Source organism: Glycine max, chromosome 1, assembly GCF_000004515.6.
Source record: "Glycine max cultivar Williams 82 chromosome 1, Glycine_max_v4.0, whole genome shotgun sequence".
In the NCBI taxonomy this organism is placed as follows: Eukaryota; Viridiplantae; Streptophyta; class Magnoliopsida; order Fabales; family Fabaceae; genus Glycine; species Glycine max.
Genome location: NC_016088.4, coordinates 32,656,633 through 32,709,403, shown reverse-complemented (window position 1 = coordinate 32,709,403; position 52,771 = coordinate 32,656,633). Strand labels below are relative to the sequence as shown.

The 52,771-nt window shown below is 35.5% G+C and overlaps 2 protein-coding genes across 6 annotated transcripts; both read left to right on the top strand.

Moving 5' to 3' along the window:
- The first annotated feature begins 12,485 nt into the window (after window positions 1–12,485).
- On the top strand, window positions 12,486–33,887 carry LOC100791745 (tRNA-dihydrouridine(20) synthase [NAD(P)+]-like). Of its 5 annotated transcripts, none has more exons than XM_006573233.4 (10): window positions 12,502–12,615; window positions 12,714–12,801; window positions 12,913–13,018; window positions 13,344–13,482; window positions 13,995–14,103; window positions 14,178–14,314; window positions 19,276–19,412; window positions 19,936–20,042; window positions 20,276–20,403; window positions 32,600–33,887. In XM_006573233.4, the coding sequence occupies exons 1-10, from the start codon at window positions 12,575–12,577 to the stop codon at window positions 32,655–32,657; spliced, it is 1,050 nt and encodes a 349-aa protein (XP_006573296.1). In that variant the 5' UTR covers window positions 12,502–12,574; the 3' UTR covers window positions 32,658–33,887. The 5 variants fall into 5 exon arrangements, with proteins under 5 accessions (XP_040869726.1, XP_006573299.1, XP_006573296.1 ...); XM_006573235.3 differs by lacking the exon at window positions 32,600–33,887 and adding an exon at window positions 20,560–20,970 and having other exon boundaries at window positions 12,504–12,615; XM_006573234.4 differs by lacking the exon at window positions 32,600–33,887 and adding an exon at window positions 27,602–27,922 and having other exon boundaries at window positions 12,508–12,615.
- Window positions 21,119–27,129, top strand: LOC102668653 (uncharacterized). Its single transcript, XM_006573237.4, has 3 exons — window positions 21,119–26,075; window positions 26,194–26,312; window positions 26,425–27,129. The coding sequence occupies exons 1-3, from the start codon at window positions 24,533–24,535 to the stop codon at window positions 26,755–26,757; spliced, it is 1,995 nt and encodes a 664-aa protein (XP_006573300.1). The 5' UTR covers window positions 21,119–24,532; the 3' UTR covers window positions 26,758–27,129.
- Window positions 33,888–52,771: the final 18,884 nt, after the last annotated feature.

The following is a 52,771-nucleotide window of genomic DNA, read 5'->3' as shown; positions in this document are numbered from 1 at the left end:
TCTCCTTTAGAGTAGATGATACAAATTGAAGTTCTTAGAAGAATTCTCAATAGATTTGCAAGTGTTTGGCCAATAGTTCTTTAGAGAACATTTGGCAATTAAGTTCTCTTAGAAAAATCTCTCTCTTGCTTTTCAAAGTCAGACACACATATATATAGGCTCATTGTGCCTTTTCAAAATGGTTTGAAGAGATGTGTTTTTTCAAAAAGCTTTTCTGAAATTTTCAAATTTCAAATTTCAAACTTTTTGAAATTTTTTTTTTAAAATAATTTTACTTCTAATAATCGATTACAATGTCTGGTAATCGATTACCAGTGAAAAAATGCATGATTCACACAAGATACAATAACATCAACTAGCTTAGAAACATAACCAAAAGTGGATTTCCTGGTAGCAATACAACCAACATAGTCTGAATCAGAGTAGCCAATCACTTCCAAATCATCAGTTCGTTTGTACATGAACATGTAGTACTTTGTTCCTTGAAGATATCTCATTACCTTTTTTGCAACTTTCTAGTGGTCAACACCTAGATCACTCTAATATCTTCCCAAAACTGCAACAAGTAACAACACATACAATGTTAGGTCTAGTGCAAACTTGAGCATACATAAGGCTTCCAACAGTTGAAGCATATGGAATATTTTTCATGTGTTCCCACTCAAGGTCATTTTTTGGGCATTGACCCAATTCAAGTCTATCACCCTTCACAATAGGAGCTACACTCGGTGAACAATCTTTATGTTAAATATCTCTAAAACTTTGTTGATATAGGTCTATTGAGACAAACCCAAAATGCCTCAAGATCTTTCTCTATGGATCTTAATGCTTATGACATAAGATGTCTCACTCATATCCTTCATATCAAAGTTCTTTGAGAGGAACTTTTTCACCTTATATAACATACCCTTATCATTAGCCACAAGCAAAATATCATCCACATATAAAACAAGAAAACAAAACTTACTCCCATTGACCTTTTGGTATATACATTGATCCATGACGTTCTCTTCAAAAATGAATGAAGAGATAACCTCATCAAATTTTAAATACCATTGGCGAGAAGCTTGTTTCAATCCATATATGGATTTATTAAGCTTGTAGACTAAGTGTTCACCATTACTAGAGAAGAATCCTTTAAGTTGTTTCATGTAAACTTTTTCTTCAAGATCACCATTGAGGAATGTCGTTTTCACATCCATTTGATGTAACTCAAAGTAAAAATGAGCTACTAATGCCATAACTACTCAAAGAGAATCTTTCTTAGGCATGTGAAATAATGTTTCTCTATAATCATTTCCTTCTCTTTGAGTGAACCCTTTGGCAACAAGTCTTGCCTTATGTCTCTTAATGTTGCCTTGTGAGTCTTTCTTTGTTTAAATACCCATCTACATCCAATGGATTTTACACCATTAGGCAACTCAACAAGATCCCAAACTGAGTTAGACATCATAGAATCAATCTCATCTTTCATAGCATTATACCACAAATTTGATTCCTTAGAACTCATGGGTTGTGAAAACACAACATGATCTTTTTTCGGTTCCAATATTATAGTCTGATTTGTTAGGTATGGATGACTACTCTTCTCATCTATTTTGGATTTGGATGAATAACAATGAATATAAATTATTGATTCTCTAATGAGTTTTTGTCAAGTGGACATGTTCAAATATAAAGGACTTAACAATACTTTGTATCATCCAAGAAAGATTGCTCTGTTTACTATCTATCCAACATCTAAAGCGCTAAAATTAAAAGGCACCCAGTCTCTATGACAATTAGTGTTATACACCATGTTTTTAGTTATTCCACTCATCAAGCAAGTAAGCAACTTACACGCCTTTTGGAATAATCAGCATTGGGCAAAACGTTTATGATAACCGAAAAAGGGAAGTACATGAGTTCCATCTTATACAAATTCATTTTGCCTCTCTTTATTTTGAATTTCTAACATTTGAATTTAAGGAAATGACATAATAGAAGAAAATAGAAGGTACTCATTGAATATTGTCTAAAGGTTGTTTTTGCTAAGGATAAGGAACTCATGGTGTTGTATGTACTATCGTGCAATTCCTTGCAAATTAGAGTATGCCACACAGCCTTATCTTCCACTGTGAGACAATGTTATTTTCAAGGAATCGATGTTGATCCCATAACAGATCCCCCACTGAAGTCTATAAAAATAGTCTCCACCCAAAAAGCAAGAGAGAGAAAAACTAACAGAAAAGCAAGAGCTTATTTGAAGCGAAACTCTACTGAAATTACTGGATGACTAATACAAAGTTTTCATTTGTTTATTCTTTGTTAAGCAAAGTCATTTTGTATTTGAGCTTTATTTTTTATCCACTTTTGATTGTTGTTGAACACTTGTATTCATTCAAACTATTGGTTGTGAAAGCCAGGAGGAGTGGCTTAGTGTTCAACAATACTTGGGTTTCTTTGATTGAGAGAGAGTCTAAGAAAGTGTCAAAAGTGGTATTAAGAATATGTGTAAAGCCAAGAGTGAAAGGTAAGAATACTTTTTTTTTAATCAAGTTTTGAATGGTGGAACCCTTTATTATTGAGTAAAGGAGAATTGAATGTAGCTTAGGTTGAGTGAATCAGTATAAACCAAGTGTTTCTACTTCTCTCCTTTATGGTTTATTAAGCATTCTATTTATACTATCTATCACTTCTTTTATACCAAGTGTTTATTTAAACAACTGTTTTAAAAAGACTTTTTCTTATCAAGTCCCTGGACGATCAAGTTTGTCTTTATTGAAACCTATTTTTCTCTTCAGGGGACAACCCACCATTCTTCTACACACACACACACACACACACACACACACACACACACACACACACACACACACACACATATATATATATATGTATGTATATTTGCATTAAAAGTTGTGAAAGTTTTTGTATATCTTTGATAAATATGTAATTCAACTCCTCTTTTAGTGTGATTATTATTATTTCAGTTGGTATCAGAGCTTGGCCTTAAGGGTTGAGTATCTGACAATACTAAGAAAAAGATCCAGGATATCAAAGTTAGGGAAGAAGGATTCTCCACCAACAAACCACCAATGTTTAGAGGCATAAAATATAATTACTGGACAGAGCGTATGATAACTCACTTTGAATCTATTCATATAGATCTATGGGATGTGACGAAAAATGGAGATTATATTCCATATGATGGTCAAGTGAATGAGATTCCTAGAGGCCAATGGACGGAGGAGCAAAAACTCAGATTCCTGATCAACTCCTATGCTCAAAATGTGATGTTGTGTGCCTTGCTCAAAGAAGAATATACCAAGGTACGTAGCTTCAAAAGTGTCAAACAAATGTGGGACACCTTGGCTATAACATATGATATGAACCCTCATGGCACAAGGGCTGACTTAGGATCGTCTAGGATTAAACCTTGATGGAAAATGCGGAAATTGATTATGGAAAGGATGACGAATAAGGTGGTTAATTTCGTGGGTCTTAATAAGGTGGTTCTTGGCATAAAATGGAATAATGAGATGAGAAAACGTAGGTTAAGTGGTGGCTGGACAGAAATATAGAAATGGCAAAAACTCAAGCTACAGGGCTCCAAATGAGGTGATTCCAAAACGAGGTAAAAGGTCTCGTCTTGAAATTCAATTTAGGCTCAAGAATCACTTAATTTGAGTGCGTAAAACGGGAGTTATGGCCACGAGATAATTCTGGGCAGAAGTGGATTTTCTGGAATTGTGGTTTGAAAGAACAAGGTTGAAGATGAAAGGAAGGAAAGAATCACTCTTTCCGGCGAGGGCAACACACAAAGGTTGTGAAAGTCCTTTGATACAGCCAGGGTGTTCTTGAATCACTCAAGAATTTAGGAGAATCACTCTCACTAAGATAAAAGAGATAAACTCTAATTTTCTGAATAAAACTCAACTTGTGTTTATTGATAAAATGGTTCAGCTTATATAGAAGCTTTACAACAGATTTTAGTAATGACCCACTAACCTAGAATTAAAATAACTTAATGCCATTAACCTTGGGAATTAAAAAAAAAACTTAATGGCTGAGTGTAACTGAAATTGTGGCAACCAAAAGTCACCCCCAACAGCCAACAAGTCAGTCACCATTTGGTCTCCCAAAAGGCTAATGCCTAGGTTGCCAATTGGGCCCTTATTACAACTTGAACTAAACCTACTAATGCCCCTTTAGTTGATTAACCCAAAACATATTTTTGGTCAGCCAACTTTACAAGGATTGGGCCAGTATTTAGACAAACTAAACACTCTAAAATTGAGACAAAGTGGTGTCATTTAGTCCTCCTCCATTTGGGCCATGATACAACTCACAACCTTGGACTTTTCTCCTTGAAACTTGGGCTTGTATTCAAATAGTATGGACAACACTTGTTGAAGAGCTTCCTTGGCTTTCCTTGCTCTAGCCCTTGTCATAGGTCCTCCAAGTCCTTCAAGTGGATCCTTGCCCTTGCTCTTGGTCATGTCCTCATCACGAAGGAACATCACAGGTAAAGAGGAATAAACTCAGTCTCCTCACTCGTAAGTATGAAACTTTCTCTATTGAAGAAGGCAAAGACATACAATGTATGTTTGGATGCTTCCAAACCTTTCTCAATGAACTAAGATCCTTAGGTAGAACTAATGATAATCATGATAATATTGACAAAATTTTGAGAAGTCTGTCCAGGAAGTGAAGACCACAGGTAACAACACCAAGAGCCTTAAAGAATATTGATTCTATGTCCCTTGAGGAACTAGTTGGTACCCTTAAGGTTCATGAACAAGAACTTCAGCAGGACAAAGGAACCAAAAGAGAAAAGTCTTTAGCTCTCAGTAGCCAAAAGAACAAGAAGGCGCTATCGTCTAGAGAACAAGTATCGAGAAGTTTGTCCAAAGATCTTAAAGCTGATGATTCATCTGATGAATTTGAGGAAGATGAGTTCACCTTTATTTCACGAAAAGCCGCAAAATATGGTGAAACAAAGGTAGCTCCAAGTGAAAAAACTGCTCAAGAAGAATGCCTAAAGAAAAAAAAGATAAAGAAAAGAGCTCCATAATTTGCTACGGATGCAAAAAGCCTGGACACTTCAAATTTGAATGTCCAGAACTGGAGAAAGGTCAGGACAAGAAGAAGTACTTCAAGACCAAATAAAATAAAAGGTTTTATAAGTAGCTAAGAAGATTTGGATGACACCTTGTCTGATGAAGATGATGAAGAAGCCAACATATGCTTGATGGAGGATACAAATATTAATGAATCTGAATCAAATAAGAAAGATAAGGTAAATTTCAAGAATGTTCTACCACCAAAAGCCACAATGCCTTCTATTTTATCATTGTTTATAAATTTACGATAAATATTCTCAAGAAAGTTGTTATAAAAAAAAGAGATTGGATAACATAAATATTGATGAACACATTTGTGTTGCTAACATTAAAATTGAGTAGAAATTGTATGCAATGCTCTAAACCCACTTTACAATAGCTAAGATAGATACCTTCATATATAAGATAAGTATTAGGAATAGCCAAGCAATTACAAAAGAGAGCATCTATGTAGCCTTCCAACACGCACACACCAAAAATGGTTATAAGACATTTATGGATTTATCACTGAGTACCCTGCCCAAAGCCATAACAAATACCCAAAATACATAAGAAACAAATTGCTAGTGATAGATATTATCAAACAAATCTCCCAACCAATGATCTTATCCCTATTCAAATGTACGAAAAAGCTTCCTAAAAAATAGCACTGACAACTCAATTCAGCCTGGAAACATAACCATCCAACATAGAACCATAACCATGATTGCATAAATAAATTGGTGATGATAAAAATTAAAATTAACTTGAAACTTCATTGAATGCACCAAAACCATTTTAGCATGTTAGAAAGATATGATTATAAGAACAATGTGGTAGTTGCATGAGTTAATAAACCATTGAATGTGGACACTTTAAAGCATTTTGTAAAGAGGTGGTGTCAAGCCTTGCATGTGTGAACAAACCGTTGAGAGAAGAAGCATTTGAGAAGAGAAAACTTCTTTTTCAATTTTTTGTTAGCTTCCGTGTGAAATGAAAATTCCCCAACCTAAAATAAATAAAACACACCAGAAGGGGGTTAAATAATGTGTATATGTAATCTTTAAAAACTTCTAGCAAAGATGGTGACTTCCTTAAAATAGATTTCACAAAGATTTAAAAAAAGGTTTCTAAAAGATCATACAAAGTTCAAATCAGATTTCACAAGTAGTTTTTAGCAAAGACCTTGAGTATCCAAGGTGTCTTAAAATGAACCCACAAAAAAAGCAAGTTAAATCTTCAAAGTTAGAGTATAAACACTTGTTTTATACTAGTTCACACAACCTCTTGAGCTATGTCCAGTTCTCCTTCAAAAACTTTGAAGGGTTCCACTAATCAAATTGATTACAAAGCAATTATTCTACCTTGTCACTTCTAGCTACAACAAGTATTTTCTAGGCCACTTCTGGAACACCCTTAATCTTCCTCTAAGATTAATAAACACCAAGTACTTTTCTATCACTAAGTCACTCCTAGCTTTCAAAACAACAGTATGAATGAATACAAAGATTTAACTCTTAAAGAAAGGATATACTCTTAAGCACAAATTACATATGAACTCTGCTAAGCAAAGAGTAGCTCACTTAAGCACAAATTTTTGTGGCACTTCAAAATCTCAAAAATTAGTGTTATATTGAAGGCAATGCTTGATACTCCTTTATAGGCTTAATATATTATTTGTTGTAGGATTAGAGTCATCTCCAAAAGTTTTATGTTATCTCATACCTGGAAAAGTTGCTACGTGGTAGCTTGGAGTGGAGAGAGAAAAGGGATAACGATATAGTCCTTTCTGAAAAATGAATATCTTTGTCGCCACTACTATACGACTTTAGCCTGGTAGAAAATATGCTTTTTTTTTTGTCTCTCCTTGGTGCACACTTGAAATCCAAACGCTAAAAAAAATTGAAAAGAGAGTGAATAAAGTAATTAAACTTTTTAAGCATGAAATCAACCTTGTAAAGAGTAAACATGTATTGTAAAATGGGATAAGTGTCATATTTTAGTTATTTTTTGGATTAAAACGTTAGCACTTATCTTTTTTTTGTAATAATTTTCTTATGAACTTCTCTTAAATCTAGGCTAGCAACCAGCTCGCTTAGGCTACTCAGCTTGCTTCAGCCATAAGTAACACATTTGCCTAGGCGAGCTTGGGCGAATTTGCCTGCACCCCTTGGTTATTTTCTATAAATAGCCATGCATATGTTGAAGAAAAAGGAATCTAGTAGCAGGAGAAACTAAGGAAGAAGAAGAAGAAGAAGAAGAAGAAAAAGAAGACGAAGAAAAAGAAAAAGAAGAAGAAGAAGAGGAAGAAGAAAGTGGAAAGTGGAGTCTGAACATTGTAGAGTTATGACCGTGGATCACATCATTCATCATTTCTCTTGTTAGTTTTGTGCTCTACGTAATGATCGGTTAGTTTTTCTTAAGGATTAGATGTAATCTTTGTACCCTTATGTATCCCTTTTGATATTATATATGTATAAATCTTTTCTACTCATTATTGGTGATTTCATTCTATTCGCAATGTTTGATTCTATTTGATCACTAGTTTCATGAAGTTGGATTTTAAGTTTGACTAGGAAGTACTCTTAAAATTTGAACTGAATGAAGTGACTCTTTATGTTATGTTGCTAGGAATAGAGCATAACATTTTGATTGTAAAAAGTACGAGATTATGATTGTAATGTTGGGGTATTTACTTCATATGTGAGGGATCAATATTTAATAAATATTCTTAGGTCCCAAGTGCAAGGGATCGACTTGGGGTAACTTAATGTGTGCATCAGTAATGTTACAAAATGATTCATATATGTTAATCTTATTAGAATACTGTGGGTATGAACGATGAAATCCAATCCTACGTTTTTTTGAATTAATTAACATCATTTTTATTGTGTCACAACCTACCTCACGACGGGATGGTGAAGGCCAAATAGATAGGCCAAAACATTTGTCTCCAAGGGAGAAAACGAGCAGAGTCGCCACCAATGTTTATTTGAGGGAAAATGTCAAAAAAACCAAAAAGAGGTCTGCAAATTTTGAAAATAAGGGTTCGAGAGTTGTTTACGCAAGGGGAAGGTATTCGCACCCCACGCGTCCGTCACAAGGGACAACAACCTTTAATCGAGTGCGCATAATGTGACTTCAGAATTATTTGTTTTTCCCTTTTTATATTTTTTTTTATTTTTTTGGGGTCGACAAGGGTGTTGCCCTTGCTCCTACATATCCTCAGGTGTGATGAGGAATTCAAACCTACGTAATTCTTTAAAGTCTGAAAGCTTGTGTGTCAAATTGTTCTTATGCTTTTGAACGGTTCACTTTTAGTTAATAAGAACAAAAGAGGGTCACTAAGGCATTGGATCTTGAACGATCTCAAGTGACTTTGATGGAGAGAAAATCAGTTATGTGTTGGTTTTATTAACTCTCAATGACTTTAAAAGATAACTTTACGACATTAATGATCGGTTAAGATTAAACTTTACAAAAGAAAAAGAGATTACCGATGATAGAAAGAGGAGATGAATATGCACAAAACAACAAAGGGGACCCTAAGGGTGCATAGGCCACATTCAAATCTTAAAAACAAAACTAACTGATGGTCGCACGAAGAACACCGAACAAAGAACGATGTAGAGATTGATCACAATCACAATTCGGTAGTGCCTCGGCTTCGTTTTCTCTTCTTTCTTCTTCTTCTCCCTTATTTCTCTCAATGCTGAATGCTTAAACCCCTTCCCCAACTCCCCTTCACACCTATTTATAGAAAAAAAGGGACTTGGGACCATAGCAGCTCGCCCAGGCGAGCCAAGACTTACTCCTGAAGTAACTGGCTCGCCTAGGCGAGCTGGTTCCTTTAGGTTGAAGTAATTTGAGGGCCCAGGCAAGCCAGAGGCTAGCCTAGGCGAGCTAGGGTCCAGGAAATTAATTAAAAGACCCTTTTGCCCATCCTTTTTGGTATCTTTGGCATTCTTGATCAAAACATTGAACAATCATTTGTTTCACACTGTAACTGGCGTTTAACACCGTAAGTCGACTAGCAAGGATCAAAAGATAAATGAACAATAGTCCCCGGACAAAATTAAGGTATGACATATTATTTTCGTAACTTTACGTATTTTCGATGCACGAAATTTTGTTATCTTTGTCATTTCCATCAATTTTTGTTATTTCTTTAATTTAAATTATCTTTCATTAGTTAGACAAACCCATGATATTTTGACTAAACTTGTACATAACTATTGAACTGATAACCTTTATCCGAATGAATTAAGTAAATTCAAGTCCCTATGGAGACAAACTCTTTTTACAAATTTTCAACCTACGACGACAATTAGTACACTTGCCAAAAGTCTAACAAAATGATTGGACAATAACTAACTTTTGATATAAACATTTGTTTGAGTTATTTATCTCCATTTTGGAAGTTTAAACGAGCACAAGATATGATATGTTGATCTTCACAATTGTTTGGGCGTGTGTTTAGTTACTACTCTTTGGACATTGTTTGGTTCTTTTATAAAAACAAGTTCTAGTTAACATATAAGACTAAGGATAGGATTTCAATATCAAATGAAGTTTGGACTATGTAGTTCATGTGTAACTCAATGAAATACACTAGTCCATCAAGATTTTAATACATTTGTTATCATCAAAACAATGAGATTTTTTAGGGGTCAGACATCATCCAATGTCTTTGGTTCTAACACAACTAATCTCGCTTAACATTTCATAACACAATTTTCAATGTTTTCTTACTAGCTTTGATGGTAAACAATACACAACTACTCCTTAGTACACTTTATTTATTTTTAAAACTAATATTGTTTATTTTAGTTTCAAACACTTTTGTTTCTTAATTTAGAGCAACTTGTTCCAATCCATATTATATATAGTTTTACATTTATTAAAGTACTTTTGTACATTATAGATTCAACAAGTTAAATTCTAAATAAACGAATCAATCAATAATTGCTTCACTAAGTTATGCATTTCCTTGTCAAAATCTCAAGATCTAGTTACATCTGGATACAATGATTGAATATGTTTCACTATATACAACGAGAAAAACAAAAACAAACACAACACATCATCGTCACACACCGCCTCCCCCACACCAGTGGTGGCTAATGCCAACAACACAAGTACATTTTGGTAAAGCCACAAAGTCTTTTACATAAGCAAAGATAAAGAGACGCGTTGGGGAAAAAGTTTTGTAAATTCATTGTTGAGCCCTGCTATCGTCGACTCTGAAATAACAACAATCATATTAAAAGGGGGGGTTGAATAGTGTGTTAATCAAAGATAATAACTTTTTAAATTTTTTTTTATCACAAATATAGACAGATATGTATATATATGGTAAGTAGTCCACTAATAAGAAAAAAGGTTTTGATAAAACCAAGTTTCATCGTCCAGTGAATGAGTAAGATAATGTTTTTAAAACATTTTTTCAAGCAAATACTTGGTATGAAAATAATGATAGAAAGTGCTAAGAGAATGCTTAATAAACCATTAAGGGGAGAAGTAAAAAACACTTGGTTTATACTGGTTCACTCAAATTGAGCTATGTCTAGTTCTTCTTTACATAATAGTAAAGGGTTCCATTAATTTAAACTTGATTACAAAACAAGTGTTTTGTCTTATCACTCATGGCAATACAAGTATTCTTAATACCACTTCTGGCAATGTCTTGGACTCTCCTTGAATCTAAGAAAACCCAAGTATTGTTTAACACCAAGCCACTCCTGGCTTTCACAAACAGTAGTTTGAATGAATACAAGTATTCAATAACACTCAATGAGTGGATAAAAAATAAAGCTCAAATACAAGATGACTTTGCTTAGCAAAGGATAAACAATGAAATCTTAAATGAATCGTCCAATGATTTCTGCAAAGTTTTGCTTCAGAGTTATTCTTGTTTTCTTGTAATAATTTTGTCGTCTTTTTTTGTTGGGTAGAGTCTGCCTTTTATAGACTTCAATAAAGGATATGTTATGGGATTAATGTTGAGTCCTTGAAATAACTGTTGTCTCACAATGGGAGATAAGGCCACATGTCATTCTCTGACTTGCGAGGATATGCATACAAGTGCAGACACCTGCATGTGCTTCTTGTACTTGATGAAAGTGACCCATGAAGAATATTTTGTATAGACCTTCTATTCTCTTATGTTCTATCATTTCCTTAAATTCAAATGTTAGCAATTCAAATAAAGAGAGACAAACTAAAAATTCGCAAAAAAGAATACGTATACTTCCTTTTTCGATTATCATAACCTTTTCAAATTGTGTTGATCGCTTTTGAGAGTACGTACAAAACTCATATCAATTGGACGTGAGTGTTAATTATACTCAACGTATAACACTGATTAATATATTGAATGGATGCTCTTAGTTTTAGCGAGTTGGGCGCTAGTTAATAATTAACAAAGCTTTTCCCTCTTTGAGTGTGGAGGATGTAGATAATTGTTAAGTCCTTTGATAACATTGATCCTGTCCACTTGTCATAAATTCATTAATTTATCAATAATTTATACTCATTGTTGATCATCAAAATCTAAGGTACATATGAATGGTCGTCCAGACCTTAATAACAAATTGGTCGACCAGACCTAACAGACTCAAAGATGTTCGATGACAACCTGATAGTCACACGTCGTTAGTGTAGGCATAGGAGACAAAGATGTTGTAGGATTGTGCGACCATGAACATGTTTAGGGTGGAGTGGCTAAATTAGGAAATTTGAATTGAATTCAAACCTTGGGGAGCATCTAAGCAATCAATAAACCATATTTTGATTGTGTATCAACTATATTTAAACTGTTAGATAATCGTAGTTGTTGATGACATTACTGTTGCCATCTCTATTACAGAACCATACATGGGATTTTCATCTCATATAACTCCCTGAAAGTCTTTAAAAAATCTAAGGACCAATTTGATTGGAAAATTTGAACACATTTAGGGTGGAGAAGGTGGAACATTTAGGATTTTAGGTCAGATTAGGAAAAAGAAAGAAAGAAAGCTACCATTCAATCATATCTATTTTTATTTAAATTGAGCATGTGTTCTATGCCTTGGATATGATTTCCTTTTAAAAAAATGATTTTAGTAGTTTTTAAACTATCACATATTATAAGTCAATTTTTTAACTTGGTATTAATGTTTTTTAAATCGCTAGAAATAACATCTTAAAACTTTAACGAGCACATGAATATTTAACAAATCTAAGCTAATGACATAAACAATTTAATTTATGAAGGACCTATAATAATTTTTTCATTAAAGATCTAATGTAAAATTTACTAATTTATTATGGATATAAAATAAATATATTTTAGTCATAAAAGAAATCAATTTCCGACTAAATTTTATCATCCAACTAGTTGAGCACTAATTCCAAAACAAAATCCAACGCCCCACAACTAAAAGCAAACGAAATGGTGCAGATACTCTTGCAAAAGTACTTCTGCTACCAACAATTATAATCCAAAGATGCACTTACAACCGGCGTTTTCCGTGGAAACAAAAAAAGGGTCTCTCGTCTAAACCCAAACCGCCCCATCCCACAAAAGAAAAATTCCCTTTGTATTCTTAGAATTTGCATCTTTGATTCTTTATCTATCTTGCTCAGGGCAACGTGGGAACATAGGATTTGTCAAACCCATCCGACAAACATGGAGTACCGCAACAAACTCGTTCTCGCCCCTATGGTTCGCGTTGTGAGTTCAACTTCCTTGACTTCTCTCAATACTAAACAACCGTTTTTGCTAATTCCAACACTCAAATCATTTCACTTCTGTTTTTGTGTTTTTAACCTTTTTGTTTGGTAGGGCACTCTCCCATTTAGATTACTAGCTGCTCAATATGGTGCAGATATCACTTACGGCGAGGAAATCATTGACCACAAGATGCTCAAGTGCGACCGCCAAATCAACGGTACACAACCACTACGCCTCTTGCTTCTTCAATTGCACTCTCTTATATTAACAAATGTTAAATAAATTATGCAGAATTTAATTCTAATGTTGCATTGTATTCCTCTTTTATGTTTTAGTAATAGTGGTACTTGTTCACATTATGAAATAAAATTGTGATGTCTCTTGATGATAAATGTAAATATTTATTTATTTATTTAATATGAGGGTTAGAGTTAGACATCAATTGTTAAGAGGTTGATGGGAGAATTTGGAGATATATACCTGTTGTTTTTCTTATTTAGCTTTGGTTTACTAAGAAACCTATTTTGTAAATTCTTTGTCAGAACTCATTGGATCCACTGATTTTGTGGAGAAGGGGACAAAAAATGTTGTGTTTAGAACCTGCGATGAAGAAAAGGATACGGTTGTATTTCAAATAGGCACATCAGATGCTGTGAGGGCCCTAGCTACTGCTCAGTTAGTGTAAGTTAATTGTGTATTTTGTTTCCCTTTTTACACTGAAGTTGATATGTGATTTTGCTTTTTACTTTTTTAAGTTAAATATGTGTGCATTGTTAGCTGTGCTATTTTTATGTGGTAGGTTTCTCACTGGGGTCAGTTATGCCATGTAGGAAATAACCTCACCCAGTGAGCTATGGCTTGTTGATATTGTTGTTGTTGGCTCTTTATGTTTTTTTTATTCTTAGTATATATACTGAAAACCTGTTTACATATATAGATTAAAAATGTTGCAATCTTAGTCATTGTCATGATTGGCTGAAAGATATTTTCTTCTTCCCATTCAAAATATAGAGACCCACTTAATTGTTATAAAATTCTATGATAAAGGATGAATGTTTTCTTATGCCCACCAAAGTTGCTATGCAGGATCAATACATGTAGCTTTTTTTTACATTGAACAAGTAATTTATTTAAGTGTATATTTTGTTTTCTTTTCCTATGTTTATATGTTTGGCTAGATGTTTGACTTGCAGGTGTAATGATGTTGCTGCTGTAGATATTAACATGGGTTGCCCGAAGTCATTTTCTGTGAGTGGTGGGATGGGTGCTGCTCTGTTGTCCAAACCAGAGCTTATTCATGATGTAAGTCTATAATCTGTTGTTTTTCTGATTGTGCTTTTCAAATGTGTTTGAATCCATTCTCTTTAAAAATCCAGATCTTAACAACATTAAGGAGGAATTTGAACACACCAGTAACATGTAAGATTCGACTTCTAAAATCGCCACATGATACCGTGGAATTAGCCAGACGAATTGAGAAAACTGGTGTTTCTGCTCTTGCAGTCCATGGAAGGTAAAATCTCCAAGTCCTGTCCCTTTTCCTGGACCTTTGTTTCTCTAGTGTGAACAAATATTGTCATTTTGTTTTCATGAGGCAGTTATTCTCATTGATGGTTGCATAGACAATATTTCCCTTAGGTTCTTATAAAAGATATGTGTTTTTTTATGTTGTCCATTGACTATGTTATGCAACTTTTCTCTTTTATCTGGGCCTGGGATGATATACAATGTTTGGTAGAAGGCATGACAGAGGCATATTTAACTGTTTTCAAATCAGTCAAAGCAGGATAATACTTTGATGATATGTTACTCCAATTGCGATGGATAAAATTTTCAAATAATTAGGATATGGAGAATTACAGGGAGAGCATGAAACGACAAAAGCCTTGTTCCACTTGGTGAGTGCAGCAACATGGATTGTCTGATGCCCCTAGGCTTCACTAAAAAACAAATCCTCTGTATTATTATTCTCCATGAGATCCTTTTAACAACTTCCTGGTCTTTCTTGGTCTCCCTTTCTCTATTTTTAACTGTCATAACTGCTCCAAATTCAGTTTCCATCATAATAGTGTTGTCTTACTCTTAGCAGAACCTTACCATGGTAGAAAACTCATTTGTGGGAGTTTTATCTTAACTTTAGCGAGTATTTGTTCCCTTATTTAATAAGGATTGGGAGTTTAGTACATAATATAAGTCCTAAATCCTATACACCAAAGTTTTTTCCTGCTAGGTGAGGTTGCCTATATGAATCACATGATGTCATTCGCTTGGTTAAATACTAGATTTTGAGATATTATGTACCATGAGATCCCTCTTAACTTCCCCCAATGTCTTTCGTGGTCTCCTTTTTCTTGTTTTCACTTGACTAAAAATCATGCAATCTAATCTCCTCACTAGTTCTTCTATTGGCCTTCTTTATACATGATCAAATCACCTTCACTGATTTTTTGTCATCTTTTTCTCAATCGATGCTACACTAATATCTCCTCATATACAATCATTTCGTATCTTGTCTTATGTGGCCACACATCTAGCCTAACATTCTCATTTCTACTACTCCCACTTCATTTTTATGTTGTTCCTTTAAAGCCCAGCACTGACTACCATAGAGTACCTAAATCCTATACAACAACAACAACAACCACGCCTTATCCCACTAGGTGGGGTCGGCTACATGGATCAACTTCCGCCATAATGTTCTATCAAGTACCATACTTCTATCCAAATCATTAAGTTCGAGATCCTTCTTGATAACCTCTCTTATAGTCTTTTTGGGTCTTCCTCTGCCTCGAATTGTTTGCCTTCTCTCCATCTGGTCTACTCTCCTCACTACAGAGTCTACCGGTCTTCTCTCTACATGCCCAAACCACCTAAGTCTATTTTCCACCATCTTCTCTACAATAGGCGCTACTCCAACCCTCTCTCTAATAGCTTCGTTTCTAATTTTATCCTGTCGAGTCTTACCACACATCCACCGCAACATCCTCATCTCCGCTACACCTACTTTATTCTCATGTTGGCTCTTGACCGCCCAACATTCTGTTCCGTACAAAATCGCCGGTCTTACCGCAGTCCGATAAAACTTTCCCTTTAGCTTGATCGGTACCTTTGCATCACATAACACCCCCGATGCTTTTCTCCATTTCATCCATCCTGCTTGAATGCGATGATTCACATCCCCTTCAATTTCTCCATCATCCTGTATTACAGACCCAAGATATTTAAACCGTGTGACTTGAGGGATAATATGGTCTCCTATTTTCACCTCTGAGTTAGAAACCCTCCTTCTTTTGTTGAACTTACATTCCATATACTCCGATTTGCTTCTGCTTAGGCGAAAGCCATGTGTTTCTAGAGCTCGTCTCCAAGTTTCCAACCTCTCATTCAACTCCTCCCTCGACTCTCCAAGGAGGACTATGTCATCTGCAAAAAGCATGCATCTCGGCGCTATCTCTTGGATTTGTTCCGTGAGGACATCCAGAATTAAGGTAAAAAGGTAGGGGCTAAGGGTTGACCCTTGATGCAAACCAATTGTGATGGGAAAATCGTCTGACTCTCCACCCTGTGTCCTAACACTAGTCGATACCCTATCATACATATCTTGGATAGCTCGAATATATGCAACCCTAACCCCTTTCTTCTCTAGAGCTTTCCACAAAATCTCTCTAGGCACTCTATCATACGCTTTCTCCAAGTCAATAAAAATCAAGTGCAAGTCTTGTTGGTCCATGCGATATTGCTCCATCACCCGCCGTAATAAATAAATCGCTTCCATGGTCGACCTTCCCGGCATGAAACCAAATTGATTCTCAGTAACTTGAGTCTCCTTTCTTAATCTCCGTTCGATCACTCTTCCCATAATTTCATGGTATGACTCATGAGCTTGATTCCCCTATAATTTGCACAATTTTGTATATCCCCTTGTTCTTATAGATTGGCACTAACGTGCTTCTCCTCCATTCCTCCGGCATGCGTTTTGACCTCATAATTTCGTTAAAGAGTTCGGTGAGCCACTCAAGACCTCTATCTCCAAGAGTTTTCCACACTTCAATAGGTATGTTGTCTGGCCCCACCGCCTTACCATTACTCATTCTTTTCAACGCTTCCTTTACTTCCTGTTTCTGAATCCGACGATAGTACTTATAGTTCCGGTCCTCTTCTCTTGTGTCTAGACTGCTAGAGTCATATCCATATCCATCATTAAATAAGTTGTGGAAATACGCCTTCCACCTTTCCTTGATATCTTTTTCATGCACTAAGACTTTGCCTTCTTCATCCTTAACACACTTTACTTGATCCAAATCTCTAGTCTTCCTCTCTCTACCCTTAGCAAGCCTATATATAGATCTTTCTCCGTCCCTGGTTCCTAGAGCTTGGTATAGTCCGTCAAAAGCTTGGGCTCTTGCCTCACTCACCGCCTTTTTGGTTTCATTTCTAGCTATCTTATACTTATCCCAAGTTTCAGAATTTCTACACCTAGACCACTCCTTGAAACACTCCTTTTTTACTCTAACTTTGCTCTGAACATTTTCATTCCACCACCACGATTCTTTACCCCTAAGTCCAAAACCTCTAGATTCACCCAACGTCTCTTTAGCCACTTTAATAATCTCTTGGGACATCTTGTTCCACATATCATTTGCACTTCCTTGTGATTGTCCACACCATCCTCCCATATCTTTTGTTGGAAGATTCCTTGTTTCTCACCCTTCAAGTGCCACCATTTGATCCTTGGTGCTACCATAGGACTTCTTCTCTTTGCCCTATCTCTAATTCTTACATCCATAACCAAAACTCTATGTTGGGTAGTCAAGCTCTCTCCCGGGATAACTTTACAGTTCAAGCAATACTTCCTATCAGACTTCCTGATAAGGAAGAAATCTATCTGAGAACATGTCCCTCCACTTTTGTAAGTGATAAGATGTTCCTCTCTTTTCTTAAACCATGTATTGGCTATAGAAAGATCCAAAGCCTCCGAAAACTCCAAGATCGATTTACCCTCCCCATTCATCTCCCCTAGGCCAAAACCCCCATGCACCCCCTCAAAACCTCTATCCACACTACCTACATGTCCATTGAGATCCCTTCCTAGGAAAACTTTCTCTCCTTGGGGTATATCCTGAAGTACCCCTTCTAGATCCTCCCAAAATTTTACCTTAAAGTGTTCTGCTAACCCAACCTGTGGTGCGTACCCACTAATAACATTAAAGGTGTCCTGTCCCACTACCAATTTTAAGGCTATGATGCGATCTCCTACTCTTCTTACATCTACGACATCCTTCTTCCACTCCTTGTCCACAATAATCCCTACCCCATTTCTTGATCTGATTTTTCCCGTATACCACAGCTTAAATCCCGAGTTGTCTAATTCTTTCGCTTTTTCACCTGTCCACTTAGTTTCTTGTAGGCACATAAAATTGATCTTCCTCCTCACCATAACATCCACTATTTCCATAGATTTTTCAGTAAGTGTGCCTATATTCCATGTACCAAAGCGAATCCTCCTGTCATGAACTAGCTTCTTTACCCACACCCGTTCACGAAAATGTGGGAACCCTTGCTTACTTTTCACTACATCCGGGCGGCGATGCAATGGCCCTTGCTCTTTTGACACTGTACTCGAGCCATACAGCGCGTTGTTTCCGGGCAACGACCTAGCATTCACATTATTACGTAATTGATCCATGTCATAGAGATTCGACAAAGTTTTACGTTGGCTGTCGACAGCCTAACACAACCCTCTCCTTTTATCCGGGCTTGGGACCAGCTAAGAATAGCAAAGCTAACCTAGGAATGGAAGATAGAGGGTGGGGATACGTGCTCTCACTTCCTATCCATGACCTGGACTGGAATCCTAAACTGGTGGAATGCCAGTTTTGTTGAAACTCTTTTTGTTAGTCTTTCCATATTCTTTGCTTTTCATTCATAGACTTGGACCCTGTTTTTTTAACAAAAGCATATTCTTTAAGGTAAACTAGCCTGAGATTCCAGAGACATACTGAGTACAAACAATATCACATGTGCAACTTAGGCTTATTTATCATTTTTGAAAATTTGATGCTTAAGAACTAAAAAATAATGTAGCACTTTCATTTACTAGCATGCATATTTCAAAAGCAATGTAGAATTAGATCACAGATATGATTATTCTTTTATCTTTGTTGCATTAAAACATGCTGTTAGTAGTTAGTTAGGAGGAAAGAAAGGGGACATTAGTTAAGACAGCATATTAGTTAGTTAGAGGGGGTCAATGTGATAAGTAAATAATGGGGTGTAGGCGAAGCAGATACTCATTCTATGTTGTATCAATCGGGAGAATTGAGCTTTAGTTTTGTTGTGGAGGGATTTGGGAAGGGGAAACCATTGGAGGATGATAATTCTCTCTCCTATTTCTGTTCAATTTCATTTAATCACTAATATTAATCTTTGGTTATTAACACATGTTCACTTTTTTCCTTGTTGATCTATTTACAGAAAAGTCCCAGATAGGCCCAGAGATCCTGCTAAGTGGAATGAAATCGCTGATGTTGTGTCAGCATTATCTATTCCAGTTATAGCAAATGGTGATGTTTTTGAGTATGATGATTTTGAACGCATTAAATCTGCCACAGGTAGCTGAAAAGAATTCTCCTAGACTTCAACTGAATTTTGAGTTATGTTTTGTTAGAATAGTATTTTGTATATAATGTGCAGTGCAGTGAAACAAATGCTAAATGCAGTTGATTTTTATCATAAATTTTAGGGACCTGAGTTGCCTGGTCTGTATTTAGTTATGTTGCAACCTAATCCTTGTCCTTGTTAATGAGTTCTCTACAAGCTCAATATTCATGTGGCTTACCAGGGTATATCAGATTGCTTGCTGGATATCACTCATGGATCCACCAAAATAACTCATGAGGCTCATATAAATCCGATTCTAGGAAAGTTAGGCTAAGTAAGCATTTGAATTGAATGTCATATAAGAAGAAAGTATTGGTTATCATGTTTTATGGGAATTTATTTTTGATCTTGATGATTACTATTGTATCAAATATACAGTATTCATTTCTACTTCTTTTTCCTGTAATGGTAGACTAGCTATGTAGCTATTCATTTTTCATATTTAATTTCTAATTGACACTGGTATGACATAAGGTGCCTCGTCAGTGATGGTTGCCAGAGGGGCACTCTGGAATGCTTCAATGTTTTCGCCTGAAGGCAAAGTTTCTTATGAAGCTGTGAAAAGAGAATATATTAGGAAGGTAATGTAATTTTTTGGTTCTACTTTAACTACAATGCTTTTTATGACCTTATGTTCTTTACCTAGAGATGGGTGAAAATCTTATGAGTATGCAGTTTCTAAACCCAGACAGATTTCTTTTTTTTTTTTTCATTCTTGTTCTATTTCCCATGCTTATATTGGTGGAGGGTGTTGAGCTTCTGGATGTCATGGGTACTAACTACTAATGTTACTATTTTGTGCTTTTGATATCAGTGCATCTTGTGGGATAACGATTTAAAAAGCACCAAGCATACATTAAAGGAAATGATAATGCATTATTCTTGCCTAGAACTGCCTGAAGGGAAGGCTGTGATCAAATCAGAGTCCATGGCTGATCTAGCGTAAGTTAATTTTTCTTTATCACTTGCCTTCGTGCTTGCAATGTATACTAGGTGTTGACTATATAACAGTATAATCAATTGTCACATTTTTTTTTTGTTATACTCCAATTACTTTTCAGTGACTTTACACTATCATTTGTAAACAAATAAACTCAGGTAAGAAAAGGAAGAACCGAAAGAAGATCTCTAGTTGAGCCTTAATGCCTTTGCTATTCAGAGAAATGTCCCACTCTTGGCACACAATCTCTATGATAGGTTCCTAAACGTGCTATATCTATAGAATCAATATCCCCAGTTCCTTTGGAGATTACTTGATTATGGGATTGCATCCTAGTATAACTGTCATGCTTTCTCTTTTAGCCTCCCTCCCTGTCCTCGCTTGACATCTTTAAGCCTTCTTTGTTACCTAGAAAATAATAATAGTATAGTCAATAATATTTCCTGTGTCCAATTATGGGGCATGGATAGCATTTACCTAGCATTCCCTACAATGATAGATGCATATTAGACATGAATACTTTTTTTGTATAATGAAAATATTCCCTACTTGATTCTGGGATTGCATCCTAGTCTGGCCATTTTGCTTTCTCTTTAGGCCACCCTTCCCCTCTTCACGTGACATTTTTAGACCTTTGACCAAAATAATAATAATAGCTATTTGCTTATTTCCTATGTGTTGAATGAGGGTTTGTATAAAATTTATCTGGCATTTTAAACGTGATTTTTTTTTTTTTTTTTTGTATAATGGACATATTTTAAAACTAATGGAGGATAAAGAAAATTAACCTTCCTTACAGGAACTGCACAATAAGGAAAGGGAAACAGTATAAGAAATAAGATCTTGTCAATCCCACTGCAGGCCGAACAATGAGACTGCTTAAAAAATCATGTGCTTAACACCACAAAGGCTATGAAAATATGCCTGTCATATTGTAAACCTATACAGAATTTTCTTTAGAAAAACAAAGCATTTCTGTTCAACCTTTGACACCAAATGGTGACACAAATATAATATCTTGCCATAAAATTTACCCTTTTTTGCTTGGCCAAAACCCCTTGAAAATGCTAAAAATAAAAGGAAAAAAATTCAAATTCTTAAGGGTTTACCAAAAAAAACTTCGTACTCCATTGCCCAGAGGCTCTTCGCTATGCGAAGGTATGGGGGAGGGATGTTGTACTCAGCCTTACCCTTGCATATGCAAAGAGGTCGTTTCCGGATTCGAACCTATGACCAACAAGTCACCAAGGCACAAGATTCACTTAAAATCCTCCTCCATATAACTAGTTGCTGGCGGCTGGGCAAATTAGAAACAGATGATTGGTGGTTACTAGACTAGACAACACATGACATATATCAGGAGACAGCCTCCTATGAGGCTATGACAAATAGCATTTCAACGTATCATTAACATTGATCTTATCAAATATTGTTGTCCGAATAAAGGATTACTCTCTTAGAAAAAGCCTTATAGATCTAAAAGGGATAATTAAAGAAGGATTTTTTCTGTACTAGAACATGGTTAACAAACTGGGAGGCAGACTTATGAGGAAACATACCAGATAAATCAAGAGTCCTAAGCCTCTTTTCTAAATCCACAAACAACTGAAAAGTCGAGGCAAAAGGTATACCAATCACTGGCTTTGTCAATCGAAGTTCCTGCCAAATGGAAGTTTCAGCACATGGGGCAGTTCTGATACCCTAGTGATATGCGTATCCTAACTTTCCCCTATTTTCAAAACAAAAAGAAAGGCTTCATCAATCTAGTGATAATATAATTTGGAAAAACCTGAGGTTGTCTCTTCCTAGATACAATTTTATGTTAAGGAAAAGGAAGCTGTGGTTAATGGGTAATTATATGTATGTAGTTTTCAAACTCTTAATCTTTTACTTACCCCCTCCCCAGAAAAGATAGTTCTTCCATTCTCTTTTTAATTTTAAATATGAAAATAAAAATAAAGAGGATTGACATGCACTCCTCCACATGTAAATAATTGGTATACTTTGTGGAATACATATTACAACCCCAAGTATTGACCTCTTCATGTGATTGGTTGGACATAGGTTCAACGTTTTACCAAAAAGAGTAGGTTTACTTGATTTATGTTACTTAAAGGGCTTTGGTTGGTGTCTTCCAAGTTCCAACTCTCACGGCCTGTTTGGTACAAGGCATTATAGTATGAGTTTATATTATATGACTCAATTTTATCGACTGTTTTTGGTGTGACATATGATTGGATAATGTTATCCAGTTTCACCCAATTTTATCCTATATGATTATAGGATAAACTTATCAAGCACTAGTGTGATAAAACCTGATAGGATTATTTTATATTAGGTTGGTCAAAAGAATCTCTATTTCAACTCAACCTTATCCTTCCACCACCATCATCATCACTCAACAGTCACAGTCATGTGCATCAAACATTGAATAGTATGAAAGTTTATAATGTAACTTACACTATAGTATTATACTATCTAGCATTATGTTATTGGGTCTTACTGTATGAAAGATAGTGGATTATTTCAAGAAAAACTAAAGTATATTGGATCAAATCAATGAAAACATCTATTGATTCGTCATTTTTTTTTATTTTTTTATTTTATCAGCAAATGTTAGTTCATCTTTTTTGTTAGCAGAGGAGATCAAACCCGTGATCTTTCTCCTCTTTCCTTTTCCGTTAACCATTCAACCCACCTTATATCTCCCTATTGATTCCTCGTGTGTTCATTTTTATCTTTGAAAATTTCTTCTTCCTTTTCTAAGAATGCAGATGAATCCACTATCCACTTATTGTTACTGGACATAATTTTGCATGAAGTTTACCGTTTGGCCTTTTTCCTACTTGTTATTAAGGCTCCATTTGTTTATGGAAAATGATTTGGGATTATATTAATGATGTTTGCTTTTCCATGTTGCACAATCACTAATAATTCTACAACTACATATATGTATTCCTTGTACTTAAGGATCTACGAAATCCTAACCCAATCTCTTACATATGTAAGGGAAACTCTATTTTGTACTGTATAGGATCTGTAAGCAACCCTGTCTGTGGTATTTGTTAAGTAAAGTTCTAACAATGCATTTTTCATGGAAATATTGGCATAAATCTTAATTGATGTTTGCTAGTCACAATTTTCTGAATGGTTTCTTAAAATTAAATTTCTTTATTTCCTTCTTCACTGATGAGAAGCCTGGGCTTGAGTTTGATTTGGCCTGGTTAGCTGGGTCCAATTCTGCTTGAGAGCAGTGTTGTTAAATGGCCGCCATGGCGGAGTTGCGTAGCAGATTTTTGAAAAAACGCCACCGCTATGCGGTGGCGTGGCGGGTTGAAGATGGCGGTGCCATGGCGGCCGCCATAGCCATGGCAGTCATGGCGGACATGGCGGCGAGGCGGAAAATGGCAGAATTTTTTTTTTGTCCGCGGTAGGAGTTGGGCTGACCCGACCTTACCTGGTAACTTAATGAAAAGCACGACCCCTCAAAGCTTTCAGAACGCAGCTGCGACCCCTCCAAGCTTCAACACAAATTGCGACCCCGGAACCCAGCTGCAACCCCTGTAACCAGCCACGACACCCCACACCCACGCGTGACCCGCTGCACATAACAACCAGCAGCGACGACCCACGGCGTGAACGGCGGCGACGAGCACGGCGTGAACGACGGCGACGACCCACACGCAGAACATCGCGATCCAACTCTGTTGGGCATCTTGAAGCTTTATTTTTTTTTGGTTTTGTTTTTGCTGTTTGACACCCCTTTTTTCTGTCTGTAACTTTTTTTCCCTTTTTCTATTTGACACCCTCTTTTTACTTTCGACAATTCCATTTTTATTTTTTTTTTCTATTTGACACCACAATTTTTTTTGTTCAGTCCTCTTTTAAATGGCTGAACCATCATCCGATGCTGCTACTGCAAGTGCAATGAGGAAAAATAAGATAGACCTAGGCTGGAAATATTGTCATTCACTGGTGGAAGGAGATACAAACACCATTGTTTGTAATTTCTGTGGAAAAATCACAAAGGGAGGAATAACCTGAGCCAAACAACACCTGATTGGGAAGTCGGGTAACGTTGCAGCTTGCAAGAAAACTCCACCAAATGTAGTCAAAGAGTTGAAGGAATATATGGCTACCAAAAAAAGTGGGACCACTTACAGTACTTCTGGCAGTGGTAATATGGAAAATATAAGAGATTTTGAATTTGGTGAACCAATTGGATTTGATGGAAGTGAAGAAGATGAGTTTGCGGACTCTTGTAATGTTACTGCAAGTGCAAAGACAAAGTGTGGAACTAAAAAAGGACCAATGGACAAATTTTGTAAGAATTCAGAAAATGCAATCAATCGGAGAAAAATGGAGATGTTGAGACAAATGAACATAAGAGAGTCAATGGATAAGAATGAAGTATTGAAGGTGCATCAACATATTGCTCGCTTTTGGTACCAAGCAGGTTTGTCATTCAACCTCATTAAATTGAAAAGCTTTGAGAATATGGTTGCAGCCATTGGTCAATATGGGCCATATTTGCCAATTCCTAGCTATCATGACATCAGAGTTCCACTCCTAAAGAAGGAAGTTGAATATACTGAAAATTTGATGAAAGGCCATAGGGAGCAATGGGTCAAGTATGGTTGTACTATTATGTCCGATGCATGGACTGATCGGAAACAAAGATGCATAATTAAATTTTTGATTAACTCTCAAGCTGGTACCATGTTTTTGAAGTCTGTTGATGACTCTGATTTTGTAAAGACAGGTGAAAAGCTTTTTGAGTTGCTTGATGCCATTGTGGAGGAAGTTGGAGAAGAGAATGTTGTTCAAGTTGTAACCGACAATGGGAGCAACTATGTTTTAGCGGGTAAGTTGTTGGAGGAGAAAAAGAAACATATTTATTGGACTCCTTGTGCAGCTCATTGTATTGATTTGATGCTTGAAGATATTGGGAAGCTTCCCTTGATAAGAAAGACAATTAGAAGGGCAATTAATCTAGTTGAGTTTATCTATGCCCATTCTAGTACCTTAAGTTTGTTGAGAAATTTTACAAACAAGAGGGAATTGGTGAGACATGCTATTACTAGATTTGTCACTTCTTATCTAACCTTGGAAAGGTTCCACAAAGAGAAAGCAAATATTAGAAAGATGTTTACTTCTGATGAATGGACCTTGAACAAGCTATCTAAGGAGCCTAAGGGAAAAGAAGCTGCAAAGGTAGTTCTCATGCCTTCTTTTTGGAATAGTGTGGTTTACACTCTTAAAGTCATGGCTCCACTTGTGAAAGTGCTTCGTCTTGTGGATGGTGAAAAGAAACCAACCATGGGCTATATTTATGAAGCAATGGACAAGGCAAAAGAAATAATTATCAAGTCTTTCAACAACAATGAAAGCAAGTACAAAGATGTGTTTGCAATCATTGATAAAAGATGGAATTGTCAGCTTCATAGGCCATTGCATGCAGCTGCCCACTTCTTAAATCCAAAGTTCTTTTATGACAACACTGACTTGGAGTTTGATTTTGAGGTCACCAATGGTTTGTTTGAGTGCATTATGAAGTTGATTCCACAATTTGATATGCAACAGAAATTTCTAACCGAGTTGCATCTTTACAAGATTGGTGCTGAACACTTTGGTCCTGACTTTGCAATGGCTCAAAGGAAAACTCATTCTCCTAGTAAGAAACTTTTACCATATGACAAATACAAATACCATACTATTTTTTTATGTATTAGTGTTATAATTCAGAATTCTAACTTCTAAGTTATGCTCTTGGTTGGTAATTGGTATTGCAGCATATTGGTGGCGAATGTTTGGGTCACAAACTCCAAATTTGCAAAAGCTAGCTATTAAAATTTTGAGTTTGACTTGCAGTGCTTCAGGATGTGAAAGAAATTGGAGTGTGTTTGAGCAAGTAATTGTGACAAAACTCTAACTATACTTTTTAATTTTATTTAATTTGGATGATCAAGTTTTATTTGGAGTATATTTGAGATTGAAATCAACATTTATTTGTTATGTTGTAGATTCATTCCAAAAAAAGAAATAAGCTTGAGCACAAGAGGTTGCATGATTTGGTGTTTGTCAAATACAACCAACAATTGAAGCAAAGATATAATGCAAGAGATGAAATTGATCCAATTTCTCTTAATAATATTGATGTGTGCAATGAATGGCTCGTGGGAGAGATGGATCAAGATGATGATAATGATGTTGGAAATGATTTGGTATTTGAAGATGATGATGCTCTAAATTGGGCAACTGTGTATCAGGCTTCGGAGGTTGGAGAGTGTAGGATGTATACTAGGCAGAAAAAGCAAAAAACAAGTGTTGCTGCTGCCCAAACTTCTAAAAAATAGGCAATGGTTGTTGGATCTTCATCAAGGAAGCAAAAAACAATCCAAGAAAATGATGAAGATCTAGATTTTGAGGAGAATATTGATCTTGAATCTGAAGAAGAAGAAATCATGATCAATTTTGAGGCGTCTGATGGGGAAGAGGGAGAGGGAGAGGGAGATGCTCCATTACCATATGATAACAACGAAGATGATTATGTTGGGATTGGAGAAGATGATTAGAGTCTCAACCTTCACTTTGCACTTTGCATTATGTTTTTATCATTTTCTTATTTTGAACTCTTTAATGAGTTTATTTGGTGTTGGTACTTGATTATTGTATGAACTCATGAAACTTTTTTAGTTTATTTGAATGCAATCCTTTGTTTTTTTCAATTTCAATGAGTTTATATATATGTATTTTTTTTTTTGTCCGTCATGATATCCGCCATTTTTCGCTACGCCATCCGCCATATTTTTATTGCAGATTTTTGGCTTTTCGCCATGAACCGCCATCCGCCATTAACAACATTGCTTAAGAGTGAATAAAACATATTTTTTTACACAAGTAGCTTACCGGTCCTCATGATATGCATCTGCTCATAAAAAGAATTAATTTTATATCTGTCAGCTGGGGGCACTCTCTCCATAATGGTGATATAATGTCGCCCAAGAAGAAGAAAGACACTTTGTAGTAAAAGTTGGCTTTTGCTCTTTAACCTCTTTTTATCTCTTCTTAAATTTCAATTTTGCTTGTCTCCTTTTTTCTCCTAGATAATAGAAGTTTTAATCTTCTTGAGGCTTGTAACCATCTTCATATTTTGTTGGGTTTTTAAAGTATATATGACGATGCACTCTGATGTTTCAGGGAACTCTATGGGCAAAGAGAATACTACCAGTTAGTGAAACCTGGTTTTTTTTAATGTCTTTTGGAACATAAAAATTCAGGGTGAGGACATGGCTTCCCTGGTTTAGAATTTGGGCAGCTCCGAGTTTAGGAGGCACATTACAAGAAATTTACACAACTTACCAATTGATTATTCTTGAATTCGAACTCAAGTAACATGTTTGTCATGGATGGAGATAACTAGATGAGCTAAGCCCCACAAGCATGGATATGGATATTGTTATAGGCTTTATTCATGACTTGTAATTTTTTTATACATAATGTAATATTTATTGTAGAGGATTTTTTTTCTTTGGTAAAACATGAACAAAAATATGATTGACTGGTTCTGTATTTTACCCCTGATATTTTTAATAACCTGAAAATTAAATTAATTTTATTTCGTCACAAGTAAAAAGCTTTAAAAGAAATCTAACAATGTTTAATACAACAATTTTGACCTTTAAGTTGCCTTATGGAGAGCTTGTGCCTTTTCGTTTTCTTCCCCATACAACGAGTTGTGTAGTTTCTGTCCTACTTAAGCATGACAAACAAGTACTCCCATCCCGAGTTTGATGGAGAATTTTATTTTGATCGGGAATGAGTATGAATACAGATAATATCTGATTTTTAAAAATAGGTATGGGGATGGGTATATATGTCCCTCTCGTATCTATATCTGTTATGAGTAATAATTAAATTATTTTTATTTTATGTAACATATACATATATTACTTCATTAATTTTTTGTCATCTTTTGTCTTTTTAATTGAAGTGCATACTCATGTTACCTTGGATTTATTTTTATTACAGTGATTACTAGGTCATGACTGATTCTTATGTTTATTTGTTGATAGGATTAGAAGTTTGGGATTAGATATACATATGATAATATTTTTTTTCTTAAATAAATTTTGTGACACTTTCATATAAAATCAAATGTTTTGTTTTTTTCTTCTTAGAATTATTTTTTATGTTTTTATTTTGTTTTTTAAAATTACAAGGTGACTGGATATAGCCGATACCTGCTGTACAGAAATGTGGAACCAAAAATTAGAGTGTTGTTAGGTGCATCCAACATTATTGTTAATGCACCTAACATTTTAAAAAAAATGGCGAAATTGCCCTTGCTTGGTTTTTCTCTTACGGATCAACTTGATCCGTAAGTGACTTACGGATCAAGTTGATCCACTTACGGATCAAGTTGATCCACTTACGGATCAAGTTGATCCAGAAGTCTCTTACGGATCAACTTGATCTGTAAGAGAAAAAATAATAATTTATTAAATATACAGTATATTTAAAGATATTGTTTAAGGTTATTTTATACATATTAATAAAAATTAATAAATACATAAAAGATAATAATAATTTTATAAAATTAATATTATCATCATTAATTTATTTTTTATTTTTATAATTAATCATATCATTAATATTATAAAGAATATAAAAAAATAATTATTATTATATTAAAAATATTAGTACGTTATATAAAATAAGGATATTAGATAACGAATGATGTCCATTTTTTGTTTAATTTTTTTTACACCCTTTTCAACTTCTTTATTTTAATATTTAAAGTTATATTTCAAATTATTTTTTATTAGTTGGTAAACTAAGTTAACTAGACCATTTATAATAATTTACATATACTATAACTAAGTTAACTAGATCATTTTAATAACACGCGTGTATATAGACACAAATGGAATACACAATCAATGAAAATAAATAAAACTAACATTACTAATGAAAATAAATAAAATTAACAATACTCATGAAATGAGTTCATGTACAATATTTGTATATACATGGAATATCAATATAAAATATGTACATAAACTACGCCTGATCAGTGCGCCGCCTGCGTCTAGACCTAACATATACTAGATGGTCCTGTGTCACACTCCTAACCAATCTGAGGCATTCTTCAATCACCTCATGTGTCGATGAGTTAGGCGTGACCACCCCTAGACTTAGATGGCGCTCCAACCTCTCAACAATGTCATCACAAACTTCCTATTACATACAAAACGAATTGATTACACAAATTATTATGCAAATATTGAGGTAAATGACGTAAATTATTAGTATTACTTACCACTGCATGTCTAGGCTTCTCCGCAAATGTCGACGATGCTCCTGGCTCCAGCACGTGAGGGATATTCGTCTGCGGGGCCTGAGGGACGACTCGGGGCTGCGGGGCGTGAGCATGAGGCAGAGGATCTAATGCGTGACCTGGTGTCATGAAAGGATGGGAGATGCGGAAGAACCAGTCCATGTAGTCACTGGAACACGCCCCTGACACAACGCACACCTCACCTGTTGGAACAATATGATCCTCGTAGTGCATCCACCTGTCGTGTATATCATCATACGAGACCCATGAATCGACAGGAGGAGCAGAAATGGTCTGCGTGTAGCCAAACTGCCGCACGACCCTCTCCGGTCGGTAATAAACAACAACAGGCCCCCAGCGCAAGAGACCAGAATAGCACGATTTGGCGTGGAAGTCCCGAACCTCCCGGTGCTCTCCATAAGGGATCCAACAGACATCCGGAATCTGGAGTCGGTCCAGGCGCTCCCTATACGCTGGCGTACGAATGCTCTTCACGGTCTTCTTGGTCGCAATCCACCTACACGCACGTGGAGAATCCTTGTTGTACTCCTGATCAGTAGTGGAGTCCGCGATCAACGGAAAGTGCTCGTAAATTCAGCATTACAGATGTAACATCAAAATTATAAACATTAATAATGAAAGTGTAACAAAATTAAAAGTTGAACATTGTTGAGGCTGAACAAATAAAAAACATATTTGTTACCTACAACAGTGTGATGTAACTGCCAAGCTGTCGGCTGTGGCTCATAGATGCATCGTTCAGCTGGTCGTACATATGCACCAAAGCAGCCACTCCCCAAGCGTACCTCTCCGTCATACTAAGGTCACGAAGGGCCTCCAAGTAGACAACATGGACATTGGTTGCACTCTTGTTAGCAAACAGAGTGCAACCCAGAAGGTGAAGAAGATATGCGCGAGCCGCAGCTGTCCAATGACCTGCCTGGCATCGGCGCTCATATATATCACGTACCCATTGCAGGCGTACGTACGTGCCCCTATTTAAGGGACCTATAAGGGAGAGAACTAACTAGGCTTTTAGCAATAATCCCCAAGGTAGTCATATCTCCACGTGCAAGGGCTCAAAAGCGTGTAAGTCGCCAATCACTGGAAGATGGAGAAGCGAGGAGACATCGTCCAATGTGATGGTGAGCTCTCCCCCCGGGAGATGGAAACTAGACGTCTCCTGGTGCCACCGCTCCACAAACATGGACAAAAGTCTCTGATCGTCGATGTCTACCGAACACGCGATTAGAGAACTCAGTCCTATACCAGCAACAAGTTCCTCAATGGCAGGGACAGGCCTGCCTAAACTGTGGACCTTCCTCCCATGAGAGGATAGCTTCAATTCAGGACGCTCCTGAATTGAAGTATAAAGGAACGAAAAATTCGTTAAAATCATCATTTAAAGGAAAACTAATTACAAGTAACTAAAAATAAATAGTATAAATACCTCTCCCGTCCATACGCTGCAAGCAACGTGATTCGCATACAGGGTCAACACGGATGGGTCGCTCGGACCACCCGAAAATCCCTCATGCGCGTCCTCAGCAGCCTCTGCGCCTGTGTCCGTAGAAATGTCTGGCACAATGTCCTCCACAGCAACTGGTTCCTCCATCGGGTCATCCTGAACATCTAGCGCATGGATGACTGGCTCATCGACGTGATCCGCAGTCATAACGACTCGCTGCCTCCGTGCGGATGCAGTAGGTCGTCGACGCTGCGGAGCATCATCGGAATCATCACGATCTCCTCTGCCCACACCTCTGCTAGTAACCTGACCTAAGGCACGACCTAGTCCTCTGGTCCTAACCATGATCTGCAAATGAGTGACGCAAATTCAATCACCCATTTCATTCGCTCAAATTTTATTGACTAAAAGTCGCGCAAGCTGTCAGGCTTTCAAGAAAGGCATGTCAAGAAAAGCTACACATGTTAAGCTTTTATCGGGTTAGTTTTTATTCAGTACACTATATGATTGAATGGAAATTGATTATGGATCCTAATATTATTGATATTAGATGAACAAAGCCAAAGAAAGAAGAAATCAATCTTCTTGAAATGGAAGCAACTCCTCATCTTTTGGAAAATAAAAGCCTCACTTATGTGGACTGGTCAAGCTTTATGCTTATTCATTTGGTTCAACCTATAAAGGAAGTACATGGTCATAACTTAGTTAAAGGATACTCTATCCTTTATGAGCTATTTCTTTTCTAATACTGGCAGTGAAGTGCATTCCTATGAGCCCCAAGCAATATTAATTGAAATATTAACTACTAAGTAGTTTACCAAGTGTTTTTATGATTCATTCTAATATCTCATGCAAGTTGTGATTTTTTTAAACTTAAACGGTAAATTTATGGAAATGATTGTTGTATGACCAAAATTAATGTTTACTCCAATATGTTTTTGACTTGCTTTGCCATATTTCTATTTTTCTTCTTCTTCAGATTTGATCAAAATGCTTATTGCTCTAAAATTTGCATTGAAATGGAAAGTGTTTGATATAAAACCATTTGTGTGGAATAGTTGGTTCATCATTTGTGATATTATATTATAGCCGACCATGTGGCTTAGAGTTCTAAATAACTTAAGGTTTTGGGATAGTTGGTTCATGATTCCAAATGCATTTCTTCACATACAGGCTCAGAGGTTCTAAGCAAACTACCATCATGCCAAATTCCTAGTTCTATCATGTCAAATTCCTATTTTAATCCATTAATTGCAAGTATTTGCATCTATTTATCTATCTATCTATCTATCTATACCTATTGAGTTGTATGCCTGAACTGGAGAATTTGGATTTTCTATTTCTATTCATTGTTGTTCTCCTCTAATTAAATTGTTAGATATGAATTTAGGTACAAGAAGCTGCAGATTGCTTGGGTGCTGACTGTGTGCCTCGATATGTTGAGATGAAGCACATGGAAGTTGGCTTATAGGGATATCAATCATATTGGTCATAACTTAGTTAAAGGAAGTACATGGAAGTTGGCTTATATGAAGCACATGGAAGTTAGCTTATAGGAATATCAATCATATTAGTCATAACTTAGTTAAAGGAATGAATTTGTATGCAATCACATAAAAGACAATTACATATTCGCATTAAATCAAATAAAAGTATTTAGCAAATAATTAGCATACATTCATGGCAATTTGTATGAAATAGTAGATATTCATGACACTATTTATCAAATATTTAGCATACATTCAGAGGTATCAAATAATATTTGGCAATTTTTCAATTAAAATCAAACTGTGAGTTTTACGAATCACTTGATCCGTAAAGCTCCCAGCGATTTCCGACAACGGTTTCCGTCATCGTCGGCAACACTGGAGCAAAAAAGGGTAAGGTTCACGGTGCTTACCTCGACGGTGGACGCACTAACCTCCTCAACGATCGTTGCTCTTCGCAGAAGCTTCCTTGCAGCACCACCGCAACAATGGCGGCAACCTCCTCAACGAAGAAGAAGAAGAGGCACAAAGAAGACGCACAAGGAATAAAGAAGAAGACGCCCAAAGAATGAAGAAGAAGCAGGAAGAAGAAGAGTTGATCCGAAAGAAGAAGAAGCAGAAGCACAAACGCGGGGAGAGAGAGAGAGGTTTCATTTTAAAAAATAAATTAGTGAGGGAATTATGACCTTTTCACAATAATTGTTGGGTGCACCAGCAAAACTGCTGGGTACACCTAGCAGCACTCCAAAAACTATATATATGTAGGAAACGGGGATGTGTTTGGGGAGGCAGGAATGGGGAACCACATATCGGTTTCAGTCCCTTCCCATTGCCATCTTGTTTTGAATCAAAACACGCATGAGTTGTCGATTCGTGTCTGAGAGTTGGTGCAATTTGTATTTTGCATATTGGTGGTGTGATCACGTCACGCAAGTTATGTATCATACGTTAGCAACCCAAGCAGTTTTGCAAACGACGCATGTAGGCTGCTACTTTACTACAACAAGAAAAGTGTTTATGCTTCAATTTTCAATCATACATTAATTGGGGGTTTTTGCATGACCAAAGAAGATTCAGTTACTTGATTCTTGCATACTCATGCATGATTAAAGCAACAATTTAGGAAGATTCAAAGTTTGTCCGAGGAATAAAAAGATTCCCCAAATAATAGCTAGTTGTTTGATTCTTGCACACTCGTCTATGTTTCTTATTCACGTTTGTGTGATATTTGACTTTACATCTTTATTTGAGTTTGGAATACAAATGCAGTGAATTTATTTAACCAAAATTTCAATTTAGGTTTCAAAACCAATTCTAATTACTTTGCCTTTAATCCAATCTTTTCAAGTTCAGTAATCCATTATTAATGACTTATAGTTTTATTAAGTCAGTCTTACCGTAATAAGATTTAATAATTTATTTTAGCCAGTGTTTTCATCAAAGTTCCTATTTTTATGAAGTTTCTTTAACTAAATTATTATGGTTCTTAAATCTTAATCCATACTTACACAAATTTTTTAAACTTAATAGTGATTGTCCAAAGGACAAAAGTTGTGTCTCGCAAAGTTCTAGGCTTTTTGCTTCAAATCATCAAAGCCTCGTACCAAAACAAAAATTCATCATAGCACAACATATAAACACATTTTTTCTAGCTAATAATGAAGATAAAAACATATAAAATAGTAGTAGCATATAATTTTGTGACACAAAATGAGGCAAAAACATGAAGAAAAAAAAATCACACTTCAACATTCAAGCAACAAACTTTCACCAAGAACATCACTTTAAGGTCAAATTCTTCAAAAAGAGTTCACCAATCATCATATCAACATAATAACATAAAACAACTCACAAGTCTTCAAGACTAGTTTCATAAAGTTCCCCTTACCCAATACTTATATCTTGAGTCCTTCTCCAAAGCTCCTTTAAGAATGTGACTAATTCTCCAAAGCCAGCAACAAAAGCTTTCATTATTATTTTTTTCAATTTAAATTTTGTAATGTATGATTAATTTTTATAATAATTATCTTATAAGTTTTATTTGTAAGATAATTAGTATAAAAAAATAAACAAACTTACTAAGGAAAATTTTAAATTACACAAAGAAACTTACAAGTATATCTATCATAATTTTTATAATAATTATCTTATAAGTGGTATTTGTAAGATAATTAGTATAAAAATAAACAAATTTATTATACAAGGTAAATTTTAAATTACACAAAGAAACTTACAAGTTATATCTATCATAATTTTTTATTAATCAGCAGTACATATGCCTAGAAATTAACCTCCTATTTTTATTTGGGGCTCTAATTGTGGAAATCATGACATTTAAATTCTATTTTATATATTTTTTAATTTTAATTGAATTTGTTGTGTCCTTTTATAGTCTTTTATCTTGGAGATAATTGTATATTTTCTCCTTTTTAAATAATATACTTAAGTATCATTTGTTTTCTTTTTTAATAATATTTTCCTTTTTATAATCTTTCTTGTTATTTTAAAAGTTCTAAATGATTGTATATTTTCAATCAAATGAATTTATTAGTATTATCTAAATTAATTTGAGAATTAAAAATATGACTTAAATATAATTATGATCTTTCAAATTTGGATTACTTTTATTTCAGTCCCCCAAATTTAAATTTTCTTTTTCAGTTCTCCAATTTTTTTTTTAAAAAAATACTCTTTTTAGTCCATTGCCATAAAAAACATCATAATCACCCCCAAATTAATATAGGTTTTCTTTTGGAGAGGGACTAAAAAGATTTTTTTTTTTAAAAAAATAAATTGAGAAACACTAAAAAAGTAAATTTAAAATTGGGGAACCAAAAATAAGATTACCTCAAATTTAAAAGATAAAAAATAAATTTAAATCTAAAACTATTTATAACCTTTGTCAAAGGTCAATTTTACAAACAGTACTATACAAATAATTGATAACTTGGAATTTGAGCCACATCAAACAAATATTTTCTGTTCCTAATTCATATCAGTATTCTTCCCATATTCTTGTTGCTTTTCTTGTCTAATCTTTGTTCATTTTGTCATTATAAATTTGTGTAGCTCAAACAGTTGGTCTTGACTGCATGAGTTCAGATATGACATTGTGTATATTTTTGAAAACAAATCGAATATCAGACACACCATAGGCCTACCAATTTTTTTCTTGCAAAGCAATAGCTTGTAAAAAATGATGATCAACACAGAGCTATTTTTTATTATAAACTCATGATGATTTTTTGTGGCATGTGAAACTAATTATTAACAATTGCAGTATTGTGTATTTAAAATAATGTTTAGTGTGTAATTTATGTAAATATATTTCCTATTATATATTTTGAATTAATAATTTTTTAGATCACATGTATTTTTTATTGAAGAAAATCTTGTTTAAGCCGAATTGAATGATTAAATTTTCCTTCTAAATTTTTAATAGAGTTACATATCAAAGACTTAAGTTCATAAAACTCAAGATCATTGATTAAAATATCTCATTTATTTTTTGTAGATAAGCCTCATTTTCACCTCAATCTTCTCAAGTGAGATTAGTCCAAAGTTTTCTACATGATTTCTGAAAGGCTTCTGGACTTAAAGTGAACTTTCAAAAATCCAAGTTCCTAGCTTCTAGGAATATCTCTCGGGTAAGAAGGAGAAGTTCACTAGCATTATTGGTTTTGTCCATACCATGCATTTAGGAAGGTACTTGGGCTTCCCTCTTCTAGCTAGCAGAATTAAGAAGAGCGACTTTGAATATGTAATTGACAGAGCAAAGAGTAGATTGGTTGGTTGGAATTTGAATTTACTAAGTAGGGCACGGAGGACAACTCTAGCCAAGTCTATGCTTAACTCTATTCATGTGTACCTTACGCAAAATTCACTTCTTCCCAATAGAGTTCGTGATGAAATTGACAAAATTACGAGAACCTTTATCTAGGGTTCCTCTCATATTCAGCTAAATACTCGTGGAGGTTTTTGGATTAGAACAGCAAGGGAGATGAATGGCACCCTGTTGGGGAAGCATGTCTGGTCTTTATTACATGAGCCCAATAAGCTTTGGGTTCAATTGCTTTCAAAGAATCATCCCAAGGCAGGTTTTGTCCTTTGTCATCCTTCAACCTAGGTTCAAATTTAGAATTGGGGTAGGTTTTGTTTTTGTTTGGTTTGATAGATGGTTTCCTCAAGGTCCTCTCTGCAATTTGGTTTATTATGTTAATATATCTTATGTTAACTAGGAGGTTAAGGATATTCATTCTCAAGGTGCCCTTTGAACATTACAGTCTCTTGTCTTATCAGTAGCATTTTTATCAACCCCAACATGAATGATACTATCATTTGGGATGCTTCTGCGAATGGTGCTTATTCAACCGAATTAGCCTATAAGTGGATCACTCAAGCCTACTTTACCCGTAACAGCCTCTTAGATGCTGAATCCTTGGTTTGGCAACTTCTTGTCCCTGAAAATGTTAAATTGTGTCCTAGTCATAATGATTTTCTTGTCCATAGATTTGTTTCTTTTGACCATTCTTGTAACAAGTGCGGTTCTAGTAATGAAACTACCCAGATTGTGTCAAAGCTAGAGCAGTTTGGAGTGCACTTCAATTCTCTTTATCCAATTATGATCCCTTGGTGGATGCTCCTTCTTGGTTAGAAAAACATGCTATTGGCCCTGTAGGAGTGTTGTGATGTAGCTCCAAGTAGAGCTTGTAGGCCTTGGATCTTCTTCATCAATAGAGTCATTTGCTTCTTGAAGATCAATGGCAACAGAATGGAGAAGGATGAGTCAAGAACAAGCTCACCACCATAGGAGGCCATGGATAAGAGCTTAAAGGTAGGAGAAGATCAGTGGAGGGAGAGGGAGAGAGGGGGGCACGAATTTTATGCCTCAAGTGAGGTCTGAACTTTGAAGTCTAACTTATCAAATGATCAAAGTTGAAAAATTACACACACAAGGCCTCTATTTATAGCCTAAGTATCATACAAAATTGGAGAGAAATTTGAATTTCTATTCAAATTTCACTTGAATTTGAATTTGAATTTGTGGAGCCAAATTTGGAGCCAAAATTTCACTAATTATGATTAGTGAATTTCAGTTATGGTTCAACCCACTAATCCAAGATCAAGTTCAATATTATTCGCTAAGTGTGCTTAGGTGTCATGAGACATGTAAAGCATGAAGGACATGCACAAAGTGCGACTATATGATGTGGCAATGGGATGTGGCAAGCAAATGCTCACCTCCCCCCTAGGTTGGTTCAAAATGTAGTTGGATCGTACTTCTCCTAATTCAATTAAATTTCTCTCCCAACACACATATCAAATAGTGCACTTAATGCATGTGAAATTACAAAACCACCCATAATACAAAAACTAGTCTAGATGCGCTAAAATACAAGGGCTGAAAATTCCTATATTACTAGGGTACCCTCCTTGCACTATGGAGTCCTAAATACAAGGCCCAAAAATAATGAAATCCTAATCTAATATGTACAAAGATAAGTGGGCTCATACTTAGCCCATGAGCCCAAAATCTACCCTAAGGCTCATGAGAACTCTAAGGCCTTCTCCTGAATCTAAGGCACAATCTTCTTGGAGTCTTCTATCCAATGCCCTTGGGGGGTAGGATTGCATCATCCACTGTCCCTTGAAAAGGATTTGACCTCAAATCCAGAGGTTTTTGAAACTCTGGACTTCTTCCCTCAACACTTGTAAAAAGAATAAAAACATATATATTAGTGGTGTTGGATATGTTAGAGTAGGGTAAGGTCTGAAACCCCTTTCCTGGGCATCTTCCCATGAGGGAACATGGTTCCTCACTAACTCAATGAGTGGTGCTACAAGTATAGAAAAATATGGGACAAACCTTTTGTAAAAGTTTGTTAAGTCATGGAAGCCCCAAATTTCCCTTATACTTGGTGGAGTGGGCTACTCAAGAATGACCTTCATTCTCTTAAGGTCTGTGGGAATCCCTTGATCACTATTTAAAAAATTAAGGAAAATAATGCAATAAAACATACATTTTTCTGTATTTTTATGTTGATTACTCATACAAAAAAGTATGACAAACCTAAGGTGTTCCATGTGAGTACCTAGGTTTGTATTGAAACCAAAAATAAGAACAAACCTACCTAATGAGTCCCTATGTATGTGAATCATGAAGATGTTGGTTGCATAGGTGATTTTACAAAAACGGGTTGCACCACTCAACACATTCATCATACCACCTATCTTAGGGATTTGGTGCCTCATAATACATATTTTAGGCACCAACAAAGCACAAGGATTTAAGCTCTTACGAACCAAATCCTCATCCAACAACTCCTTTACTTGAGGAATAACCTCAAGCTTAAGAGGTATGGCAGTGCTAAGAAGTGTCCTTTTACAAAGGAGAAGATGTGGAGGTTGTCTAAGAAGGGAAATTTCTTTAATGTTTGTCTTTATTGCAAAATGACTTTCCTTCTTAGCTAACCTCTTGGAGGAGACACTTACCTCCTTACACTCCTCCTTAACCATTAAAGGTTGTTCTTTTTTTCTTTTTCTATTCTTTTCCTCATCCCATTTGAGTTTTATTTGTACTTGATCCTTAGCTACTTGTGAAGGTGTTTGAGGATGCAACACAAATTTAGTGCCAAGATGGGTGAGGGTAACCTTATTAGTTAGGCCATTGTAAATGATCTTCCTATCAAATTGTCATGGCTTTCCTAAGAAAATATGCCCTACCTCCATGGGAACTATATCACAATAACTTCATCCTTATATGTCTCAATGGAGAAAGGTACCTTCATTTGTTGGTTAACTATCATTTCCCCTTGCTCATTGAGCCATTGAAGTTTATAAGGTTTTGGGTGGGGAATGATAGTGAGGTTCAACTTTGAAACTAATATTGTGCTACAACAATTGCAACAAGATCCACTATCCACAACGAGGGAGCAAGTTTTATCTAAAATTTTGCATCTTGTATGAAAGATGTTCTCTCTTTGGGATTGGGATAGATCACAAGATTGGCCTCCAAGGAGCCTTCTAACTATTAGGAGATCACCTTCTTCATGGGGGTAGACTTCCTCACTAGACTCTTCACCCCTTACTTCATCTTCACTTCCACTAGAGGAAGGAAAAGAAGTAGTCTCCTCTTGACCACTATAAATGTCTTGACCCCTCATAATCATGGTTTTCTTTGTAGGGCATTGAGAGGCAATGTGACATCTCCCAAGACATTTGAAGCATTTAATGTTGCTAGTCCTTGCTTGGGAACTAGTCTTAGGGGTGGATTTCTCTATGGTCTTACCCTTATCTTCCTTGGGTTTTGAAGATGTAGGCCCCAAAATTCCTTGGGCTTGGTCCTTCTTTGGATAAGAGTGAAAGCCATAAGATTTTGAAGAAGGCTTTCTTTTAAGTTGTTGCTCCACTCTTATACAAAGTTGGACTAGCTCATCTAGTTCCCTGTATGGAAGGAGTTCAACCTTGCCCTTCACTTCCATATTAAGCCCTCCAAGGAACCTAGCTATGCTTGTTCTTTCCTTCTCCCTAAGTCCAACTCTTAAAAGAAGCAGTTCCATTTGTTGTCTATATTCTTCAACACTCATACTCACTTGTCTATGCCTTTGGAGCTTGTCCATAAGCTCCCTTTCATAGTAGGAGGGAATGTGCCTCTTCCTAAGGGCACTCTTAAGATCATTCTAATACTCTACTAGAGGATCCCCATGAATCCTTCTTTCCCTAACAAGGGAAGTCCACCAATAGAGGGCATACCCTTGAAAGCTAAGGGTATCCAATGGAACTTTTCTTTCTTCACTAATATGATGGCAAGCAAAGAGTTGTTCAACCTTCATTTCCCAATCTAGGTAGGCCTCAACATTATCTTTTCCATGGAAATATGATAGGCTAATGTTAACCTCTTGAGTCCTTCTATCCTTTTCTCTTCTTTAGGAGTGATGTTTAGTATATGATCTATGTCGCCCTCTATAATAGTCGCTAAGTTCTTCACTTAAACTCTTGCAAGAGTCATGACTACTATAGGAGGCATGTTTTTCTCTTTTCATTTCTTTCATTATTTTTCTTCTTTCTTCCTCTCTTATTTACCATTAACACTAGATGAAGAATGAAGATTCATGTTGGTTCTTAAGTTGTGGTTCTTTCTTGTTGGGGGTTTGAAAACAAAAGGTAAAAGAAACTATGGTTGAAACTAGCCAAAATAAACACTAAAAAAGATGTGAAAAATAAGGTAAAAAGTAATCGGTAAAAAGCAAGCTATCTAGGTGGTTTGACAATGGAAGGTAAAGGAAATTTAAAGCAAGCTAGACGGTTTCCTATGTGAAGGCTTGGATGATCCTTTGAAGGTCCCAACTAGCTCTTCAGTTAGTCTACATGGTTTACACTAAGCTATTACACACAAATAGAGGTTTGGGTGGTCTCTTGGAGACTCCCAATACACCCCTGAAGAATGTCCAAATACAAGGAATTGTAATAAAAAAAATTTAACACTCAATTGTTCTATTACAACAAATTTAACAAAGCAATTAAGGTCTTCAAATTTGTCTTCAATGCTTGTTTGTTTTTTAAAGTGTTTCACTCAAAATTTGATGAGGCTTTGGTTGCTTCAAATTCAATGGTGCTCCTAGGATGGTTAACCTCCAAGACTCAAAAATCTTCCTTCAAGCAATGCACCAATTTCCTCTTCCAATCCTTATTGTAGGCAACACTTAAACACATACAAAAAAGACAAGTAAGAAACCAAAAGATGAAATGAAAGATAAACCAAAAGGAAATTTAACATGGCATTAATTCAATGAGATTCAAGGAAAAATAAAGCAAAAGGACGACACCATAAGCCAAGGTGGAACACAAAGGAAGTCCTAGAATGGCACTAGATTAGATTGACAAATTAAAAACAAGACTCAAAGCAAAATTATAGTTATGTCAATTTGACAACACATCTAAAATATGAAAAACTCCAAGAAGTCAAATAGGCTTGTAATACAACTCAAAATAATGAACAATTTTCAAGCAAATCAAGCATACACATTTTTGTTGTTGTTATGGACGTGTATTTTGACGTTAATCTTTATCATATTTTCTTGCTCATTTCTTTTACGTTTTTGTTCATTCGTTTTCCATTTTTTTTCATATGTCTATTTTATCCAGTTAAAATTTCAGCTTAAAACTCGAAGTATTCAAGTCATAGTGGAGTTAAGAAGACAATGTGCCAGAACTGACATCAACCAAAATTTCAACTAGAAATCAAGAGTAGTGTTAATGTTGCTTAAGGCTTGGATAGTTACAATTTGTGTTTGATTATTCTCAATTGTCTTGGATAACATAATTCAAGAGAGCTTAAGACTTATTTTGATTCATAAATCCAGCCACAACTCAGTACCACAACTCAGTACCACAACTTAATTTCTTCATAGGCATCATATAGGAAACTTAGAAAACAAAAAAAATGTTCAACAACATGACTACTTCTAGAACACGTTATGAACTAAATAACATGCATGAATTAGACTCAAAATTAAAACGATAGGCTAAGAATTACAAGAATACATGAACAACTGTATCTAGAATTCAATCAACAAAATCAAAATTTAACACAAACTTAGAACATAATGTGACAATTATTATGACTAAACATGACTCTAAGACAACATGAATGAAGTGATTTACACTTAGATTTTTGTGTTTTCTTTTCTAATCAATATTTTGCAAGAAATTTGTGAGAACCCTAGGGCCTTTTTCTGCATCTTTGGTCCAATCTTCTTGTAGTCTTCTATCCAATGCCCTTGGAGGATAGGATTGCATCATGTTCTTTGCAATTACATCTTGGCTTATCTGGAAATCTAGGAACATTAAGGTGTTTCAAGACAAAACTTGGCAGCTTTGGAGCACGACAAGTCAAGTCCAGCACCTTGTGGAGTATACTAAGAAAGCTTTTACCATGTCCACCATTAAGACTAGCTTATCAAATGGATTCCCCCTCCATCAAATTCTCTCAAGTTGAACACTAATGGGAGTTCTCTTGGAAATTCTAGGATTGGTGGTGTTTTTCGTGATGTTTGTGGTCATTGGATTGAGGGTACCTGCGACTTTACTACTAATCTTCATGTTGAGCTTCTAGCTATGAGTACATGCCTCTCTTTAGGCAGCCAAAGATGTTTTAATTCTATCATCTAAGTTCGACTCTCACTCTCATAAGGAAGGTGTTGATCATATCCACCCTTATGCACCGCTAATATTCACTACTACAATATAAGCATTCAACATTGCCAATTTAACATCGGTTAGAAGAAAAACCGATGTTAAATTAGGCACGATGGCATTTTCATAAATAAATGGGCATTCTTAACATTGGTTTTTGAAAAATCGATGTTACTATGACAAACTTAGCATCTGTTTTCAAAAAATCAAAGTTATTAGTAATTAGCTAACATCGGTTTCAAAAACTGATGTTACTATGAGAAACTTAATACCGGTTTTTTTAAAACCGATGTTATGGAATGCGTTGTTAACATCAATTTCATTTAAAAACCGATGTTAACTGTTTTATTATAATTCTAAATATTCCTCTAGTGCCTTACTCTCTCTTTCTCTTTTACTCTCTGGAATGTAACCCTTACTCTCTGTGTCACTCTTTGAAACATATTGTTGCCACTCTGTCTTTGTCCATTGCGCCATCGTGCCATTGTGTGTCCAGCATTGCGTCACCGCCACCGCATGTCAAACCAGGATTGTTCGTTGCGTGTTGGCCACTTTAATGTTGTTTTTTTACTATTAGAGTGTTGTTGCTACATTTGAGCTTAGTTTGAATGTTCAATGTATTATGATGTTTCAAAATTCTATTTATTGCTATTTTAGAGTAGTAGCAGGTTTGATGCTAGCGAGAAAATGGTCCATCTGTATATTGTCAAATAGAATGTGTCTGTTCTGTGTGCATATATGAATGTAGTTAATTAATATTCTTAATGCATAGTGTGATCAAATTATATGATACTACATATGATTTCACAAATAATTGATGATATCACCATTGATTTCTTTTTTCTCTTTCTCAATTGGAAATTAGAAGTTATGTTCTGAAAAAGAAAAGTATTATCTACATTATACTACACTATTAACACAGTCTTGGTCCACTATCGTTGGAAAACATGCTTGTTTTCAAAATTCTGAATCAATAAACCGTTATGCTAGTGGCTTCATCTTGATGTTCTCATTCCCATCCAGTCAAATTCGGTCCATTTTTTGACTATATGACACTAGTAGGCCCTTCAATCCATGAACAATGACGATAAGCATAGGCCTACATTCATGGGGAGGGGCCAGTTGCTCCCCTATAAATCATAAATGAATTATTTTTTCATAGTTCATACTTCAAACTCTTTCAAAGCATTTTATACCTTTTGAATCATTAAGTTAATTTCAACTGCTTGAATTTTTCATAGTTACTTGTATTCTATTCATATTATTACATGTTTCCTTAGAGTTTGTTCGATTGAAAATAATCTTAAATATCATTGTCCTCCAATTATAAGCAAGGCATTTTCTTAAGTTGAGAGAGAACCCTTATACATTTCGTTCATTAGTTTGCTTCAATTACATTTTTACTTCAAAATATTTGATATATACATACATACATACATACATACATATATATATATATATATATATATATATATATATATATATATATATATATATATGTTGCATAATGGATTTTGTAGGAGCTACAACAACAATTGATAGAGGACTAGGAAGCTACAAAGGGCCTATTATGTCTGTAATTTCTTGTTGGTTTAATTGGGTCTTTTATTGGGACTTTGTAATTAACTTCTTAGTTTTATTAGTTAACGGGTGTTTAGCTTGTTGGGCTCAGGTGCCAAATGTACCTTTTTAGTTAGGAATATAAATATGATGCTCTAAACATTTTGTAAAGATAGATTTGGATGAAATTTGAGATTAGCCTTTGTGCTAAGTGAGAGTTGTCTTTTGGTTCTTGGATTGGAACCTTTTTATTCTTATCTCTTCCATTCTGATATTTCTAAACCCTTTTGATTCCATTTATTGAGTTTTTGATGCTGAAATGTGTGATCCATGCCAATGAAGTAAATGATTAAGTAGGTCTATATTAGAAGCAAATGAGATGGGCCACAATTGAGAGATCCCAAACTGGCCCAATAATTAGTTAGAGAAGTTGTTGATCATTTAATTACATTTGTATTCTAATAGTTAGTGAAAAAGGGGCTAGTTAAGATTGTTGGTGAGATAGAAGAGTCTAGAGTCTCTTGAATTTCTATATGAATTTCATTTGCACTGTGCCCATTTTACACTTTGAGTCTAGTATGGAATTCATTTCTTCAATAAAGTCAGATCCATTTTTTTCGCTAATTTTGTAGTGCCAGTGTAACAATTGGCATTTGAGTTCTTAGATCTAGTGAATGACACAAGATTCAATCAAGAAAAGGGTTGTGGGAGATCATGTGTAATGACCCGCCTCGTCACGACAATATCACAACTCTAAACTGTGAAAATTTCAATTTTTAAAGTGAAAACTCCGTTAATTTGCTTATGAAAAATGAAAGTAAATTTTTTCACGATATACATTCCCAAAAAACGCACTATTACATAAATGAATATATATATATATATATAGTAACTTAGTACACATCATTCACATAATGGAAAGTAAATTTGTTCATACATATAATTAAATCTGTGATTTACATCCTCAATTAAAAAAAAGAATTATAGAACCAGCTACTGAGGAGTTGATTAACAAAATACAATTCTCTCCCAAAATAATCCCAATGTCATCACGTCGGCTTGGTAGCTCCACAAAATAATCTCACTTCACATACTCTACTACTGTCCTTCTACTCCCACGAACAAAGGTTTGTGATCATCACAGGTACCAACCACATGGTACAAGAATTGCAAGGGTGAGTTCGTTATAAAAGAAATTAATTCAAAAAAATCAAATAACCACAATTAGTAAGGAAACATTAACAAATATCATAAGCTTACAGAAACATTCATTGGTCCAACACACACTCAACAAATAGTCATCATCCATCCATAATTCTAATAAAATATGCTCGATATGATGTATGCACCTGACCTCAACTCTCATATGCAATGTAGTACCATCCCCAAGGAAATAGCCTAAGTATGTCCACACGACACTTTCACTTAGGAAAACTAGGCAGTAAGTATCGAGGTCACCTAGTCGTGCACAGGCAACTCCCCCCCCCCCCCCCCCCCCCCCACGATGATCAGCCTAAGTCTCAAGGGAATTCCAAACTGAGTGACATGCCCCCAAGTACAAGTATTCCTGAGAAACTACAAGTACTTACTGACAAAGTTTATACTATTTTCATGCAATATGAAGTATGACACATGGGCACCATCAATACACTGACCGTGGATAATTAAAGATTCTAAGTCATCCCTTTCCAGAGATGCTTTAAACTCTTTAAGCACTCTATTTCCACCACTAGGGATATCCAACAAGGTCATTACACCCCCCATGTACATACACAACATACATCGTATGAAACATGGGCACCATCAATGCACTGACTGTGGATAATTGAAGATTCTAAGTCATCCCCCTCCAGAGATGCTTAAAACTCTTTAACCACTCTATTTCTCCAACCAGGGATATCCAACAAGGTCACTACACCCTCCATGTACATACACAACATACATCGTATGAAACATGGGCATCATCAATGCACTAGCCGTGGATAATTAAAGATTCTAAGCCATCCCCTTCCAGAGATGCTTAAAACTCTTTAACCTCTCTATTTCCCCCACTAGGGATATCCAACAAGGTCACTGCACCCCCCATGTACATACACAACATACATCATCATAGCGCATTTTCAACATCATCAACATTTTATCTCAATGTCATTGTCAACATCAGCATTGTCTCATCTCAATATCATTCTCAACATCAACATCATCTCATCTCAATGACATTATCAACAACAACAACATCATCTCATATTAACATAATCATCAATAACAACATCAACTCATATTAACATAATCATCAATAACAACATCATCTCATATCAATATTATCATAAACATCAACATCACCTCATATCAATTAATGTCATCAATAGCAATATCATAAATAAGTCACATTCCGCATATACATACATATAGTTCATGCCTGAGATTCACACTCCTCAAGTCTTCAGAGAACACAAGTCTAATAAAAACAATAATGTCATTTATCAATAATATATGTATCGCATCCCATTAGTCAAAAACATTGTTTTTCTTGAAAACCAATATGCAATAGAGACAGACATACATCCCCATAGTTAGGTTCCCTTACCCCAACTACGGTATTAAAAGTCGTAAATTATAATAAACTCCCCTCATCTATTGTGAGCTTTCCGTTAATTCCTCTTTGTGTCACTCAGAGGTCTCTCTCATTCAGGCTCGTCAGTTCAAAATGCAAGGTTCTATATACCAAATTGAGGGAAATTTAGTATAGATTTCAAAAACAAGGTTAATAACAATATTCGGAGTCAAATACCCCTGTTAAAACATAAAGGGCTAAGGGGGTGTTTCGGATTTTACTAAAAGGAGACGTCATTTTGAAATTCCGTTTACGCCAATGTGACCAAGGTTCAGTGAAGGTCACGAAAATAACATCCATTTCATAAAAAGATAACTTTTACAACGTCTCATTTTCAAGGTTTCTTCAAAGGAAGTGTAAAACACCCTATTATAGTACCCAAAACACAAGAGACACTAAGATAAACTCAAACTAACTAAGAGAAAGGCTTAGAAGTCAAGATTACCTCAGAGAAGCTACGAAAGGAAGGATTGAGGGATTTTTTTTCTCCACCAAATCCTTGAGGTGGATTCTGAGGATTCTGCTTCGATTAAAATGTTCCTCTTGGTGTGGGGGTTCAGTGGCAAGCAACGGTGGCTCGTGGTGGCCACCGATGGTCGAGGGTGGTGGAGAAGAAGGTGTTAGGGTTTGGGTGGGCGTTTGGAGAGGAGAAGAGTGAAAAAATCATGTTTTTCACGCTGAAGAACGTATTTATAATATGTAGATCTCGTTTAGTGAGTTTGTCTCGCTCAGCGGGAGTCCACTTTTCATGCTTAGCACGACAATTTGTGTTGAGTGAAACTCCCTTTGCGCTAAGCGCGACAATTCTCGCTCAGCGTAATTCCCTCTCGGGTTGGAATTGCGCTTATCGCACTAATTCTCGCTTAGCGCAATTCCCTCTAAGGTTGGAATTGCGCTTGGCGCGCTTCTCATGCTAAGAGAGAGATCGAAGTTGTTGTTTTCAAAATCCAAATGGTTAAACTGTGGATAATTGTCTTAGGAACCTCTAACCAAAATGTGAAGACGATCCAACGGTTAATGAATCCAGGATTGCGATTTTACCGAAGTAGGTTTAGGTAAAATTTGAAATTTTATAATTTTAACTTAGCCCAATAAAACTCCACATAATTCAACATCAATCAAATCATACATGACTAATTCAAGCCATACCTCAACTCATTCAAGTCAAACATATAATCAAATAACACGATAAATACAATTAAACATCAATTTATAATTAGCACTATTTCAGGGTGTTACACCGTGAGATGCAATAGGTGTGACTGATAGAGATCTTGAAACCCATCTTGAGCAGGTGTAACAGTAGGTAGTGGAGTTGCAGAGATAGATGGATGCAACTCAAGGAAAATCGCAAGACCTTGGAGACTGATGGCACTAGTACAGAGATTGTGTGACAAAAATCCCAAAGTGGGTGTAGGACCTAAAGGATCAATTGCCTGCCTAGTTGCAAAAGTTTATAGGGAGAAACCACTTAGATTTGTTGCTCATGGGAAATCTAGATTAGTTTGCTGCTTGTGTTGCTATGCTTTTTGTAGTGAGACAAACCATTCCATATTCTATCGATACTTATCCCAATTCCCAAGTTCAGGATATCTATTTAATTGTTCGAGTTGATGTCATTGTCATTCCATGTGTGATGAGATGAGGCAGGAATCTATCAATTGGAACATCTTCGATCATTTTTACACTAAGGATTTCGGTCACCTTAAGCATTTTCTAGGTATTAAGATGGCTCAATCTGCCACTAGTGTTGCAATATCCTAAAAGGTATGTGCTGGTTTGTGGACAGTCCCATGGATCCAAACGACAAACTTGTGTAGGACAGAAGAGTCACTGCACTTACATCTTTCTAGTACTTTTAATTTATGACAAATATGTTCTCTACTATGATAGACAATGAAACACATTAAATAAACAGTTTCTCGATAGACTCATTTCTCTAACCACACTTATTTTCGTCACAAGTAAATAATGAAGCAACCTAGTTTTATTTTCCCTATTTAAGTTATAATTATAAGATAGAAATATATGTATATATTATTTTTATATCTTGTTAAAATCAAGTTTCTGGTGTTGTGTTATGCTCATGTAAATTATTTACTATGTTTAGGAAAATTGAAGAAAACACATACAATAGAAATGTCTTAGTCTTTTAAGTAGCAAAACTAATGGAGTCTAATAGTTACTATAAGTTAAGGGGTAAATCTCAAACATTTATTACATACTTTTCTTATTTTTGTGAATGTAATATCTATATCTCTAAAACACTCAAGAATGTTTCAGGACTGGTGACAAACAAGCATCAAGAGTGACATCATATTCATCTACATAGTAGCTAACCTCACTATCCAATAGCTTATTTGCTTTTTCACAAACCCCTTTAAGATTCCCATTTGCTTTTGTATCCTGATTCAGGAATAATTGAAGACTCAGTTAAAACTCTGTATGTTGAATCTGATATTAGTTCGTGAGACCAAAAGTACTTAGATTTGGAGTTGAAATCAGTATTAAACTCAAGAAGAGGATTCCCTATCTACAAATTTCAACATATATGAACTAGTTATGTTTTTAAATCAAATCAACTGGTTTTTTTATATTAAAATTATTCAGATTTTCCCTTCTCTACTACTTATTGCTATTCCCTTGAGATTGAATTTGCTCTTGGTTTGAACATAGTGGTGACCTACAAACAAGTGTGAAATATGCATTATTTTACTATAGTTTCAAAGTGAATATATAATTCATTTATACTTGATTCTAACCTCCATAATTCTCCCTTGTAATGAAGAAGCCTCTTTTTGAGTGCTTAGGGAATTTAGTGAACCATTGTTGTAGGAAAACAAGATTATCCCTAGCTGTACAAAACCAAGACCATTGCCAAATTTCTTTTTGGAAATGTCATAAAGATATAAAACTAGAAACAAATTTCTTAATTCTTTTTTCTTTTTTTCTTTGAGGATTTGAATTGGAGAGTCAAAAAGGCTAAGAACTATAACATGCCATAACTAAAGCCTACATAACATATGTTGTACCAATATGAACAACTATTGGCTTCAAGCATTCCGTATCCTCACATACAACACCCTCATTGATATGATTTTCGTTGTAGGGTCTTTTTCTTTTCCTGTTTGCATCGTCATCACCACATCGAATGATATTGTTAGTGACCATCTTTTCAAGTATGAATGTCCTTTATACACTTTTGAGCCTTTTTTGTTACTGGTGCTTTTATAACTTGTTTATGTGATTAATGATTGTGTCCGATTTACAAGTTATGTTCATTGTGAGTGAACTTTAGTTTCTCGTTTGAGATTCAATACAACGATTCTTCCAGACAATTTGGATTAATCGTTGTATTGATCTTGAATTGTCCGTTTGGACTATTTGGGAAGAGTTATTTTTTTATACTAGATTCATACATATATGTTAAGTTTCTTTTCTTAAATTTGATAAAATTTCGGTATAGTGCATTTCATTTTGTTCTCAAGGTGCATACTTGATTGTGGTGTAATTGATGTGACCACTTTCATGTTGTGTACTTGGAGATCAAAGCGAAATATTGTTGAAATTTCATGAAATCTAATAAAAGATATTTAACCTATGCATATGTATCAAGTATAAAACAATGTTTTCTTGAATGGGATATGGCCACACCTTTAATGAAAAAATTGAGATCTTCATGCATCGAATAAACCTTGTATGTGACTCACAGAAAAGGAAAGATGGATTGAAGTTAGATGAATGCAAGTCACATAAGCCCTGCATATGAGGAAGGGGTTGAACATTTCTTGGGATTTGCCTTGGAAAGAACTGAATCGGATGAAGATGGGAAATATTTTTGTCCTTGTATAAATTGTTTTAATGGGAGACAACAACTAGTAGACGATATACAGGAACATCTTCTATGTGATGGGATTAAGAGGAATTATACGACATGGATATGACATGGTGAATTGACAGACATGTAAAGGGGGTCCCAAACTGAACTAGTTGATGTAGAAATGGGAGATCGATTAAAGGATATGATTTGTGATCTTGGACAAGAATCTTTTCAGCAAGTACATACCCCTATGTATGATACATTGGAAAGTGATTCGAAGAATCCTTTGTATTTGGGGTGCAAGAAGTCATTGACACTGTTTTCAGTAGTGGTAAGTCTGGTTAATGTGAAAGCTAGATATGGATGGAGTGACAAAAGCTTCACTTTGTTGCTTAACGTAGTGCAGGGTATGCTTTTAGAAGAAAACACGTTGCCAAAACGTTATTATGAGGCAAAAAAGATATTGTGTCCCATGGGTATGGAGTATCAAAAAATTCATGCATGTCTTAATGATTGCATATAGTGTAGAGATGAGTTTGAAGAAATGCATAAATGCCCTAGGTGTGGGGTATCACGGTACAAAGTGAAGGATGATGACGAGTGTAATAGTGATGAAAGCACAAAGAAAGGCACTTAACAAAGGTGTTATAGTATCTTCCTATCATTCCAAGGTTAAAACGTCTGTTTGCTAATGGAGATGACACAAAAGACCTTACATGGCATACAAATGGGATAAACTGCGATGGAATGCTCCACCATCCGACCGATTCTTCCCAATGGAAGATTAATCGTTTGTATTCGAATTTCAAGAAAGATGCAAGAAATCTTATGCTTGGACTTGCCAGTGATGGAATGAATCCTTTTGGTAGTTTAAGCACAAAGCACAGTTTATGACCTGTTTTGCTAACAATTTACAACTTTCCTCCTTGGTTGTCTATGAAGCAAAATACATGATATTGTCTATGATGATATCGGGGCCAAGATAACCAGGAAATGACATCGATGTTTATCTAAGTCCCTTGGTGGAAGACTTGAGAAAGTTGTTGGATAAGGGGGTTGACCTGTTTGATGGGAATCGAAATGAGGCATTCAAGTTACGTGCATTAGTATTTTGTACCATTAGTGACTTTCCGACATATGAGAATTTGAGTAGATATAGTGTTAAGGGCCATCATGCATGCCCTATATGTGAAGAAGACCCAAACTATGTACAACTGAAACATGGAAGAAAAATAGTATACACTTGGCATTTACGTTTTTTGAAACATTATTACCCTTACTGACGATTGAATAAAGCTTTTAATGGAAGTTAAAAGCATGAAATTGTGCCGATACCCTTAACTGGTCAGCAGGTTCTTGAGCGGGTTGAGGACATCAATATTATATTTGGAAAGACCCAAAAGAAGCTGACAAGTAAAACTTGCATATGGAATAAGAGGTCAATATTCTTTGATCTTCCATACTATATTTTCCTCCTTCATTTTTTGACATAATGGTTCACTTAATTATTCATCTGGTGAGGGAAATTAAATTTTGTGGTCCCGTTTATTTATAGTGGATGTGCCCAGTTAAGTGATACAAGAAGATCTTAAAAGGGTATACAAAGAATCTACACCATCCTGAAGCATCCATTGTTGAAAGGTACATTGCAGAAGAAACTATTGAGTTTTGTTTAGCGTACATTAAAAAGGCAAAACCTATTTGACTTCCTGAGTCTCGACATGACGAGAGAGTGAGAGGTAAGGATTCACGAGGATTGCATGTTATAACTTCGGGTCTAGTGGAATTAAAACAAGTTCATTTGTATATATTAAATAACAATAATGAAGTTGTGCCATACATAGTTCGTCATGAAGCCTTAGTCAGGGAAAGTAACCCAAAAATGAC

Coding starts and splice junctions, on each gene's coding strand:
- LOC100791745 (XM_006573233.4), top strand. CDS start 12,575: ATGCACTTACAACCGGCGTTTTCCGTGGAAACAAAAAAAGG. Junction 19,413..19,935: donor ACGCATTAAATCTGCCACAG/GTAGCTGAAAAG, acceptor GTATGACATAAG/GTGCCTCGTCAGTGATGGTT. Junction 20,043..20,275: donor AAAGAGAATATATTAGGAAG/GTAATGTAATTT, acceptor TTTTGATATCAG/TGCATCTTGTGGGATAACGA.
- LOC102668653 (XM_006573237.4), top strand. CDS start 24,533: ATGGCTACCAAAAAAAGTGGGACCACTTACAGTACTTCTGGCAGTGGT. Junction 26,076..26,193: donor AAGGAAAACTCATTCTCCTA/GTAAGAAACTTT, acceptor TTGGTATTGCAG/CATATTGGTGGCGAATGTTT. Junction 26,313..26,424: donor ATTGGAGTGTGTTTGAGCAA/GTAATTGTGACA, acceptor GTTATGTTGTAG/ATTCATTCCAAAAAAAGAAA.